Source organism: Dryobates pubescens, chromosome 13, assembly GCF_014839835.1.
Source record: "Dryobates pubescens isolate bDryPub1 chromosome 13, bDryPub1.pri, whole genome shotgun sequence".
Classification (NCBI taxonomy): Eukaryota; Metazoa; Chordata; class Aves; order Piciformes; family Picidae; genus Dryobates; species Dryobates pubescens.
This window is the reverse complement of record NC_071624.1, coordinates 18,496,592-18,567,070: the sequence shown is the minus strand read 5'-3', so window position 1 is coordinate 18,567,070 and position 70,479 is coordinate 18,496,592. Positions and strand designations below refer to the sequence as shown.

Sequence of the window (70,479 nt, the reverse complement as noted above, 5' to 3'; positions counted from 1 at the left end):
TATTGTAGGATTTTATTACCCCAGGATTTGAGGAGTGATGCAAGAACCAGGAGCTTATGCATTCCCTGCACGTGTGTCATTGCTGCCTCACCCACCCAGAGAGCTGGGTGTCCAGGGAGCACAGAGCCACCCTGGGGAGTTGGATCACACTGTGGAGACCTGGAGCAGCCCCACTGCTTCAGCCAGTGCTGTTCCCACATTTACAGAATCATGGAATGGCCTGGGCCAGAAGGGACCTCCAAAGGTCATGCAGTCAGCAGGGACATCCCCAACTAGATCAGGTTGCCCAGGGCCTCATCAAGCCTTACCTTGAGTATCTCCAGGGAAGGAGCCTCTACCACCTCCCTGGGCAACCTGTTCCAGTGTTCCACAGCCCTCATGGTGCAGAACTTGTTCCTAACATCCAGTCTAAATCTGCTCTTCTCCAGCTTAAAGCCATTGCCCCTGGGTCTGTTCCTGCAGGCCTTTGCAAACAGTCTCTCTCCAGCCTGCTTGTAGCCCCTTTCAGGTACTGGAAGGCTGCCATTAGGTCTCCCTGGAGCCTCCTCTTCTCCAGGCTGAACACCCCCAGCTCCCTCAGCCTGTCCTGGTAGCAGAGGTGCTCCAACCCCTTGACCATTCTCATGGCCTCCTCTGGACCCACTCCATCAGGTCCATGTCCTTCCTTCATGGAGCCCTGTCACAAACACCATCACTCCAACCAGGAAATAAGAAACATGAAAGGCACAAAAGCTGCTTCTAAACAGATCCTCTCCCTAAAACTGCTATTACTTGTTTCATAATGTAACATCAAGCAGGAAATTCAGAGCCAGTTTCCAGTGCTACAGATACAGATGTCACTGAAAAACCAAGGCAGATTTCCAGGCAGAAGAAGGAGCCACCAAAAAACCCCATGAGCCATGCAGAAACCCTCCCTGTGTGCCAGGGCCCTCTTGCTCTGTCAGTAGCAGCACAAACACACACAGCAGTCTGCTACAACAGGATGCAGACCTCCTTCTCCTTGTTCTGCCTTCTAGAGGATGGTTTGAGAGCAACCAGGCTGCCCCAGTACCAGCTCCACGCTGAGGTTTCAACAGCTCTGCTAATGACCCTGCTCTGAAATGCCACAGCCTGAGTCCTGGAGGAGGGCAAGGCTGAGCTGGCTGCCAGCAGTGTCACAGGCACTGCTGTTGACCAGGGTCTTCTCTCATAACAACTCCAGCAATCATTTTTATCATATCTTTTGCTGTGTTCTCAGGGTGGCTCACACAACTTATGCTTCATTTCCCTTCCTGATGATCAGTCTCCTCGGCTACCCAGCCCCTACAAACCAGCTCCCAGCAGTGGGGCTGTGGAGTGGCTCCTGGGCAGGATTTCTGTGTGTCTGACCTGCACTCTGAGGAGTGTCCCTGTGCCAGAGCTTAGCACTCACACCTCTGCAGCCCCTTTCCCTTGGCTTTTCCTTGCCCAGTCAAGGGAATGCCAGCCTGGCATTGCTGCCAGCTGCAGGGCCTGGAGCTTTGCAAGCAGGCAGCTCCTGCCACCACTGCTGTGTCACACAGGGTGGCACATGTCAGACGAGGGAGAGACATGGGAAGGCGAAGCCTGATGGTTCCCTCTGTGTTTCACTGCCATCTGGACACCCCCAGTTTTTTCTTTATGTTACCTACATCTGGTTTCAGTGGAGAAGCTCTTCAGCTTCTGTCCTTTCTCTCACCCTAAATAATTCATTTCTGGGATCCCAACAAGGCCTCCATGCAATGTGGCTTACAAAACTTAGTTGCTCTCTAGGCTGGGCAGGAACAGCATGGGCCCTGCAGGGGCTTGTGCTGGTCTGAGCAGCACTACCCTGGGGCCCATGCAAGCACCGGGGAGCAGAGCCTGGCCCAGGCTCGGCCCAGCCAGTGCTGAGCTCTTGCCTCATCTGGAGCTAGAGTCTCACTTCCAGAGCACTGCAATTTTCTCCACAGTGATGTTATCTTTGTTCCTTGGTTGCTGGCAGCAGAGCTGCTCACACATGTTATTAGCAGATGGCAGAAGACGTACGTGGAATGTGCTCTCAGAACACTTCTGCCATTCTTCCTCCCAGACTGAAGAAGTACAAATTCAAGCTAAAAGCATGCCCTGACTGCAGCCCTCTCCCAGACAGGGCTGCAGAGAGTGAAAAGCATGTGGAAGCCTCTCAAATAATTCAGTTCCTCTGCCATGGTTTAGCTGCTCAGCACAAACCCTTCAGCCAGAGATGTGGGCACATGTCTGTGTATGGCCACGCTCCTCAGTGCCCCTAGGGCAGTTCCCTTTCTGGATCAGCTGTGAACAAGCAGCAGGCATTGCAGGAAGGCAGAAAACTTCCATGCAGCCTCTCCAGTAAGCTGAGGCATCCACCTGTGGCCTACAGCCAACTGCCAGAGGCTTGGCAGAGCTTGGAGCACTTGGTGTGGACCAAGATGAACACATCAATTCAAGGATCAGGCAAACAAATTGCCAGCATGGGCATAAGTTCAGGAGCAAGGACTTGAGCGTGATGCTCAGCCCCCAGACAAAGGAGGCAGGAGCCTGATGAGCTCCATATCACCCCATGCTGATGCTGCTAGGAGCTGACAGTGACCTGGCCTTCCAGAGGAGCTGCTGTCAGAGGGAGTCACAACCATTAGACAATGCAGAGGAGGGGCACTGACTGCTTGCTTTGCTGCCTGCAAGTCTTTAACTTCCAGGATAATTTACAATAAATTGCTCCTGCAAAGCTGCACTTCCTAGCCCCTGCCAAAGATGGAGATCCAGCTCCCTCATCTCGAGGTGTTTGGGTTCCCAGTGTCGCTGTCCTCATGCTGTACCAGGGCCTTGTCTCTGGGCACCACATAAATGCTGCCTCATGTCTCTGCCAACACTCAGCTACTGAAGTTATTATACCTTCACCTGCACCTTCCACTGGAAAGGATGCATGGCTGAGGCACTTTTGTGCCAACCATGGAATTAGTTCCTTTCAAAAGTATTTTCCCTAAAGCCCAATGGAGATTGCAGCCCTAGATAACACCCAGGCTTGCTCTCCCTGTCAGGAGCACAGTGGAAAGAGCTGAACCTCTGCAGAGGGCATGGATGACCCTGGTGTGAACGCTGGAGGCTGGGATTCCAGGGGATCTCCTGTGTGCAGGGCAGCCAAGGGAAGAAGGAAGGAAACCTTTTCAATCTCAAAGCTAAACAGCTCCTGTGGGTTGGCAACATTTATTTGCCCTTTCCTTCCCTTGAAGAAAACACAACCAGTAAAATTCCCTGGCATGTTCTTCTCCATCCTGAGGTTTCTTTGCTCCTTTGCCCTCCTCCATATAATCAGACCCTTTTTCACACATGGCTGAACCTAGAGAATCATTTAGAGTGGGAACCACATGAACCAGTTCACTGCACATCAGGTAATTGTGCCTCAGAGGCCTTTTTGAAGGTCAAATATTTCTGGGCAATTTTTCCAGCTACTTTCTTTGTTAAATGAAAGCCCACTAAAACCAGTAAGAGAACAAAGAGGCCTCTACAAAGCCACTAACTCCATAGCCCCATGAATCCCCCCCACCCTATACCCCTGCATGCTTTCCTTCTGTGTTTCCTCTCCAAGGCACCCAACTTCACAAGCCACCTGCCTGTGCCAAACCTGCACCGCTCACTGCTGCCCTGTGAGCAGCTGAGGGTTCCAGCCTCACTGCTCAGCAGATTCTTACATTCCCAGGTCACTTCCAAGCTTTTTGCAACAAAAGGCTTGGTTTAAGTTTGCATCATGATAGAGAAAACAACCTAAAAACCCTCTCTAGGATGATAGGAGTGCTCATGACCCTGCCCATGGCTGCTCTCTGGGACTTCTCCTATGCTGAGCATTACAGGGGAGCTCCCCTGCAGCTCCTCCTCCCAGCGCTCTCAATCTGGGTGTTACTGTACAAGCTTTGTGATAATAAAGAAGAAACTACAACCCTGCTTTAAATGAGCTGAGAAGTGGTACAGCCACAAGGTGCTCACATAAAACTAGACAAAGAACATTCAAGAACATAAAGTTTTTGTTCCATATGTACAATTTCTACTAGAGAAAAGGGAAAGAAATTTGCTGCATGCCAGGAATGGAAGCAGAGGAGGACTCTGCTATAAGAAATGCGTATGTTAGGAGCTATTTTCATTTAACAAAGTGGACTTACTCTCCAAAAAACAACTTGTAGTTGAGAACAGAATGATGCCACTCAGGCTGCAAATCCATTAAAGCAAAGCTCTCATTAAAGCTTTTTAATCTTTCCAAGCCTGGCACAGCAAGGCCTGGCTCTATCCTCCCAGCAATACCAATAAAGAACAGGGAAGCGGCTACCAATCCCCTCCCAATCCCATCCCTGCTGTTCCAGACACCACAATGGTTCTGCACAGGCTGGTTGCTTTCCTGCACACAGCTGTGGATGTGCACAAGGGTCTCCAGCCTCTGGCCAACAACCATCACACAGCCCCAAACACGGCAGTGGCTGTGGGTGACTGAATCAGAGAGGTGCAGGTGAATGGTCAGAGGAATGCTGAAATGGGCTCAGTTTGGTTAGAGAAAACAGGAAAGCTGACAAGGAAAGGGACCAGGTGCTCCTGGGCTGGGGAGTGCTGAAGATGCCTTGGCTGCTGGCAGAAGGAGGGAAGCTGAAGGAATGCCACTAAACCAGACCCTCCTCATTTGTCACTGACATCAGGGTCAGCACCCATTCCTGCAGCCAGGGTCCCCTCTCCCCTTGATTTTTCTGCCTGGCTCAAGGGATGTTTGCAGGCTGCACAGCACCTTCTGCACCTGCAGGAAGAGCCAACAGCCCTCTCCTGCAGGGAGTGGGATGGGAAAACTCTGGCCAGGCTTGGCTGGATCAAGGCAAAACGACCCCCAGATAACAGCAACACACTCCCAGGTCACCTCCAAGCTTTTGCAACAGAAGGCTTGGTTTAGGTTTGCATCATGATATAGAAAACAACCTAAACCCCACCTCTGAGATGACAGGAGTGCTCACGCCCCTGGCCATGGCAGTGACAGCACCCTGATGGCTATAACCACGAGCAGAAATCACCCAGGCACGCACAACTCAACCCAACCCACGACAAGGGTGCACAGCTGGGTGGTTCCTTCTGCTTACAGCTCAGTGTCACTCACAGCACCAACCTGCTCCTGGATCACTCCATAGCCATGCATCTTCTTAAAAAAACCCCCAAAGCATAAGAAGTGTCTTAATTCTGATTATTTCTGCTATGATAACTGCCCATCAGGTGCACACAGCCACAGCTCTCTCTGCTGAAGGGCAAGCACAGCCTCCTTCAACCAGCCCTTCCTGCACCCCGTCTGACCTACCACACTCTGCTCCTCATGCCTGCTTTGGTTTCTTGATGCAAGCCAAGCTTCACTTCAGCTGCACTCATCTTCTGATTGTGCCTGGGGTGAAGCATTTCACAAGGGCCACAGGGAGATCTATTTTTTGAGTAAATAAGGAATTCTATAATCAGGAAAAAAACAAACCAACCAAAAAACATAAGAGACCAAAACTATTTCAGTATTCCCAGAGTTACAAACATGCTGTTTGTCCCCACTAATAGCAGCCTAAAACTCTGAGCTATATGGTGCAACCTGTGGGATGTTCCTCTAACATATATATAGCATTTGTTAAAGACACCCTGGCCTTTCAAATCAGCTGCATTCAGTCACTGCTGGATCCAGTGTCTATTTGCAGACTGCTGGAGAAAACAGGATTGCAGAAATGCTGGGAATTGAGTCAAGGCTGTGAGAGGCAGCACTGCCTAAAGAGCACAGCACCCAGACCTCAGCCTGCCCCCACAGCCTTTCTTTATTCTGTACATTAAACAGTGGTTTGGGGGTGAGACCCAGCCCAAGCTGGAATAGCTCTGGTGGCATCTCCCCCAGGGAGAGGAGCGAGCAGGCAGGGCAGGAGCCTGTGTTTAGCAAGGTCTCTCCCTCTCCATCTCCTCTCCCTCTCTCTGATGACAGCCCTGAGCTGGCACTGTCTGGCAAGCACGTGTTGCCTGTTGTAAGTGTGGGTACCTTCAACACCGATTTCTTCTGCTGGGGTGGGTGCCAGGAGCTCTCTTTAATATCAGTAACATTTCATTCATGATTTCAGCTGCTCATGGAAGGAGCACAAAGGAACTGGCTGCCTGCAGGGAAAGGGCTCCTGGGGGAAGAGCAGCAGCAGACCCCAGAATTACTGCTGGCCAGAGAGCCTGGCGCAGAGTGGAAAGAGAGAGTATTAATTAGGATTAAAGGGAGGTAACTGGCTTAGTATAATATGACAGCTGTGCCAACGAGACAATGCCACATTTTTGAGCTGCAATCCCTACTGTCAGATCTCTCTGTTATATTTTGGGTATTGGCCAAACCAAGCTGGCTGCTGAATGTTCTCTGTTACTATATGTCACTGGAGAGGGGCAGGACTGTCTATATTTAGGCCACCAAGTCCCCCGAGTTAATCTTTCCTCCTCTTTGTTTTAGTACTCTGCTTTCTACTTTTACTTCACACACTCTGCAGCAGGTCTGGCAGGCTCTCCTCTCCCCAGAAGAGCTGATGGCCATGCTGGTCGTTTTGCTTTCCATTTCCTTCTTGCTTCCTTTCTTTGTGTGTGAATTTTCTTACAAGGAAGGCTAGCAAAAACACTCCAGCCAGGAAACAGCGCACCTGAAATGGAAAGAAGTGATACATCAGGTGGCAGTAGTAGGAAAGAAGGGAAGGGGGGACATTGCAGTGCAAATGTGCCTAGAATTTCAGTCACACCTGCTTAAGATTATGAAGCAAGCAAAGGATCTGCGAGGACAAAGCAAGCAAAGGATCCTTGAGGACAGACACAAATCAGAACAGGGCAATTGCCAGGCCGAGGCAGAGCAACACTTGCTGTGTCCCTTCACCCTCCACCAGCTGGGCTCTGCCAAACTCACGGTCCACAGCACCAGGTTTGGCCCCAGAAAAGGCTTCCTCAGTACCAAGGGTGGCAAAGCCTGGCTCCAGGCCAGTCAGGCACGCACCCCTCCCTGCCAGGCTGTGCTAGTGCTGAAGCCTGATCTCTACAGGACCTGAAACATGGGCCAATGGGAAAACTGGTACCTGCTGTTAGCATGGCTTCAGGAGAGGTGGTTTGCATTACTCATCAGTCTGAACAGAAACCCAAAGGACCACCTCAAAGTGCTCTCCTCCTGGTGGGACTGAGCCTGGGTGGCTACCTCCTCCCCAGAACAATAGGGCAGCTCAGGCACAGTGGGGAAGGGACGGAGGCTGCCACAGGGCATGTTGCTGTGGGACCACTCCTGCTCTGGGTCTGACCCTACCAGCCTCCTTGGAAGGAACCTGATCTGGCCAGAACATTCTTCATTTCTTCCACCTCTCCCAGCTGTGAGCTCAAACACTGTGGTGATGCACAGGCCACTCTCCCCTGCCACCCTCAAGAGCATGGGCAGTGCCAGGAAGAGGTAGGGAGGGCAAGAAAAGCAGAAAGAACAGCTGTGGGTCTAGGCATGGGGCCACATTCCCTCCTGGACAGCATGGGATCTGCATTGTTCCCCACCTTCCCCAGTGCTGCCCTGGGATGCTCCTCCTGCAGTTCCAGGTGGGCAGGTTTGCTCTGAAGACCTGGAGCTGCTGCCCTGGAGAGCTGTCAACAGTGCAGGCACCTCCAGTATGCACTAGTATTTTGCCCACTATCTGCCCTCACCATCTCTTCTCCTCCCAGCTGTGGCTGCTGGACACATGTTGCAGGACAGGAGGGAAAACGGCCAGGACACTTGGGTCCTGCCAGCTGTGATCAGCAATCCCAGAGCCCTTTCCATGCAAGATGTGCTTTTGGTTTCAAGTAAAAAGGGTCACAGTGAAATTCCCCACTAGAAAGGAATCCACCAACCAGCACCAACACTTTTCTCAAAGCAGGAAAGGTGCGGAGACGAGCACAGGCAAGGAGGAAGGAACAAGTGTCTCTGAGAAAAGCTCCAGGGCTGCTGGTGCCATGAAATGCACAACCCCAGCCTGGGGGAGTGCACAGACAAACAGCATTCTAGAAAGACACACATACAAAAAGGGAGAAGAGGTTAAGCAGCATCTCTGTGCAGTGGAGGAGCCACCCCTGCCAGGAGCTGCCTGCAACAGCAGGAAGGTAACTCCTGTTCCCATCCAGCTCAATAGACAAGAGAGTAGGAAAAGTGAGGGAATGGGGCATTATCCTGGGAGCAAGGAGCAGCAGCACAGCAGGCTTAGGACTCCAGCACTGAGAGGGCCCTTGCAAAGGTATCTGCAGGTCCTGAGTGTCTTTAACTTTTCCTGGGCCTGCTGGTGGCTGTGCTCACAGTGTGACAGCAGGAGCAGGCTGAAGCGTGCTCCTTGTTGGTGGCACTGGACACCTGCTACAGCTCCCTGGGTGCAACCCGGCAGGGGGCTGTGGGTGTAAGCTCTCCCTGGCACTGGAGTGACACAGGCCCTCCCTGCCTGGCCGTGCCTCCAGACAGATTTAGATCACCCTCTGTCATCCTGCTCAAGTCACACATTCCTGTGAGGATTTATTTTAGACACCTGGTCCTCCCTCCAGAGAGAGAGGCGATCGCTGGGCAGGGGCAGGGGTGCCACACGGTGTCCCTTACAGCCACCTCGCTCCTGGGCTCACACCAAGAGCATGGGTGCCACAACCAGGCTCTGGTCTGAGGAATCACCACAGGGGACCTGCAGAACAGCTCCAGCACCCACCAGTACCAGCCAGAACGGGGCAGTGGGAGAGGTGGAGACACGCAGGACGGAAAAGGGACAGTCCGAGTCCGGGAAGGGTGGGTGGCAGGGGAGAAATTATTTCAGAGCTGGAGCTAATTTTGTAGAATCTGGCTGTCAAACAAAGAGCTGCAGTGTTTTTTAAACTCTGCTTATTGAATTAAGTCACTCTGCTGCCAACTGGATTACTTCAGCTGGCTGAACAACCTGACACCTCCTTTTAGCAAAGAATTTGCTACCATGACCCCCCGGGTGACGGCATTACCTACCCATCCCCGCCGCCGCGCACGGGGAGAGCCAGGCCTGCAGCTGAGAACAAAGCCCTTTTATGGGGAACCTCCTCAGCATTCAGAAAAGATGTGGAATGGAAAGGAAAACTCCATGAAAACTCCAAGCATTTCTGGTTTGAGGCCCAATAGGACATGGAGTGGGCCTCAGGAGCCTGGCACTTCCTGCACGCTGGCCTTACAGCACAGAATGTGCCCTTTTTTTGCAGGGAATTTTAAGAAGGAGGCACAATTGGATTCTTGGCTATTAAAAGGTGCTTTTGGAGCATGAGGCTGCTCCTTGGTTCCAAGGAAGCTGTTTATAGAAACACTCAAAATCAGCCTCTGAGGTCAGGTAAGGAGGCCTCCCTTCAGCCCCGGTGTCAGCGGGGCAGGAGGTGTGTGGGTCTGTGCTGCAGCAGCACCTACAGAGCAGAACCCAGCCCTAGGTGTGAGGGTGCTGGGTGCGATTCCTACACCCTCAGAGGCAGCCCTTGACCCAGACACCTGCCTGGGAGCAGTTTGTGTTTTATATAAGGGAGCAGAGGCAGAAAGATTATCCATGCTACCTGACAGGGACTGCTGGGAAGCTTTTTATAGATGCCAAAGCAGTGGCTTAACCTGAAGATCTGTGTCTGCTGAAAGGAAGCAGCTCCTGCACTTCACCTTCCCTGTCCTGCTTTAGTCACTGTGCAGCCTGAGCAGAGCCATTCTCTCCCCCAACTCCCCTGCAGACAGGCTGCAGCTTTCCTTGTGGCCTGCAGTCGTGACAGCAGGGCAAGCACAGACACTGAGTTCTGGAAGGGTCTGGCTTCTCCTGTGGTACCTCCAAAGCACTGTGACTTCTTTTACCTCCAGGACAGCTCTACCAGTCTCTGAGGGCTTTTTCAGTCCTCTGAAGTCCAGCTGCCCTCTTGCTCAGAGATAAAAGCAGGTGTTTCAGTGCTAAACACCCGGATGTCACAGGACAGCACCAAACACAAACCAGCACCGCTGGGGGAACAGGGCTGGAAGGTGCCTTAGCATTGTCCCCCCGCCCCGTGGAACCTGTGGAGGCCAGCTCGTGCCCTGCTGTCAGGTGCTGGTCACAGGGCCACTCCAGAGGGCTGGGCACCCTCTTTAATTCTGTAATTTGAACATATCTGCTTTTGCACCTAACACAGACAGCTGTTGTTCCAGCAGCCCCTCAGGACATTACGTTCTCCAGAGAAAGGCTTGGGGACAAAGAGCATCTTTTGAAGGCTCTCATTACTTCTGTGCCATATTTCCCCATCTGATAAGGCTATCTGTGAAGCTCCCAGAGGAGATGGGTATCTCCTCACACACAAATAACTCTGGCTACCATTACCTCGATAGGAACCTTCTGTGATGCACGTCTGGAAGCACAGAACTGCTTCAGTGCTACCTTGGGGGAAACACTGCCTCATTGTTTCTCACCTGTCTCATTTTGACTCTAATGAAGACTATTTTGTGTACCAGCTCTGCCCTTATCTCCCTGCAATGCTTTTTCTTTCTTCCAGTAAGCAGTTATAATTCTGTTTTGCTGGTTTACTGCATCTCCCTTTGGAATCGGTGTGAGGCCAGAGGTACTGCACATGAAAGAATCATTTATGTGACTTTGTCAGGCAGTACAAAAGGCAGTTTGTGGATTTGTTGGATTTGCCTAAGCCCTGTGGTGGGGTTTTTTTTATATATTTCTTTATAATGTTTCAGAGTGGACCAGAAATTAACAACTGTGCCTTGGAAACTTAGCCAGCCCTTGCAGGTCGGACCCCGGGGCAGGCTCTGTAGACAGAGCAAACAAAGCTGGGAAGGGGTCTGGAGCACAGCCCTGGGAGGAGAGGTTGAGGGAGCTGGGGTTGCTTAGCCCAGAAAAGAGGAGGCTCAGGGGAGACCTTCTTGCTGTCTACAACTCCCTGAAGGGAGGTTGTAGCCAGGTGGGGCTTGGTCTCTTCTCCCAGGCACCCAGCACCAGAAGAAGAGGACACAGTCCCAAGCTGTGCCAGGGGAGGTTTAGGCTGGAGGCAAGAAGGTTCTTCCCAGAGTGAGTTGTTAGCCACTGCCCAGGGAGGTGGTGGCCCACCATCACTGGAGGTGTTTAAGAAGAGACTGGATGAGGCACTTGGTGCCATGATTTAGCTGATTAGATGGTGTTGGGTGGTAGGTTGGACTGGATGATCTCCAAGGTCTTTTCCAACCTGGTTAGTTCTATTCTATTCCTACACAGGTCTGAGCCTGTGCTGAACCATGTTCCCACCACCACCCACCATCAGTTCTGACTTTTCCAGGAGAATGAACAGTTTTCCAAGGACAGAACTGGTGATCCTGGATGGGCAGGCTCCAGCTGGGTGAGAGCTGAGTCTCTTGCAAGCTCATGTGGAAGAGGCAGCCATGCTTCCCCCATACAAATGGTCCATGAAGGAGGCTGTGAGCAAGAGGCCAGCTTGGTCAGTGATGAAAAGGCTTCCATGGGAGCAAAGCCTCTCTGCCACACCACAGCCCTACCAGCAGGGCTGAGATGTGCCCCCAGCCTCTCAGGCTCTTTGCACAGCCAGAGTCAACCTGGCTCATCAGTCCAGAGTGCAAGGGGCCCAAGCAGGCTCATGCCCCCAGGCAGCTCTGCCTCTGGGGCTCACAGCACTTAGATGCCCAAGCATCACCCCTGTGCCCATGGGCACTGCCCATACACAGCCTGCAGCAGGACACTGTTCTGGGGAGAGCCCAGGCAGAGCCATGCCATGTAGAGCAGAACCAGCAGCAGGTTCTTGGTCTCCTGCACTCTCCAGACTCACCTCACTGGCTGCTGTGGTCTTGACCATTTTTTTACCATGCAGTTGGAACTTCACATTAAAGGGCAGAAGAGAAAACACTCTACAGTGCTGACAGAAAATATCTACACTTCTCCACAGAAGGTGTCTGAGACCAGGCTAGGCTAAGCTTATCATGAGTCTTAGATCTCTGCATGTGGCTCATTCCAATGAAGAATCTAGGGCTAACCACAGCAGAGAGAGAAATATCTGAGGACACACAATGCAAGAAGAATTTTAAGCATTCACCACTAAAATGCAGTATATATTAAAAATTCTGTCAGTGTTTACTACTCAAGTCAAGAACATCCCTGGGTTTGGGCTTTGTTCTATATTTCATGCAGAGTTCAACAATAAATACTCAATCAAAAGAACTTAGTTTGAAAGTTCAGATGTTTTTAAGGCCCCCTCAAAAGGAGTCTAAACTGACTTCTGAAAGCAAAGAGCCTCTCATAACACTCAGAGTGCACTAAGGTTGTTACTACAGATCACAGACCTGCAGTGTACCTGCAGAGCCAGCTACACAGAGTGGCTTAGGAAAGTCTGAACCCATGAAGAACACTTTCAGGGGAGCTACCTCACAGAATCACAGAATTATTGAGGCTGGAATAGACCTCTGAGATCATCAGATCCAGCCTGTGACCTAACAGCACCACACTGACCAGCCCATGGCACTGAGTGCCACAACCAATCTCCCCTTAAACACCTCCAGGGGTGGTGACTCCTCCACCTCCCTGGGCAGTCCATTCCAGGCTCTAATTCCCCTTTCCATGGGGAAGTGCTTCCTAACATTTAACCTAAACCTCCCCTGGCACAGCTTCAGGCTATGCCTTCTCCTCTTGTCACAAGTTGCCTGGGAGCAGAGCCTAACCCCCACCTTACTACAACTGCCCTTCAGGTACTTGTAGAGTGTGATAAGGTCCCCCCTGAGTCTCCTCTTCTCCAGGCTAAACACCCCTAGCTCCCTCAGCTTCTCCTCATCAGACTTTCCCTCCAATCTCTTCCCCAGTCTGGTTGCTCTCTGGACCCACTCCAGCATCTCAAGATCTCTCTTGCAGTGAGGGGCCCAGAGGTACACACAGTGCTCGAGGTGAGGCCTCACCAGTGCTGAGCACAGGGGCAGAATTCCATCCCTAGTCCTGCTGGCCACACTGTTCCTAATACAGGCCAAGATGCCATTGGCCTTCCATGCCAGCTGGGCACACTGCTGGCTTATGCTCAGCCAGTTGGCAAACAGCACTGCCAGGTCCCTCTCTGCCAGGCTGCCCTCCAGCCACTCATTCCCCAGTCTGTAGTACTGCATGAGGTTATTCAGGCTGCTCTCATCCAGCAGGGATGAAGCCCAGCATGGACCAAGCCTGAGCACACAGGAGCCACAGCTTCTCTGGCTCCTGGCAAGACTTCACTGTCAAAAAGAAGCAGGGCTTGGACTCACCCAGAGAGGCTTTATGTGGCCACATCCAGCAGGACCAGAAGCTGCTGCAGAGATGGCTGATCCACTTCCATGGCACTTCTTGAACCTTGGTCACAGCCCAGCTGCAATCACCCCCATAAGCCCTGGGTGGGGAAATGTTTGAGTTCAGCAATTCATGCAGAACTGTCACCATCAGCTCTGCTCATTAATTAGTGCCACCAAAACCAAGAGTGTGGTTGTGCTTCACTTCTGGGTGGGCATCACTGCAACTGGGACTGGGCACCGTGACCAGCTCTGCCCTCTGGAACCCTGCAGGGACTTCCAGGACAGGTTTCTTTGTGCAAGGTGAGAAGCCTCTCACAAAGGGACCCTTCACCCATTCCCCTTGTCTCCTTTTATTGCTAAAACAGGAGTCTAACATACTGGGGAGCAGAAGAAGACATCATTTGGGGTTTTCTCCCCCCTCCTTGTTTAAGAAGTATTTAAGGAATGTGAAGTCTGCCTTGATTTGCCAGAGGGTCTCTGGGGGCCCTCAAGGATGTTGCTGTTCTCATTGCTTCCTCAAATAATTGTACTGACATTTAGAACTGGAATTTCTCATCTAGAAATGAGCTATTATCATCCAGAACACAAAGCCCCCAAACCACACACTTCCCTGCAGTGGTTAAATCTGTCCTTTATTTCTCAGAAGCCCAGCTCCTTCCTCCCCTTCCTGCACAGTTCACACAGGGAATGCTCACTGGTGACTCACACAGAGCTGCACTCCAAGCCAGGGGCACTGCTGATGCCAGCCAGAAGGTCCATCAGAAGTGGTGTCAAGAGGATGGGTACAGCCCTGCCTCAGGCTTGCAACCCCCCTGGATGGAAAGAGAGAAGATATGAAAGGTGTTAAACTGTTCACAGTGAGAAATGAAAGAAACCTATTCCAGTGGGGAATAGATGCCTTTGAAAACCAGGTGCACCAGGTAGTGATAGGACTAGGGGGAATGGAATGAAGCTGGAGGTGGGGAGGAAGTTCTTCACCATGAAAGTGGTGAAGCCCTGGAATGGGTTGTCCAGGGAGGTGGTTGAGGCCCCATCCCTGAAAGTGTTTAAGCCCAGGCTGGATGAGGCTCTGGTCAGCCTGATCTAGTGTGGGGTGTCCCTGCCCATGGCAGGGGGGTTGGAACTAGATGATCCTTGTGGTCCCTTCCAACCCTGACTGATACTATGATACATATCTAATTGGTCTGAAATGCCCCTACCCCTTCCAGAGTGTGTGGCTGTTGCAGGACTAGGGCTCTGACTGGTGTCACCACCAACACCTGAGACAGCAAACAACAGCTAATCCTGACACTAGTTTTGTGCTAATGACTGAACCAAGATAACCAGAGGCCCTGGCACGCTTCCCATTTAATTCAATTAACTCCAGCCAGGCCTGTGATGAGAGCACCAGGCAGAACAACAGCAAGCCAGAGGCCAGATCTCTGGATTCAGATCCCACACACCACAGAAGTCCACTGGCACTTTCCAGTATGGTTACCAGCAGCCTACCCTGCTCTTACCTGCAGGTCGAGGCAGATGATTCTGCCCCTTATTCCACTCTGGTGAGAACCCACCTGGATACTGCATCCAGTCCAGGAGACCCTATTACAGGAAGGATCTGGAGGTGCTGGAAGGTGTCCAGAGAAGGGCCATGAGGATGAGCAGAGGGCTGGAGTCCCTCTCCTATGAGGATAGACTGAGGGAGTTGGGGTTGTGCAGGCTGTAGAGGAGAGGGCTCCCAGGAGACCTAATTGTGGCCTTCCAGGATCTGAAGGAGGCTCCAAGAAAGCTGGGGAGGGACTTTTGAGGGTGTCAGGGAGGGATAGGACTGAGGGGGATGGAGCAAAACTAGAAATGGGGAGATTGAGATTGGATGTGAGGAAGAAGTTGTTCCCCATGAGGGTGGTGAGAGCCTGGCACAGGTTGCCCAGGGAGGTGGTGGAAGCCTCATCCCTGGAGGATTTGAAGGCCAGGCTGGATGTGGCTGTGAGCAACCTGCTGTGGTGTGAGGTGTCTCTGCCCTTGGTAGGGGGGTTGGAACTGGCTGATCCTTGAGGTCCCTACCAACCCTGACAACTCTGATCCTGAATAGGTTCTACAAGATGCTGCAGAAATAGAGTTGTGGGGTTTTTTGTCAGAAAATGATCATCTTTTGGCTGAGCAACCAGCACCAGAACAAGAGGACACAGTCTCAGGCTGTGCCAGAGGAGGTTTAGGCTGGATGTTAGGAAGAAGTTCTTCCCAGAAAGAGAGATTGTCCATTGGGATGTGCTGCCCAGGGAGGTGGTGGAGTCCCCATCCCTGGAGGTGTTCAGGAAGAGCCTGGATGAGGCACTTAGTACAATGGTTTGGTTGATCAGATGGTGCTGGGTCATGGGTTGGACTTGATGATCTCAAAGGTCTTTTCCAACCTGGTTAATTCTATTCTGTTCTATTTCAGGATGTGGTTTTGGTGTTTATTCTGAAACACTCCCTTATGTGTCAGGTTAAGCAGTGGCCCTGCAGCACCTCCTCGCCCACAGGAGCTGCAGAGCCTCCAGATCAGGTTTGCCCTAACACAGTGTAGATGTCTCGGTGTTCAATGCACCCCAGGAGCTGCTGACCTCTCCTTGGGGACCCTGACACTTAGAGAGATTGAGGTTCCTGAGGTATTAGCTGAAAAATGCAGCTCAAGAGGGAAAAGACTTCAAGTGGAAATTGACTTTGAAGCCAGTTCAAGAAGCTGAACGCTGCTGAGCCTGGGGATGTCCAAATGTTTCTCTCAAACAGAAAGAACATTCCTGGCTCTTGACTGGAGTTTTATTCCCACCAAAATGCTGTTGTGGTGGGTTTTTTTAAGTTACATTTCCTTTGGTTTTGAGATGAAAACAAATGGAACCTACCTACATTCCTCATCAAACAGACACCTGATTCCATTCATTTCAATTCAGTTTCACCATTTTATATTCCAGGTCATTTCTCTGGATCACAAAGAGCACATCAGGGCAGCAGCAGGACCAGGGGGTACAACACCAGCTCTCTGACTCCCCACACTCACAAATCATCTGATTCTGCTCACACCAGCAGCTGCTTTGTGCAAACAGCAGTGAAGAGGAGGAGGAAGCCAGAGGCTGGTGCTGGTGTTCGTGTAGATGGGGCTCTGCAGCAGGTCTGGGCAGCAGTGCCAGAGCCAGGGCGACCTGAGGCCAAACCTGAGGAATGTGCAAATACAGCACCCTTGGTCAGGCCTTTGTGAAGCTCTGCAGGCCCTGTCACAAAGCACCTACAGCTAACTTGGCAGGTGGGCCACTCCTGGCTGCAGTGTGCAAGGGGAGGATGCCCTGTGCTGCACGAGGAACTTCCATTACATTACTTCCATTTCTACCCAAGGAAGAAAATCAGCAGCCTTATGGACCTTAACCAGGCAAGAGAATTCACATCTCCAGTGCACTGAGCAACTCACCACCTTCACACCCTGTTGGCACACATCTGCTCTTGGTGCAGCTGTGCCACAGCAAACCTCCTGTCAGTGCAGGCAGGGCCAAGGCTGTACATTGATCCACCCAGGCCACCACCACCCTGCAGAGTATTTAGCAAGCCAAGCTGCAGGACACAACCTGCCTTTGTCCAGTGGATGGAAAACCCTGCCCTGGGCTCAGCTCATCAGGTTACACTGCAGAGGGGCTGCTTTTGGCAGCCCCCAGCCCCAGGCAACAGCTCCAGGAGCAGAGGCAGCACAGGAGCACAGCCCTGGGCTGCAGCTCCTCCACACAAACCCTGTCAAACAGCCTCCCTGCAATGCCTCACTGAGGGGCTGGCTTCTGTCAAAGCACTGACCACTCACTAACTAACAACCAAACTGTCAGGTCCAGCTCAGAGGAATGGCAGGAAGGGTTTTGGTTTGGAACCTCTGAATGTTGATAAACATGACAAAATTAATTACACTGGGAAAGCTGAGCTGCAAGGACAATTGGCACATCCCCTCAGCTGATACAATTTCCAGGTCTGTGTGACAGCAAGACCAAAACCACTTCCCAAATATTTGCCTTTTGGTTTTGAACCTCCTCCTTCTACTGTAAGCCCTGACGTGCTGCAACACATTTGCCCACTCACATTATTCAGGGGAGAAGTTTTGAAACTGAGGTTTGAATAGAGGCTTCCTCGGTGGCACTTTTGAAGTGTTGTGTCTGGGATCACTGTAAAAAAATCCCCAGAAGGCTGCAGGCTGCCAACACAAATAGTATATTTAAGGCTGGGGGATTATCCTTTCCTTGACAGGGCTGTGCTACACAGCACTAGCTGTCATACACAGTCTGCTAGCAGCACTTTTGTTTGAAGTTCAGTCCAGCACAAATAATGCTCAGACAGGCCTTTTTTCCCCCCCTTCTCCCTGGAAAACAAAGCCTTCAGACCTTTAAAAGGAGCAGTGAGGACTCCTACGTGACCACCATCTTGGATCTATCTCTGTCCAGACACAGGATGAGCCAGTGGAGATTCCTGAAGCTTCAGAGAGTTTTGTTTCCTTTGTGGCAAACCTGTAATGGCATTGCTGTGAGTTTGTGGCCTGTGTGGGCATCCCCCAGCATGGCTGAGAGCAGGAGGAAGAAATCCAAAGCCACAACTAACAGTTAACAGGACAGTGTCCTGCCTGCAGATTCTCTGCAAATAAAGCTCAGCTGCTCCATGTCAGCACCAGGCTCTGAAGTTAGAAAAACTGTGCTGTGAGTCCCACTCATTACGGACTGTGTGTAAGTAAACCTCTCTGTGCAATGGAAGCTTCTCCCATCCCATGGCTCCAAGGGATGGAGGTGCTGAGTGCTCCTGGCAGTACTTTAGGCACTTGTCTCCCAAATAATCCCACCCACATCTTCTTCCAGAAGAGAGAAAACCTCCCTTTGTGTCCTAAGCCTGACCATGCCCAGGTGTTCTCCTTAGGACCCTGGCCAGGCGCCACTTGGACAGGAGTGTAAGAGCCACAAGGGATGGGGCAGGGAGACAAGAGCCCTGCAGAAATACCTGAGGTGCCAGGAAACAGCTGCAGATGAAATCCTGCCCCCTGGACAGGCTGGGCTGGTACTGGGGTCCAGAGCAGGGCTGTAGGGAACAAAGAATGTGAAATCCAGATGAGCTCTGGGCTGCACCAGCAGCAGGACAGAGCTGAACCTGCTGCCTCACTCTGCTCTAACCCCTCCATCCCAACATATCCCCACACAGCAGAGACCTACAGGTGGCTGCTGCCCAAGGGACACTTCTGTCCCTCCTCACAGGCATGGGCCCAGAGCAGTGCTCTCTCTTATCATCCTGAAACCAGCAGCCTCCTTGCTTCAGGCCTGTGAGTCAGTGACACCCAACAGACCTGTGGTAGACAAACTTATAGCTTTTATCAAACTAGGGGGTGGCCAAGGTGAAATCATCCCTGACCAGGGCTGCTGCCTTTAAAAGCCTTTCCAAATGGTGTCTGGGTGCCCCTGCTGGGTGTCAGGTTCTAGGAGCTGGCTAATCCACCCGGAGCAGCTGCGGAGCTGCATCTAACACCACATCACCTGCTTCACAGAGAGAGCTGACAATAGTCTTAGCAGGAAACTAAAATTAGAGGTTTAATTGAGCTTTGGAGTCACTGAAATCAGTGACACTTCAGTAATTCACATCCCTGATTTTTCTTGACTGAAATAATCATCAAACCAGCTCCCATTTATGCCTCCCCCTGCTCTCCTGCACTCCCTGCCTTGGTAGCGTGGCACGCCTCACACACCCAAAGCCTGTCTGGCACCTCTGCCAGGCCTCTGGGTGTTCCCAGCAGCAGGGACAGACCTGGAAGGGGATGGGGTGTCCACAAACCAGCAATCATTTTACAACCACGAGGTAATATAATCACCAGCAGGTCATGGGAGCTGTCACTGAGCGTCACCAGAGCAGGCACAGACACAGAACATCAGAAAAGGACAAACAAATCCACACGCAGGATGAGGACAGAAGGTGAGGCGAGATAAGAGAAAGAGGAGAGGTCAGGTTGTCCTTTACATGCTGAATCTCCACTGCACTGGAGCTGAGGGATATTTTTAGTGCTGAGTTTGAGATGGAAATGAGCTGTTTGCTCATTTGCTAGGGCCATTCAAAAACAAGAATTCAAGAATCAGAGGGAAGGAGCAGGCTGCAGGCTGCTCACCTGTGAGCACACATCAGATGTGTGCAGGAGGAGCCTCATCTGCTGTCCTGCTGCCAAGGCTGAGATGGGATTCCCACTCCAAGTGCTCTGCTCCACAGAAGGAAAATTTCAGGTTTCTGTAGTTCTTGGACAATTTCATGCAATTAACTCCTCACATAACAAAGAATTACTAAAAGTAGCCTGAAAGAGACTAGATTGACATTAATGTTATTTTCTTCCTCCCCGAGAACTGGGCCACATCTAGATCCAGGTAAGTTTCCTATTGCATTGCCAGCACCTTCTGATGGGGTGTCCACAGCTGCAGGGAAAGACAGCAGCAGGGCCCCCATCGTGAAAGGCAACAGTGTGATGTCACTTGGTTCTGTGTGGAGGTGAGTCTGGGTGAGATATCAGGCTCGTGGTGCTGCTCCCCACGAAACAGGGAGATGCCCAAACTAACAAGAAAGGAAGCAAGAGCATCTCCTCTGAACACCAGCTCAGGGTGTCAGTAGAAGACAGGGCCAGCCTTCATGAGCACATCTTGTACAGCAATCAGATCTGTTCAGGTACACAACAAGACCTCTTGAAGGCAACACGAGCCTCTCCCCTGACCTCACCGGGGCGCACCACACATCTCAGGCAGAGGCAAACATCCTGTGGAGGTGTACCTGCTTAATTGTGTCGATTGAGGGTGCTTGATGTTCTCCAGGATGCAGAATAAGCAGACCTATGACGTTGATGTGACAGCCTCAAAGGCACAGTGCTGAAGCAGCCAGCAGCAGCTCTGCTTCCTTTGCAGAGCAGCAGCCTCAGCCCCGCTGTGCGGCGCATGGCAACGCACAAGCTCTCGATGCAAGCACCCTGCCTGTGCCCTGCTGCCTCCAGCATGCCTGCAATTTGTGGGAGATTGCTGAGGGTTATTTTTAGCTCATTGTTCTGTGCATTTGGAGTTTCTGAGCCATAAATACAGCTCCTCGTGGTGGCACATTTGGAGAAGCCACAGGGTGCCCCTGCCCCCACTGGCACCTGAAGCCTCCGGTAGCTGGTGGCACTGAGCTGCCCAGCACTCCCTGCACCCTCGGGCCCTTCACAAGAGTCTCCCAGTTCTGTTGTGACCCATGTGGCAGGAAGGGCCAGCTATGAGACCTGTTCTTTTTGTCAAGTGGGATCAAGCCCTGGGCATGCTGGGCCCCTCTGGCAGTGCTCTGTCAGCTGTGTGCAGCTTGCTGCCGCCGGCGCTTGCCTCTCTTCCTCCCTCCTTCCTACACTTGCTGCAGGCACGAAATGTTCCCAGGCTCCCACGGCCATCCCCTGGGCTATGCCAAGTCCATATGCTGCTGTCCCCTCTCACATGGATTTCCAAAGAGCCAAAAAAATCCCTCCTCAGAGACACCCTTCTTTGTGCACAGCCCTTCCAGCAGAGTGAAGGAACCTGGCCAAGATGGCCACAGGGACACATCATTGCTTAGCAAGGCTTCACCTGACATTCAGAGGTACCAAGTATGTTATTCTGGGGTAACATAGCCAGTTCTATTTCTAACCTAGAAGAGCTGGGTTTTTTCTGAAGTGAAACCTTTTTATACACTTTTGCTTTGAAATTCTCAGTTTGCCAGGAGCAGAAAAGCCCTTTGATAGAATCATAGAATTGTCAGGGTTGGAAGGGACCTCAAGGACCATCCAGTTCCAACCCCCCTGCCATGGCCATGGACACCTCACACTACATCAGCTTGCTCACAGCCACATCTAGCCTGGCCTTCAAAACCTCCAGGGATGAGGCTTCCACCACCTCCCTGGGCAACCCATTCCAGTCTCTCACCACCCTCATGGGGAAGAACTTCTTCCTAACATCCAATCTCAATCTCCCCACTTCTAGTTTTGCTCCATTCCCCCCAGTCCTATCACTCCCTGACACCCTAAAGAGTCCGTTTGCCCCACCATTTTTATCAGCTTTCAGGGCTATGATCAGAGGATTCTGACTTTAACAATCATCACTGACCCATCAGGTACCTGCAGCTCTCCCAGTGCCCCACTGTGGTCTTCATGGATCTGGCAGCCTCCAAGCCCAGCGCTTCAGGTGATGCCTGTGCCCCCAAGAAGACCATCGTCATGTGGACCAAAGCTTTACTTAAAGCTGGCTGCAAAACACAGACCACTCTCAGTGGGTATTTTGAACACCAGACTTTGAGTGATGCTCCCAAGTGATGGGCAAGTTCATGTTTTAAGGCGGCATCACATTCAGCACCACAAACAACTGCTGCTTTAAACATCACCAAAATATGTCCCTTCACGGGGTGTCCCCTGAGGGGTCTCCACGTGCAGGAAGATGCCTGACAGCCCTCCAGGATGCTGAGGCACAGCCAGCGTACAGAACTGTGCTCTGAATGAAAGCTTCAGCTTTGGGCTGGAAACGTCTTCTCCTGAGCAGCAGCAATTGCAGCTCTCATCACAACATCCTCACCCACAGCTGAAGATCCCATTTCAAGAGTGACTGAATGCTACAACGCAGAACTAAACACTCCCATTCACGGCTCTTCTCCCTTCCTGTCTCTTAATGCACGTGAATTCTCCTCCCTAACAGCTACTTCGCCATCAACAACAAGCACAACATCTTTCCCAAGGCAAAGGGGAAATCCCTGCAAGTATTTCTGGTGCTGCTTCCAGCCAGAAATAACAGTAATCCGATCCACGAGTGAATTCCACTTCTGCTGCTGAGTTCTTTTGTACAAATATCTTTGCTTTGAAAAGGTTTGGCAACAGCCAGGCACAGCCTAATTTTACTTATAAAGTGTGAAGCAAAGATGATTTCCAAGTTCCTGAATCACAGAAAGGAAGTGTCTGTGGCCTCCCTTATCAATTCTGTCATGAGAAAACACCACAGTTCAGCTGTTTTAGATGCAATTTCAGACCTCCTTTGCTGCAGCCCTGCAGATCCCCACCTCCTGCCTCCCCTAAGACCTTCCCCCAGCAATGTGGCCAAATCCAGAGTCTCATCTTGGTGCCATGGTTTAGTAGTCATGAGTTCTTGGGTGACAGGTTGGACTTGACGATCTTTGAGGTCTTTTTCAACCTTATTGATTCTATGATCTTGGGACCAGGGAAGCTTTCAGCCTTACTCAAGTCATCTGTTGTTAACAGGCTGCATTACCATGAGCAAAATCTAGTCTGCAGTGTTAAGAGAGTTGAGCAAATTCTTCATTTGGCAGAAACCAACAGCTGCTCTGAGAGAGAAATGGGTGGCCAAGGAAAGGGCAGAGCCTCAGGGAACATGTGCAGCAGTTTGGTTCTTCTTCCTCCAGGCCCAAAGCTTCCACAGCTTCTGAGATGCTGCTCATGGCCACCTTGGGTCAGCAGCCCGGCTGCAGGGCTCACTGACAGAAGCTGAGGTGATGGGAGCTGCTCTCTGCCCCAGCTCTGTGCAGGCCAGCCCCCAGGACACAGGGCCTGCCACCCACATGGCTCACCAGGGTGCTGGGGCCAGAGCTGCTGCCAGGAAGCACTCCCCTAATGTTTTATCTCTTCATTCACTGCTTGACAGACCTGATCTCCTCCAGCCAGGCAGGGACAGTGCCAAGGGCTGGGAGTCTTTGATGTGCCTTTACAGCACCACCACTCATCACTCTCCAGCCTGTAACAGACCATTTCACTGCCCTGCCCCACCACAGGTGACCACCACCAGATCTTCTTTCACCACATCCTGAGGGTCTGCAGATGACAGACATGGTGTAAAAAAATTAAACAAGGCTGAGTGGAGGATCCTCCATCTCCCAGTCATCTGTGGGATGTGGCCAGTGACTGTATGCTGAATTCTCCCATAAAAATCAGTATCAGGCATGCCTGATCTTGTCTAATTATTTTTGAACACTGCCACTCCACAGCCTGACATTTAATCTTCTGCACAGCTCCATGGTAGATCACAGCCATTTGTCAAACCAAATTGTTCCCTGACAGGCTGCAGAGACATCTATTTGCCATCTGCAACCTATTCCTTAGTTTCTGGCACATATTTTCAGTGCTTTCTTTTGAAAGCTGTTTCAGATTGCTATGGGCTTCTTCCTAACCTCTACTAGGAAGGCCTCACATGGTCTAATTGTTGACAGCTGCACCAGGAGAAGTGTTTTATGTTCCTTTTGTTGTTCCTCTTGCTGCACACATACAAGTTCCTACATTAAGGGCTGCCTGGCTGTGGAACATGCTCCAGGAGATGTGGAAAGCAGATGATGTCTTCCAAGAGTGGCTTACTGGGAGGGTCTAACTTTTCATTAAGTTTTACAGAGGTAGCTGCAGCTCCACACATTAAATCCAGCAAAAGGCATCTGAACAAACAAGTGTGAAGCTCTGAAATCAGAGATTATTGCTAAGCAAGTACAGAGTTCATCAGTAGAAGGACTCTTTGTAGTGTGTTCAGATAAAATCCAGTCCTAGTGACATTTTGGGTCAGAGTTAGGAAAACTTGCAGAGTTGTATTTTCCTGCTGAAGCTCCAGGGCCAGCAGGAGCTCCCTATGAACAGGCACAGGCAGGAGGGTTAGCGGGGGGAGGCTGAGAGAGGCTGTGGGACCTCTCCTCACACCTAACTAGCGAATGGGGCCACAGATGCATTCCCAGCCCAGAAGCAGATAAGCCTGGCACAGAGCCTGTGCCTCTGACCCACAGCCCAGCTGTGCCATGATTCCTTCTGCCCTTGATGCCCCCCATGTCCACAGCAAGTCTCACTCCAGAGCAGCCAGACACATACCTAGATGCGAAAACCTGCCTTGGCATAGCAAAAGCCAGCATTATTGAAATATGCAGGTCCTGGCCTCTGTGAGTCTTGACTCTCAAGACCCTGTGAGTGAGGTTTCACTCACTACAGTACCACACGAGAAGTACTAAGCTGGACAAAAGTGAATCTCTCCTTTCTCTTTCGAGGAGTTTGTACTTTCCTTTCATGCTAAACTAAAATCCAGTCAAACAAAAACCTCACTGCTGATTATTTCTTGTTTCCAGGTAGAAAAAGGACTGGAAATACCTACAGAAGATGTGGTACCTGACTGTGCATCTAGGAGATGTGAGAGTGTGGTAATACTCTGAAAGGAGGAGAAGGCTGGGGCTAGACTGCTCTCTCTTTTCTGCCAGGCTGAACTCAAATCTGAAACATCTGCTCACAGAGCTTGAGATGAGTTCTCACAGTCAAACAACATGAGCACCAACTCTTCCTGACATTAGTGCAGAACAGCTATCAGTTCAGCTTTTTGTGGAAATCTCAGAATCCAGCCACTGCTGATCTTCCCTGCAAGCACAGAGTGGCAACGTGTTTTCTCTACCATCAAGTCACTTGCAGAGAATAATTAGCACTTCTTACAAGTATTCTAAAGCCTAAAATCTTTGGGGTTTTTTCTTCCTAGAGCTAAATTGTACACGTTATCCTTTAGGAGCTATTCAAAGTGGCTGGTACTGGCTGTATAGAACATATCTCAGGCCAGCACGACTGGCACTCAGTCAGTCTGTCTTAATTCAGCCTACTATGAATAAAAAAGAAAATACTCACTTTTGAACATGCACCACCACTATTAAAAGCATAATCTACAGGGCAGAGAGTGGAATTTCATCTGAAAGGACAGAATTTACATCCACAGCTGGGTTCAGGGCTCACATCCCTCGTGGCAGCCCAGGCATGGTAGCAGAGGGCCCCACACGCTGTGCAGGGCTCAGCTCTCATGTACCTGCAAGCCGGTGCTCACACAGAAACCTCCCCTTCAGCTCTGCAGGATGCAGTGAGCTCAGCAGCAGCGCAAATCCAGCAGGAAGCCCCAAGCACTGCCCAGACCTTCTGCCTGCTTCTGCATCTCTGCCACAAGCTCTGCCAGCAACCCTGCATCTGGCACGTTCTGGAGAATGGACCCCTCCTGCCTGAGGAACGGGTTAGAGTTCCGCTTCTGGTGCTGCTCCCCGTTCTGTGCTTGCGTGGAAAGGTCTCTTGCTGTCCCTGCTGCTGCTCTCAGACCCTTTGTCTGCTGCGTCTGTTCAGCCAAAGGCGAGCGGGGACTGTCCCAGCTGGGGGCCTGCACGGTGCCCATGACAGCGAACTGGGTTTGAAGTAGGGGGGCACAAAGGCTCAGAAAGAACGGGGTGGGGGGAAGGGAGGAAGGAGAGGGAGGGGGGAAATCCTAAAAAGAGCAGCAGACGCTATCGGCAGACGGCTCAGCCTGCGCGGGGAGGGCTGCCCTGGCCGCTGGTGCCTTCTGCTGGTCCACCAGCAGGTGGCGCCCGGCCCGCGGCAGCGCCAGCGGCTCTCTCCCGTCCGCAGCGGCGCAAACCTGGCACCGAGATGATGCCCTCAGCGCCGCCGGGGCTGCCGCCCGCGTCACCGCGGCGGGGCCTGCACAGGCACCTGGCATTCTCCGAGACTTGCAACGGACAAAGACGTTCAACCACAGCAGCACCTTTCCTTCTGGGCAGCTCCGGGCAAGGCCCCTCCTGTCCCTTGCAGACCGTGCCCTCGGCGGCTGGGGCACAGGAGGAGGCAGCTGCGATCTCCCTGACAAGCCACGGCTGGCAGACTTTGCTCGCCACCTTCAGAGGGACACATGGATAACAACTGGATTGTGCGTGAGCGCTGAAGGCTACAGCAGCCAGAGGATTTGCTAGGAGCTGAAGGCCAAGGGACCTGCGGCCAGTTTCTCAGCCACCACTCACAGGTCTGACCCTGCAGCCCACACGTAACAGCAGGAGAGAGGAGAGGGACGCTGGCACTCACCTGCATCTCTGCGAGCTAGGAAACATCACCAGCGCCTGTGTCGATCTTCTCCCTTCCCCCATCTTTATGTGCTGCTGCAGCTGACCCCAGCAAGGCCCTGCAGAGACACAGAAGACCTTCCTGGTGTGATGCACCACAGGACCACAACTCCAGGGTGCAGCTTCCTCAAGACAGGGCAGCCAGATCTCCTGCAACAACAGATGACAAATTAAACGCTCCAGAGAACTCCAGAAAAATCAGGCTGCTCTCTCTTCTTTGCTGTTTCTTTTGGTTGGTTGGTTTGGGTTGGTTTTTTTTTGGGGGGGGGCTGGGGTGGGGTGTTTGGGTTATTTTTCAGTTGGTTGGTTTGATAACACACCATGCACATCCTGCTTCCTTCTGCTGCGTGCCCAAGAGTAGGCTTGGCTTTAGACAAGAGTAACCACGCACTGTGACTGCCAGGGAAGGACATCTTCAAAGCCAGGGTCCAAGCTCTTATTCTCTGCAGGCATGGGCTGCTATATAAGCAATACAGAAAACCATATTCTGACTTTTTTTAGATTCTTTGAAGAAGATTTCACATTAAGCAAGTAGGAAAACTGAGAATATTGTAGAGTTACATGAGATGCTGGAGATGATATTTGCCAGCAAGGTAACTCAATATACATCCATTCTGGCATTCAATAATTCAAGAGAGGCCCCCAGCAGTGAATTATCAGGTGATTATCTCTCAGCAGCAGCTACCCTCAGCCACAAGAGAAGTACCAGCAGCTGCAGAGAGGCACTGGCCACCACACGTCACATCTTCACTATCAGGCACCAAAATACAAGCAGGCAGCACTGTCAGCAGGACTGCTCTGTAATTTCTCTGACCAGAAGTTAACAGGAGAAGGGAGGCTAGACACCCATCTCTGAAGCTGGGGGCTCTCTGCTATTGTCCTAGTAGTGACTGACTTTCTGAATTAAAAACCTTACCCTGCCCCTGATTCTGCTCATAAAATGGTTTGATCAGACAGGAGCCATGCTTCAGCAACTAGAAATGGGCAGATTCAGATTGGATGTAAGGAAGAAGTTGCTCCCCATGAAGGGTGATGAGACACTGGAATGGGTTGCCCAGGGAGGTGGTGGAAGCCTCATCCCTGGAGGTTTTGAAGGCCAGGCTGGATGTAGCTGTGAGCAACCTGCTGTAGTGTGAGGTGTCCCTGCCCATGGCAGGGGGGTTGGAACTGGCTGATCCTTGAGGTCCCTTCCAGCCCTGACAATTCTATGATTCTGTGTTTCAGCCCTAACATAGCAAAAATCTAGGTAAGGATGTATGGTCTTTAATGAATAGAGGCCAACAGCTGACAAATTAAATACTTCAGAGAAGTGAAAATTAAACAGTCCTGCAGTCACGAGCGCTGGCATATGGAGAGCTGCCACGGAGCTAAGAATAGAAGTGTCTACTGCAGCAGAGAGGGAGGTCCCAGTGTCCTAGAGCCAGCCATACATCTGGGCCCTGGGAAGGCAGCCACAAGGCAATGTATGCTCAGCAGCACACATTTGCTGCCTTCCTGCCAGCTACTCCTTCTCTGCAACCACAGGCTGAGGGCAGCAGCCCACAGGAGTCGGGCTGTGCTTTGCCCACCAGCCTCCCATCTCCCTGTAGCCACATGGCCCAGCTGTGCCCCACTGCTTCACTCGGGCCTCCAAAAGTGGACAAGTGGCTTATTGGTCACACATCTGCATATTCTAGACACCAGCCACTTCTACTGGTTTCTTCAGGTATCTATGAAGAGCATAAAACCACCAAGGGACAGAGTCTTCCTTGTTCACTCCTGACTCCTGCATGGTCTCCTTGTGCACAGTGGAGCCATGGTGCAGAGAACCAGGAGGAGAACCAGAGTCACTATGTGGAAGATGAACAAAGCAAGCAGGTACTACTCACAACCAGAGATGAGAAATGATTTACAGACAGGTGGTTCTGCAGCAAGTCAATAGTGTTTGTATGAGGTATTCACCTGTTAATGACTGATAGAGGAAAGCAAATTGGGATGATGGAACTGCAGACAGACAGCATCCAGGCCACTTACCTCCTTGTTGTCCACAGAAAGCCACCCAAGCAAAGGCAGGAAGACCAAAGTATGGCATGTGCAGCCAGCAGCCAGACCAAGTATGCATTAGACTGCCCAGGAGAAGCACCCTCACGTGAAACATGCATCACCCCACACCTGTGGCTGTCTTGGAGATGACAGACAAGGTTGATTCACAGCACTCCTCCTGAATAGTGCCCTACACTCTGTAATGCAGATAGCTGGCAAGAGATAATGGGCACTAAAGAGCAGAAGTGAGATAAAGCACTAAAGAGAAGAGGGAGATAAAGTGCTGAAGAGGAGATATGCATGAGTGCATGCACACAGAGATTGGAGCACAGGCTCCAACAGAGAGCAGAGGCAAGCTGTGCCAGCTTCAGCACTGAATCGCTGCTTCTCTTCCCCCAAAATCTGGCCGAGGTACTTCTGGAGCCTGTCAAAAGGTACCAGGCTGTAGAAAACTTTTGGCTGCATGTCTACTGAGCAAGCTGGATAATAATAGTCAAACTGAGTGGAGATAGAGCAACTTTGCTGCCATTGAGGGCCCATCAGCCTAGAGAGGCGGGGAGAAGCTTCTGCTCCCAAGGAAGCAAGAGGAAGGGAAACCTGAAGCAGTTTCTTGGCTGTCTGCTTCTGATATCCACTCCCAGGGGTATTTGCTGGCTCCAGCTGATGCAGCCCTGTTTTGGGTGATGACTACAGAAGGGATGATTAAGGCACCCTTACCTCACTGACCAGAAAAAGACCCAAGTGCCTCAGACTGACTGAAGGGGATTTCTGTCCAGCTGTTCCTTTCACAACACTGGTGCACACAACAGCCTCAGGAGCTATCAGCACCTTCCTCTGAGCTTGTGCAGAACACAAACTGCTTTTCAGTCGAGCTTGACACTCGTTGCCTGTGACGATGGCAAAGGCACCCAGCGCTTCTCACTCCACAGAAACCTGCTGGTCTTTACCTGCAACTGTAGCCAGAACAAAGCTCAGAAAGAACAGGAGAGTTCTGTTTAGTGTTTCAGGGCCTCCTGGTCAGACCTGTTAATATCAGAAGCCAAGAGACCCTCTGGCACTTGTGTGTTTTCTGGCAGCTTCCAGCAGATACAGCTGCCGTGCGCCACCTGAGTAAGGCCTCCACAAGCAGCACTGAGCTGACAATTCCAGCCTTACAGAGACTTCACCTATCAGTGCTGCATCATCTCTTGGTAGAAGAAGGCTTTTCTATCATGTCTGATGGGGGAAAAGGGCTTCAAAAAGCTCAGAGCTGCATCAGAGGAGTTTAGCACTACCCTACTGCTTATGTCCATTTGAGCAGCACTGAGTACAGGGAACCTAATGGGAGAGATTCTTCCTGGCTGGTCAGGTTTCTCCACCCATGAGGAGGAAGGGGATGGCTCTTTGTCCCTACCTGATATACAGGCTGCTGTGGCCAGCCTTGTCATCAGCCACAATGACAGGAAATTCTCCTGAAGGCCTGCTCTTTTCTCACCACAGGACACTGACCACAGCCACAGGAAGATTTTTGGCATGAAGAATGGTGTCCTGGCCTTCTCTATCCACTGCTCCCACATTTCCACCCACTTTGGTCCCTTTATGCCCTTCTCTTCTGCCTCCACCTTTGCTCTCTATGGTCTCCAGCCTCTGCTTTGGTTTGAGCAATGTGTGATAACAAACAAGATGTGAAGAAGAGATAAGCAGAGGGAGTACTGAGAGGGCTCATGTTGTCTTACTTGTTTCATGCTTCTCCTGGGAAGGTGACACTTGACCACACGTGGCAATGGTGCTGATCTCACACATGGCAGCAGCTTATAAATGAAAACAGCTGCAGCACTGACAGCATGCAGGCCTTAGAAAAGCAAGGTGAGGTGGAACTGGCTTGTTCATCCATGACAGGAAACATTTTGCCCCCCATTACCAGCACGAACCTTGTCTGCTTCAATCCTTCTTTGCAACTCACAATACTCTACACTGGGGGCACACGAGGAGGCAAACCCACAGTTTTCCTTTTGCTTTCTATGGGAGCAGCTCAGAATGCCATCAACCCCAACCTCTCTGTGCACTCCAAAGCCTTCAGCTGCTCACCATTGATCCTGTTACAGCTTGGGGATGTACCAACCTTCTAAGTAAAGCAAGCTGGTCACCCAAAAGTCAGCTGCAGCAGAGACTGCAGGACAGGCCATGTGCCCAGGGCCAGGAGAGGTGCCCGTGCCAAGAGGGGCTGTCAGCCAGCCTGCTGCAGCCAGACAAAACCTTCCCTCATCTACCCACAGCCAAGAGCAGCAGAGTGAAGAGGTGAGGAGGAAAGGAAGCCAGCCCTCACAAGTACATTTACAGCACTGTCTTAAGCTACCATTTTAAAATTACTTTTCTGCTTTTTGGCCCTCAGCACAAGAGACAAAATGGATGTGAGATGCAGCAGGTAAGCAGTGTCTCTTTCAGCTCCTCATGCATTTACACCAAAGCAGAGCTTGGACCAAGGACACCCCACAGGAAGTGATAGAAAATAGGTTCAAAGCTTCATGTGCACTTGCAGCCCAGAAAGCAAATCACATCCTGGGCTGCATCAAGAGAAGTGTGGCCAGCAGGTCGAGGGAGGTGATTCTCCCCCTCTGCTCCACTCTGTTGAGACCCCACCTGGAGCACTGTGTCCAGTTCTGGAGCCTCTAGTGCAGGAAGGATCTGGAGGTGCTGGAAGGTGTCCAGAGAAGGGCAACAAGGATGAGCAGAGGGCTGGAGCTGCTCTGCTATGAGGACAGACTGAGGGAGTTGGGGCTCAGTCTGGAGAAGAGAAGGCTCTGAGGAGACCTAACTGTGGCCTTCCAGTATCTGAAGGGGGCTACAAGAGAGCTGGGGAGGGGCTTTTGAGGGTGTCAGGGAGTGATAGGACTGGGGGGGAATGGAACAAAACTAGAAATAGGGAGATTGAGATTGGATGTTAGGAAGAAGTTGTTCCCCATGAGGGTGGTGAGACACTGGCACAGGTTGCCCAGGGAGGTGGTGGAAGCCTCATTCCTGGAGGTTTTGAAGGCCAGGCTGGATGTGGTTCTGAGCAACATGACCCAGTGTGAGGTGTCCCTGGCCATGGCAGGGGGGTTGGAACTGGCTGATCCTTGAGGTCCCCTCCAACCCTGACAATTCTATGCAAAGCTGTTCTGACAGAACACAGGTGGGTTTGGAAATCACAAGTAAAGAGCACTAAAAGCTAGCAACTTTTTTGACAGGTACCCTAATTTGAAAATTCCTGTGGCACTCTACCCAAAATAAGTTGGGCTTCATAATGCTTATCAGGAGAGGCTTAAAGCAGCCAGGGGTTGCCAGGGGGAAAGCAGCATTTGCAGTAATGAGCTGTCCCTTGGGCCCCAACAGCAAAAACTGGAATTTACTGTAGCATACCAGCTGTTCCAGATCTCTTTCTATCCTACATTATACACAGCATGGAGGTTTCAGCAGCTGTAATTTCACTTCATGCAGAATGTGATTTTCTTCCACACATCAAGCACCAGCTTGCACAATAACCCAGCAGTCCCATAACTAGGCTCCCACTTTGAGAGGTTAGAGCAAAGTCTCCAGCCCTGCTCCTGGGGTGTCACAAGTAGCAGGTATTTGTACAAAAGAACATGGTGCAGAGTTACCCCAAAGCTGGAAAGTGCATGTGCAGCTTGGAAATAGAAAAAACCCAGGGGCAGAGATTTGGTAAAATCTTGGCCATCAAAACACAAGAGCAGGAAAAACAGATGGGCAAAAATCTAATTTCAAATCAAGAGAAAATGCACATTACTTTTAAGGATATTAGTTATGCACTTGGGCCTTGAAAACCACTTGTAGAGAATAAAGCAGCTAAGAGGTGCCATGGCTTTCCTCACCACTCAAACCCAGTGTAGAGCAGCAGCTTTGGTGATTTACTTTCTGGAGCTCCTTAGATTCTTACATAAGGAGACAACCACATCAGACACCTCTCTCATGACCTGCCTCTCCTCCTCTCTGTACTCTGGCCCTCTCTCAGCTGAGCACTTCCTTTCTCTTCTGACTTCATGTTACTGCCAGTCCTGGTTTTCCTCCCAGATGGCAAATAGTCATCTCCTGGCTACCTTCACTTGCAAGCAGCAGCAAGCCTTCTGCCTTGCTCTGCACAGTATTCAAGCAAATGACAAGGCTGAAACTCGCTGCTAACCATAAATGCACCTGATCCACTGAAAAGCTGAGGGACCAAGCTGGCAGGACAAGCTGTTCCCAGAGGTCTCAGCCCCATGGGTAAAACAGAACACCAGTTTTGGGAGCAGTTCACATGGCAGACAGAGGTTGCACATTCAGTGTATTGAAGGCAGATGAACACACAACCAACACTGGCTGCTAATAATTTCCATGGTGGCAGAGAGTTATCCTGTAGTGCTTGATATTTGAGGGACATGGTTTAGCACCAGCCATGCTATACTTAGAGGATGGTTGGACTCCATGATCTTAAAGGTCTTTTCCAACCAAAACAATTCCATGATTCTAGTGCTTCTATGCTTCTAGTGCTCAACAAACCACGGTCAAAACCAAGATCAGAACACTGGCATACATGTAGAGAGGACAGAGACCTAACAGCAGGTTTCCAGTACCTGAAGGGGGCCTACAGGAAAGATGGAGAGAGAATGTTTACAGCAGTGACAGGATGAGGGGCAATGGCTTCAAACTGGAGAAGAGCAGATTTAGATTGGATATCAGGAAGAAGTTCTGCACCATGAGGTTGGTGGAACACTGGAAAAGGTTGCCCAGGGAGGTGGCTGGGGCCCCTTTCCTGGAGATACTCAAGGTGAGGCTCAATGAGGCCCTGGGCAACCTGATCTAGTTGGGGATGTCTCTACTGACTGCAGAGGGGGTTTGGACTGGATGCCCTTTGGAGGTCCCTTCCCACCTGGACCATTCTGTGATTCTGAAACCCCATCAAAAGACAGAGACACAAAGTCACCTCTAACTGCCACCCTGAGGAGGAGATGAAGGATGGAGGAGAGAGGCCTCCCTCTAGCCATCACCCTGCTCCTTCCTTTTAGGGATTCTCACCTCGGTAAGCACCCCCTGTCTGGGCAAAAGTCAGAAGCTCTCTCCTCAGAGGCAAGAGCAAAGGCCAGCAGGAGAGCATGCAGTGCAGAGCCACAAGTCTCAAGTTACTTGAAGACAGAAGCATATATGGGAAAAGCCTCCGTGTTAAACCACGGGTTATAAAAACCAAACAGTTGTGCCCAGCACTGTGATCAAATGCCATCCTTATTCCATCAGAGCTGAAAATAGTGTGAGTAACAAGGCAAACAACTGTAAAAATGCCAGGCTGCTGCCAAGGAGCAGGCATGGCACTGTTTCGCTGCACTCGGGGTGATGGTGGTGCCGGTAGAAGGGAAGCCTCCATTGTGATTCAGAACACACTGAGCTGAGAGTTGATGCAGCCAAACAAGAGCTCCAACAGCAAGCTGCATACTGCAGAAGGATCCACAGACCACAGCATTAAACCAGGCTGGCCCCAGGTTACTGGCAGTGCCCTCACTCACAGCCTCTCAAGAGCACCCTGAGCTGCCAGCACACAGGCAGCAGCCCCCTTATTTACCCAAACTGCAGGAGAAACCCTGGGGTACAAGTTCACAATCCCCCATCTTCCCAGATCCTCTGGAGTTCCTCTGTCAAGCCCAGGTGGTTCTCCTATTTTAGCTGTTGGCTGCACTGGCTTTGTTAGTGCTGGAGGCTGAGGCTTTGTAGCAAGCCCTGGGAGCTGGGTACATTCTGTTCAGAGAGCCAAAGGCACTGAATAACCACTCACATTTGCATTTGCCTAAACATAGCCTAAAACATACTGCAAGCAAATAGCAGGGGTAGGTTTAGCACTGGAGAACACAATTGAAAAGCAAAACACCCATCAATAACTTGGTACTTTTCCAGGGAGACCAGAAAAAGGCCAATATGAATCAGAATCACCCAAATGGTATTTTTGCATTGCAGCAAAAAAAACCACCCCAAGACCCCTCCAAAACCACCAAAGAATATAGTTTGAGATGTTTGCCAAGAGCTCAAACTCCTATTTTTAACCAGTCGATACATGTCATGAGCTTATCTGCAGATAAGATAAGCTACTAAATGCTGTTTCTGGGCTTTAGACTTTTTGCTACAGACGTGTGCAATCGCTGCTGCCGCCCGAGCCCGGCTGCTTTTCTCTGCAGCAGCAGCAGCAGGGCTGGCAGAGGTAGCCAGGCTGCCAGCAGAACTGCTGCATTATGAATCAGATCATGCTCACCAGGCAAAGGAGGCTGTAGCGTTCGGGGTGGGCTAGAGAGAGCCCAGAGACTTGGGGGTGCTATTCTCGGCGTCGCCAGCGATTCGCCGCGTGACCTTGTGAAAGTGACTTCATCATCACATACATCAGCTTGTCAGCCTCTTGGTGTGAGACATCAGTGCTGCTGCAGAGCACCCCAGAGGCTGCTTGCCTCCAGAAGAGAGGGAGGCAAGGAATTGGACTGTCTGAAAAAGCAAAGGAGATAACGTGGTGCTTCTGGGTGCTGCCTGCTAAGGCAGTTTGGAGTGTTCGGAACAAAGGCTCTAACCCAAGCAATAAAGGAGGAATTAAGACATTAAAAAAGGAACAGAACAGCAGCCCCTTGCAGTTATTTTGTCCCTGTGGATGTTCGATGACAGCAGCCCCTTGCAGCTATTTTGTCCCTGTGGACGTTCGAGGAGGCAGACACTACTGCAATGAAACGCCTGGGTGGTGTCTGGATGCTGCGGAGGTCGATGCCTCTGATCTACCTGACTAGATTGATCCTCACAGCATCCCTGCGCAGGGCAGCAGGAGCCAAGCGCTGTTTGGTGTGGAGATGGCTGTGGAAGACTCCCCCGGTTAAAGACAGCCGATCTGGGGACGGCTGCCAGCAGCTCCGCCTGGTAACAGCTCAGACACAACCTACTGGCGGAGGAGAGATTCCCACTCCCTGCCCACGCCGCAGCCCGCCCCAGGCAGCGGCTGGGGAGCGCGGGCGCTGACACAGCCCTTGCCAGCCGGCCCCTCAGCCAGCAGTGGCACAGGATGATGTCAGCTGGAGCATCTCATCAGCAGGAGTTTCACTGAAACTGCGTCTGAGCCGTGCCAGACATGACGGCACACGGCCCGAGCCGGCACGCCCTGCCTCAGCCTGCGAGGCGGCAGCGCAGCCACGCAGCAGCCTCCAGAAGGGAGCACCAGATGTGTGCCGAGGCCCAAAAGCTCCTTAGCTCACGCCAGTCTTCAGTGGGTAACTGCAGCAGGTTTCCTGAGCACAGCTGCAGGAGCAAAGGGCAGTCACAACGGGCAAGCCTCTTCCATCCCAGTCAAACACCAGAACAGGTGCCCCAGCTCCACACACAGCCAGTTTCTGCCCAGTTGTAGAGGATAGCTTCAGCTGGTGCCCAAAGCCAAGCCCCAGCCCGATGTGCCCTCCAGGAGCTGTTGGTTCTGCTGCTGTGCTCTGGCAGCAATTCACTCCTCCCTACCAGAGCACTCTGTTGTGCGCAGCTCGCTCAGGTTATTTGCTGTGGCCACCCCCAGGGCTGACTCAGATGAGAAACATCCACTTTTCTTGGCTAGAAGCACCACGTGCTCCACTGGCCACCTACATGCCAGAACCCAGGACTCAGAAAGGTGGAAGAAGGCAGGCAGGAGGAGAGGAGATGATTAGAGGACAAGCTGGCAAGTGAAAAACTGACTTGGAGTATGGAAGAACATGGAAAATGGCAGGGAGCACAAGTGTAAAAACTGCACAGAGCTGCTCAAGGACTACTGGATAGCCTGTGGATAGAGGAGGAAGCTAAAAGGAAAAGTGTGCATGCACCATGAGCATCAGAAACCTTCATGATTACTCTCCTGAGACTTCCAAAGCAGCAAACACAAGCAGCAAATGCTCACAAACCACCTGAAGAAAGTTCTGCTGCAGCTGGGGACGGTGAGGTAGAGAGGCAGCGCTGAGCCCAGGAGAAGGCTCCCAGCAGCAGGCTCCCAGCAGCAGCCCTGGAAGCACACTAGGCCCTTTGGGACTACCTTGGTCTGAACTGCAAACCTCAGCCTCCCCTGAAATAAACAGGAGGAATGATGAGAGGCTGAGTCTGCCCTGTTCAGAGGTGGGGTGGGGGTATGGTTGGGTTTTAATTACATTCATGAACCCACTGCCACCAGACACCTATGCCAATGCCCAAGCCCTTTCCCACAGCCCTGGCAGCAGCCAACATGACTGATATCAGACCATCACACTCACACTTACTCCAGCCTTATGTCCCAGATCCTGCACTGGCAGCTCCACCTCAACATGCCACCTCATGGTTTACTGGGGCAAGCTGTCACCTCTTCCTGGGCTCCTTTACTTCTAGGCTGGCTGCACCTTTGCCCAACAAACACTGCAGCTCCCAGGGAAGAAGCTGTGACAAATGACTTCAGACAGCAGCAGCACCTCTGTGACTGCTGACACACGGCCCAACAAGGCAGCTGGACAGGGATCACCATTCCTATCTCACAGACAAGAAAATAAGCCTCTCCTGAAGGCAAGGACGCAATATGGACTTCAAGTGACCAGATGGGCTGCTTTTGAATGATAACAGCCTCTTGTGTTTGCTCTGCATTTGCCATGGGTTGGACACGATGATCTTGAAGGTCTCTTCCAACCTGGTTTATTCTATGTATTCTATGTCTTATGCAGAACACAATGTACATGGAATGCAGTGGTCAAAGTCTTCTATGTTAATCCCATAGGAGTATGAGGGCACAAGCTATTGACTCTATTCCCCTCTCTGCTCCATGACAGCCATAGAGCTTCTCATCTCAGCCCTTGTTCAGTCACCAAGCACCCTTTTAGTGCACACCCTCCCTGGCAAACCAATAACATGGTTAACTCAATTCAGATAAACTCTGGGCAGTTCCTGTACCTACATCAAGCCTGAAGTCCTCTGCTGCTTCTGCAGAAGGCTTTGTGTGCCCTGGTAATCAAGAGTTACAGCAGTCCCTGGACCACCACAGTATTTCTTCAGTGCCAAAATCCACATTCATAAACCCCCAGAGTGACACAGATTACACCAAACTTAATGTAAAGAAAATGCTTGTGCCACTAGACTGGCAGGCTTGATGGCATTCCCACTCCTGGCAGAGGTCAAGGACACAGCCAGCTACAGCACGAACCGACAGCAGAGAAACTCTTAGCACAGACGTCCTCAGCATGTGCTGAGAGCAAGGCAGCTCACACCTTTGTCAGGCACTGTCCATGTGAAGACTCAGGATAACTTGTGAGCTATGTGTTTGAGTTCTTTCATCCTGCACATGAGGTTCTCCATGGGGAGGTACTCTGAGGATGTTGGCTGCGCTTGAAACGTTGGCAGAAAGACTAGAAAAAGAAAACACCACAACAAGATGACACAAAACCCACACCAGAGGTATACCCAAATCCCCCAGCCTTGCTAAACCTTTCTGCTGCCCCTCAAAACCATGCCTTGCACATCTGAGCTAGCCAGTTATGGCCACCACACACAAACCCTGCTCTGGTTTTGTTACTTCCCCCCTTTAGAGAAGCCTCCTTGACAAGCATACACTGCAGTTCCTCCAAAGCCATGGTAACCTTGGCTGTTTACAGATGGATCAAATGTATTTCAACCTCTCCACTGTAGCCAGAAGCAGGAAATATTTTTTCCCCCCTGGGATTTCCTAAATCTTTTAATCTTCTGCCTCTGAAATCTGTAATTCTACTTTTTGAAGTCCATATTCATGAAGAGAGATTGAAGTGACCGAACCAGGGAGAGAAGAAATTCCCTTTTTCATTCTTCATCTGTAGTTCACAATGTCTTATCTCAGAGACGCCAGCCAGAAAGAGGCTTAGAGGTAAGAGTTAATGGAGGCAGAGGTGACTTGCAGAGCATGTCACCAAAGAAACCCCCTGCAGAACGCCGAGGAGGGACCAGACGCTGGTATGTGGCTGGGGAACAGAACAGCAGCTGGGGCTGCTGTGGTCTCAGGATGTGGCAACATTAAACATCACTCCATGCCAGAGAGACCTGGGCATTCCTGAGAGAATGCAGAGCCACCAGGGTGATAAAGGGGTAGAAACACATGAGATGCAGGGAGAGGGTGAGAGGGCTGGCAGCATGCAGGCTTGAGAAGGCAGCATGGGGGGATGTTACCACTGTGCAAGCACTGATGGAGGGAGCAAACAGGACAAAGCCAGGCTCTTAGATACTCAGCTTCACCTCAGTCTTCAGAAGGCACTGCCAAGTGAGATCAGCCAGTGCTGCGCTCTGTCACCTCTTGCTCTGTAAGAAAGCCAGAGTGCTCCACATGCCATGTGGGGTGCCATGGGGCAGCAGTCACCAGGGAAAGAGGCCACATTAAGGTGGAAGCTGGTGTCTGCCTAGCTGGTTGGGGATGCCTTTGTGCAAGGCTTTTGGATAGCAGCAGATAAAGCTGCAAATAGAAAGCTAGCTCTTGCAGGTGGCAGCTTTCAGGGACCTGGCAACACGATGCAGCCTGTTCTGGTGGCTGACACCTGCTCAGAAATGACAGAAAAGCATGGTCAGGTGGCACAGTTACTGCCGGAGGAGAGCCATCAGCCTGTCCTAGTCCAGAGGGACAATGCACAGACAATCTCCCACAGCTGCTGCATTTGCCTCCTGCTTTGCAATTCTCCAGTGTCAGGTCCAGCAGGCCGGGTCTCTGGGGTGGATCCTGTGGTCTGTGGAAACACAAGTAACCACTGGGGATCACCACCATCAGCTGGAGGCTGAACATCAGGACAACCAGCAGGTGGAAACTCAGTGAGAAGCTTATTTACTTCCTTGGACTGGGCTTGAAATGTGCAGAAAGCACATGGGGGTACGTGGAGCTCACAGGTCCTGCCCATGGGACCAGAGCTCCTGCTAGGTGGGTGCAGAGTGATGAGAGCACCTTTGCAGGCAGGGGGTTTGGAAAGCAACAAAGGCTGCTCTGCCCAGCAAGCTCCTGCCTAACCAGGGAATGTTCTCCTCCATGAGCATGTGGAACCATAGAATCAATAAGGTTGGAAAAGACCTCAAAGATCATCAAGTCCAACCTGTCACCCAACACCTCATGACTACTGAGCCATGGCTCCAAGTGCCACGTCCAAACCTCTCTGAACACCTCCAGGGACGGTGACTCCACCACCTCCCTGGGCAGCACATCCCAATGGCCAATTACTCTTTCTGGGAAGAACTTTCTCTTTACCTCGAGCCTAAACTTGCCCTGGCACAGCTTGAGACTGTGTCCTCTTGTTGTGTTGCTGGTTGCCTGGAAGAAGAGACCAACCCCCACCTGGCTGCAACCTTTCTTCAGGTAGTTGTAGAGAGCAATAAGATCTCCCCTGAGTCTCCTCCTCTCCAAGCAAAGCAACCCCAATACCCACAAGTCATCAGCACCAGCCAGACTACAACTCCTTCTACCTGGAAGGGGGTTATAGCCAGGAGGGGGTTGGTCTCTTCTTCCAGGCAACCAGCAACACAACAAGAGGACAGAGTCTCAAGCTGTGCCAGGGCAAGTTTAGGCTCGAGGTAAAGAGAAAGTTCTTCCCAGGAAGAGTAATTGACCACTGGAATGTGCTGCCCAGGGAGATGGTGGAGTCACTGTCCCTGGAGGGGTTCAAAAAGGCTTGGATGTGGCACTTGGAGCCATGGTTTAGTTGTCAGGAGGTGTTAGGGATTAGGTAATAGGTTGGCCTTGATGATCTCTGAGGTCTTTTCCAACCTGGTTGATTCTGTGTTTCTCCACCTGTATTTTCCACACCAAGAGCCTGCCTCAGATGCAAGTCTTTGTAGAACCCAAATCAGGTACCTAGAAGAACAGGCCCAGGGAACAATATAGTACTTTATGCCTAAAAAAACCCCAACCAGTAACAACTGCACCCTCAGAGGAATTTGTTTTGGCAGGTGGGCAGGAGAGGAACCAGTAAGCCGCAGATAAACACAGAGGAGAATGCTAGCACTGCCTGGCTGCAATGCCTAGCCTTCCCCAAGGAATTCTGTCAAAACAAGGTTAAATATTTCACTGGGACTAATGCTTTCTTTTAATTTATTTTTATAAATCAATCTGCATAATGTAAGCTGGCATCCTTCACGTTTCAATTTTGCTTACAGTAATAAAACCCAACTCTGCAAATCATCCCCAGCTATATGTTATTTTTACATCTAAGAGCACTGAGTGATGGAAACTTGGCAGGAAGGATCCGACTGAGAGAGAAGGAAAAATTGTTCTACTTCCCAAACATACCAGAACAAGACCATGCTCCACAGCCTGATTTTAAAGCAGTAGGTTGAAAATGACTCAGCCTACGTTAAAATTAGAGGGATGATGAGATTGAGACTGCAAGATATGTACTAAATAAAGTGCATTTTTCACTTGACTTCAAGAAGCTTTTATGTTAACGTCTGGTAAAGGAAATAATGGAAACCCAGCAACTAGATAGGTCTGTGAACCAGCCAAACCTACAAGGTGTTTCATGGAGCTGTGAATGCCACCTGTGATGATTACCACTGTAGGAAAGGCAGATTTGACAGAACACAGGGAGTGTTTGGGGCAGGCACCCCCATCACTGAGCTGCCAGCACAGGAGGGCAAGGCAAGGACAGGACAGCAGCAGCACCGTGCCACACATGCACACGTTGGCAGCGGCACTCTGGCGGCAAGGCCTCCTGCTGAAGGCCTCTGCAGCCACTCTGGGCTCCTCTAGCCCCCTCTTTGCCACAATCCTCATGGTGGTTTCTCCAAGACCACCCCTTGTCCTCCCAGAAGAAGCCACAACCCCAACACCTCCACCCTTGGAGCGATGAAGAGATGCCACCAGTAGGTGGGTGCTCATCTCCCAGCGCTCTGCAGCCCTCTGGCAACAGCACTTGGCACCACCACTCACCACTGAAGCTTTTCTCAAATCACATCCTGACACAGCTTACACAGCACCAAGTCATTAGCTCAGAGCAAACCTGACAAGTTTTTCTCTATCCTCTACTGTTTCTCTTTGTGCTCAAAGACAGAAGCACAATGTGCCTGGAGCCTTTTAGAAGGAATCCTTGCTCAACTTTGCCCCTCCCCACACCATAGAGACATTAAAAACATGTATAAAAATATACATCTCCCTAACATTTTGAATGCTAGCTGAAAAAAGTCTTAACTGGAAGACTTCACTAAGGCCAAATGACCAAACCAAGACATTCCCCTCTTCCCACATACACTGCTCACAGCCAGGAGAGGAACGTGTCACAGCTCAGTGTTTCTGCCTGCTGCTTCCTCAGGCTCTTCCTTTCTCTCACAGGAAATCCTCCAGCTGGCCCTGGTTTGTTCTGTGGTGCATTTTAAATTCAGCTGCTTTGCATCAAATGAACTCAGGTGCATGCAGACATTTGGAACTTGCACCTGGTGAGATTTCCTTACTTCCTTGATTGCTTTGGTTTCCTTCTAACAGATCCCTAACGAGCAAATTAGAAGCAAAAAAAGCAAGGAGCAAGGAGTCATTCTTCCAATCATTTCCTGCCTTTCTGCAACACACACACACACATGTTCTTTGAAGAAATGTGAGAAACCAACTGGCACCACAGGATTCTGCATTTCCCAACATAGATTAACAAAGTCCTGCCTAAGGTTGGTGTTGAATGGTTTGCACAAATAGCTGCTGCAGATTTCTCCCTCGTAGGAGGCCACAGAGGGCAGGATTCTTGTCAGGAAGGACTGTTCCTCCCCACGTCTCTAGCACAAGTCCAGAGGGTCACTGGGCTGCTAGTGAGCAGCACTGGTGCTGCACTCTGGAAGTCAAGGCTGACAGGCAGAGCTGGGTGACCATCTTTGTAGGCATGGGTCGTTTTTACTAACCTAGCACTGAATGGTTGTCATGTGCCAGGAGGAGCCCCTGACTCTCAGGCCTCTTGTGTCCAGCCCCTCCACCCGGCAGCACTTTCCCAGCCAGGTGCCCATGGTCCTTACCACTCTGGAAGTCCCAGCAAGGCAATGGCAGCTCCTCTACAGAAGTCTCAAGGAGAAAAAAAAATGCAGCTGGATGACTTGATGTGACCTGCTCACATAGGCTGAGTTCTGAGGGGCAAAGCCTCACAGGTTCTGTTGGTCCAGCCAGCCCTTGCTTGCACAGGGCTGTGTGGGGACTGCAGGAATGCCTGGGCAGGGCATGCTACACAGCAAGCCAGGGCAAGAGGATGAAGAGCAGAACCAAAGCCAGGAGGCCAGCTGCTGGGATAGCTGCAGGGGCTGAATCACTTGTTTGAGAAGCAGTATCCTTAGCCTGGAGCTAAAAGAAGCGCAACAGAGAATAAGGCAGGGCACTTGAGAGGGAGAATATCCTTGGCTGGCTTTCATTTGTTTTGTTGTGGGTTTTTTGATGCTTTACAGCTATTACCACTAAAGAGCAGAACCTGTGACAATGCAGAGAAAATAACTGTTTTGCTCTGAGAGCATCAGGCAGCATTTCACCAAACAAGAATGGACCTGTTGGGTTGTTTTGATTCCTGGCATAACTGGACATGCCTCATCTCCAGCCTGAAAAAATGGAAATGCATAATGAAGACAACCTCTTGTCAGGTAGCTACACACAACTTCCACCACAGGATGGGAACTCTTGGCAGGATGTGGTCTCAGTACAGAGAAACTGGGTACTGCCAGCTGAATAGATCTGTCACATTTCTTTCTGCAGATGTTATGTCTACTACTGCTACAAATAGCAGAGCTGAGTGATAAAACTCAAAAATTGTGAACAAATATTTTCTCTATTCTCCAGTCTGTTTGCCTTGTGAATCTGACAGCACCTTGCTTTGTCAGGCATGGCTCAGGTCCACAGGGCCAGCACTCCTCATTGCTGACAGCAGCAGAGCCTGGACAGCTGGCAGCAGCTCCCATGGGACAGAGAAGCAGCCCTGTTAGGTACCTCTTAGCTAGAAGGACACAGGAATAAGATGGCCTTGTACAGGAATATGGCCCTTCAAACACTGGAATCAGCTCTTCAAGGTCTGCTGGCTAAAAGCTTGGCCCTGCAGAGGCTGAAAGATGTTCACATTGCCAGAACCTTCCTTCCACACACACACTGACTTCCTGCACCTCTTCAGGGTCAGGACTTAGATGAAGACACTTTGAACTACATGAACCCTCCAGCTCTGTCTCTCTATATTAAAGCTATTGTAATATGCACATAATTAATGTGTATATTACTCAGCAAAGAGTAAACAGCAAGCACTGCAGTGAGGCTCATTTCACTGACTTCATTACTGTACAGAAATCTGCTACTGTAAATTAACTGATACATTATGGTATGTTATAAATAATTAAAACTCCAATGGCAGTTGAAAAAAATGAATGAAGCAAGAACATTCTGTAACCCAGTGTTCTTCTTACCCTGCTTAATAATTTCCTAATCAGAGTAAAACACTAAATCTGAAGTCTCTTTAAGCACAGGAAGGAATTTGTTAGTATAATTTATTCATTTGGAAAGCACCTCAGCCACAAAAAAAAATCTAAAGCATCAATCCACCTGCCACACAAAATCAACCAGGTCCTTTGTCACCTTCCACAGGTCTCCAAGGTGCAGCCAAAGGGAGCAAAAGTGGTGACCCACCCAGGGCGAAGTTCTGCTGCTGACTGTGGCACATGGAGAGCTAAGAAAGAACCCACCCTACCTGGTCTTAGAGGATGAGGGGAAGAGATGGGCTTCTCTAGTGGTCCCAGTTGTCACCACCTGATGCTTGAGGAGGTGAACAGGAAGGATGTCTCTCAGCCAGGCTCTTCCACAGCAGCTTTACAGAGCTGCAGGCAGGGCTGAGGGCTGAGCAGGAGGAATGGGTTCTGCTTTGGCATGTGAATGTAGAGCAGCTCAGCTTCTGAGACCTAGAAGTGGGAAGAGACAGACAGGGGAACAGCACATGAGTAATATCACTGTATCTTCGAGAGGTATTTTTAAAGCAGACCAAAGATGCTTTTAGGCAACTTGTTAGAACTCTGCATGCCCCATCACTTCCATCAACAGCATCAGGTTGGGTCTGCAGAGGTTTCCTGGTTCTTAAAAGAATAAATTATTCTTTAGTTTCACTGAAATAGCAGGTCTCTTTTTTTAGACAGACATAAAAGGGGCTGACAAAACCTGCTGCTTCATTATCTCCTGCTGAATTCCATATTCTGCTCCTTCACTCCTCTCAGCTTCCTGCTCTGTCTTCTCTGAAGTACCACAGAGCTTGCCACCAGCCCTTTTTTGCTTCCCCCTTTCAAATTTGTTGGTATTTATTTCCAGGACTAAAAGCTTTATCAATGAATGTGCTGTTAATGCTGTCCGAGCTAACCTTCATCAGAGTGGAGAATAATCCCTACTGTCAAGTTAGGGCCACCTTGCACTGCCACCTTGCAGGTGAGTGTCATTTCCCTCCCCTTCCAAAGCAGTGGGTGGACCAGAATGGACCTTCAGGGGGAATTCCCTGTGTGGAAAAGGGCTCTGACCCTTTCTGCAGTCTCCAAGGGGGTTCCTTCATCTCTGTAGTCTGCCACAGCGTGGAAGGGTCTTTATTGGTGCCGATTCAGGTGTCTCTGCAGGCATCCTGGAGCTGCTGGCTGGCAGGTGGACTGCACCCATCTCCCCATCACTGTGAAAGGGGAGAGGCAAAGAGAAAAGCTTTCAGTATCTGCATAGCCTTGATGGAGATCACAAAGGTCAGGAAATCTCTCGCTTCACAGTGTAAGGCAACTGTGTAAGTGTAAGAGTGGGGATGTAGACAGCAAGTGAGAACAGCTCAGGGGGAAATCTCATTTGTAACTGCCCTCTGATGATGGGAAGAAGGATTCTCCACCCATCTGCTACTGCCTACACTCACTATGGCGCCCTAATTGGAGGCTGAGCAGAGGACCAGACGGCCTGTTCTGGTACAAGACACCCCACAGGCTACCCAAGGGAGTCTCTGGACTGTATCAAGAGACACTGGGTGATGCTAGGACAGAACAAGATGCTCCTGCAGGAAAGTGCTTCCCAAGGAGATCCAGACTTCTGGACAAAGCCTTGCAGCTGAGAGCAGAAGCCTGTAATAGCACAGATGGGTTTGCAGTAGGTATCAGCAAGGACAGTTTACAAGCCAGCTGTTTCCTGGGTTTGCTGCTCCCCAAGGACAGCACAGCTGACACAACACTGCCCAAGCTGCAGTGGGTGCTCACAGCTGTGTAAGCTAGAGGTGCTCCAGCACACAGTTAACTCCCACAGACTGACTATTTCCTGCTTTGTGGTGGTGCCTTTTTTTTTCTCTAATAACCTCTTCTTCAGGCAAGTCTCTCCTGGTAGTTTCAAAATTCATTTTAATCAATTTAAAATTAATAACGAAACAGTGAAGTCCTCAGGGCCTGAGAGCTCCAATCTCTGCCAGGCTGGAAGTGATGACTCAGCTCCAGCCTCGGATGGAGCCTGCCGAGGGACGCCCCAAAGAGCTGTGCTCGCTGAACTGGGTCACTCGGTTTGCTGCTCACAGCCAGGAGCTGGCCCTGCCTCTGATGGGGAAGAGCTGCTCTGCTCCCAGGGCATCACCGCCTGGCACCTCGCTGCCACCAGATGCTCTGTCCTGCGTGGGTGCCTGGCAGGAGCAAGACCAAGGGAAAAGACACGACTGAGCCTCCTCCAGAGGAGAGAAAGGACAGGACTGAGCCTCCTTGAGAGGAGGGAATGGACACGACCAAGCCTCCTTGAGAGCAGGGCAAGGACACGACTGAGCCCCCGCAAAAGGAAGGAGAGGACACGACTGAGCCTCCCCAAGAGAGGAGAGACGATGGTGGCAGCTGGCAGCAGGACGTGGTGACACGCAGGGCCCCGGCCCACTCCTGCAGTGCTGCACAGTGTCTCCTCAGGGGGATGCTACACTCCTGCCCCAGTTGCAGTGCTGCACAGTGTCTCCTCAGGGGGATGCTACACTCCTGCCCCAGTTGCAGTGCTGCACAGTGTCTCCTCAGGGGGATGCTACACTCCTGCCCCAGTTGCAGTGCTGCACAGTGTCTCCTCAGGGGGATGCTACACTCCTGCCCCAGTTGCAGTGCTGCACAGTGTCTCCTCAGGGGATGCTACACTCCTGCCCCAGTTGCAGTGCTGCACAGTGTCTCCTCAGGGGGATGCTACACTCCCGCCCCAGTTGCAGTGCTGCACAGTGTCTCCTCAGGGGGATGCTACACTCCCGCCCCAGTTGCCAACCCATGCTCTGCTCAAGCCAGGAATGGAAACCAGCACCACTGAGAGCAAGTTCTCTGCCTTGGGCCCCTGCCCCAAGTTAAGGCTCCTGCCCAGGCCCAGCTCTGGTGGCTGTGCTCCTGAGGCAGCTCCTGCAGCAGCTCTCTAGGGGATTTGCCCTAAGCCTCTGCTTTCTGCACTAACACAGCAGGTGAGGCACAGCACTGCCCACCTCATGTGCCCAGAGCACACTGGCTGCTCACCTCTGTGCCCATGGACCATGGCACCTCATGGATGGCAGCAGCCCAGCAGGGCCAGCAGAGCAGATGGCAGCAGGAGGCTGTAGGCAAGAAGAAACTCTCTGCCTCGCTCCCCACAGCCAGCACCAGGGCATGAGGGAGGCTGAGGAGCTCCTACAGTGCTCCTGCAGCATCAAAGGTCCTGGTCTGCAGGAGGGGAGCAGGAATAGGACTAAGGGAAGGGCAGAAGCCTCTGTAGCCTGCCCATGACATCCCTCCATTTGGTCTCTATCTGCTGACCTTAGGCTTCCCCAGCCCCTTCTTGGGCACCCTCAGGAAGGGCAGGGGGCTCCCTGATGCCAAGGGCCATTCCCTCAAGGCACGTGATGCGAATGCCCTGGGCTAGGAGAAGGAGGACAGGGAAGCCAGGCTCTGCTGGGAGCACAAAAGCTGCCCATCAGCTGGCATCCACACCAAAAACCAGATCTGAATCCCCACCAGCTTACACCTGCACCTATCTGAGAACACTGGTGGCCCACTTTGGGAAAAGCAGCATAGAGTCCTGCAACAGCTGCCACCATCTCTGCAACCCTGCCCAGCTCTGCTCTGCTGTGGAAAGGACCAGACAGATGGGAGAGCAGAGAAGTCAGCTCAGCTGCCCTTGACCCAGCAGCCACCCAAACCCTTCTCATACTGCTCAGTTCTGTTCCTAGGTGTGATTTGCCTCATATCAGCTATTCCTCCCCTGTGCTGGAGCTCCAAGAGATTCAGACACAGCCAGGGTCTCCCTGGGTGAGCGAGGAACAGGCAGCGCTCGGCTGGGCCCTGTGGCGGGGAACCAAACAGCCACAAAGAGCTGCCAGCACCTTCTCAAAACAGCTTCACCTCCCTACAAGCAGTGGCTCCAAATAACAAGATGCCTTGGGTAATTAACTGAATGTGCTTTGGATAGAGCTTGTAAAAGGAGCTTATACATATTAAACAAGAAAGAAAGATCTACTGTCTATAACTTGTTCTTTACCAACAAACAAAAGGGTTGGACTGAATCCACTTGAGAGCAAACTTTGCAAAGGCCTTACGCTGAAGTCCTTCCATAGAAAGAACTGAACAGGGTCCAGGGCATTTGTGAGGGGCTGCCCAGAAAAAGCAAGGTTTGTGGTCAGCCTGCTTGTTGTTTTAAGCACATCAAATACTCTCTCTTTTGGCATTACCATGGCAGAGCTGCAAAAATTTAGCAGTAGCACAGCATTGGCCCCCAAGAAATGCACAAAACAGCTGCTCTCTTAGCTGGATCAGCTGCTACAGCAATTCTTACAGCTGCCATTATCAGGGCTGAAAGTGGAAAGGAATTCCTCATTAATGCACTGCAGGACAAAGGATCTTCTCTGCAACAAGGGCCTGACAGTGCTAGGTGCTGGGCCTGCAATATCTCTGCATCTTGACACATGCTTGCCCAGTGCTGCAGGATATTTCATCCAAAAAAAGAGTACCCTTTAGTAGCAAAGTGAAATAATTCTGCTCTATGAATTGCTATGTTTGACTTGCAACAGGAACCAAAAGCCAACATTCTGCAGTCAAGATAAGGCAACATGGAGCTCTTCTAGGTAGAAACACAACAGCTGCTCAGCATCAGCACAGCTCGGCAAGACTCAGATGCTCACTGCGTTTGCAGCACGTGGCAATAGCAGGCAGTCAGCACTCCTGTGTGTCTGTGAGGAATGGCATCAAACATGGGGAAAATGGAGTCATTATTTTAATGGTTTGATATCACCAGAAAAAAAAAACCTGCCTGAGTAAAGCAGTATTTAGCCCTTTAACTTTACAAATGGCCTGTAAAGAACACACAAGCTGCTGCTCTCCTGCGCCTCTGCTCTAGCCTGGGAGCAGGCAAAAGCAGCCACCTCAGGTAGCGTCACAAGGCACCAGGAAAGCCCTGGAAGGCCCACAGAGGCAGAGCTCACCCAAATTATCCATGCATCAAACAACCTAGCCCAAGAAAACCCAAAAAGGACCCCTCTGACACCTGTGGGAAGCCTGAGAAGATGACCGCCGCCATCCTGCAGCTGAGGATCCTAGGCAAACACACCTAGTTTGGCCAGCAGACTGTGAAAAGCAGCCACATTCCTCTGCTAAGACAGAAAGCTTTGATGATGAGACCTTTCCCAGCTGTTGGCAACTGGCTCAGTACAAAAGGTCAGGCTGGGAGTTATCCACAACACAGGGCTTTCCATATTCCTGGCAGTCTGTCTCATGCCAGCTATTCTGGAAACCAAGTCAAGCACAAGTGGTATGTGACCTGGGGAGACAGAGACAGCTCAGCTGCTACAGAGGGAAGAGCAGTGGGAGGCTGGAGGACAGGCTCGCTTCTGAGTCCAGTTCCTGCTCTGGCAAACTCCAGTTTCTCACACAGCCTTCAGAAGGGTCCAGCCACTTCAGGGACCCAGAGCTCTAACTAACATTCCTGCTTACCAGCTGCCTGAGCTCACAGATATCTGTGTTTCTGAACTCAAAAGTCTCCAGAAACCCAGACAAAAGATCTTCTGACTGTACTGGGAAGCACATCAGCCTCCAGGCTGCAGAGCAGCCTGGTGTCTGTCCCATGCCCAAGCCATTATATTCAATAAGTGGTTTTGTCCCTTCCAGAGAGGAACAACGTGACAAAATTATTTCCTGCTCACCTATTAATACTCGGCTGTGACAGAGACAAAAGATTTTGGCTCATGCCCTCATCTGCTCACCAAAGAGAAATAAAGATGAGGCAAAATGATTGAATGATTTCTTCTTGAAATTATTAAGAGGGCCTTTATTATTTTTTTTAAAGCCAGAAACTGAATCCCTGCTTCAGCAGAAGGTTGAAGGGCAACCGAGACCCGGCGCAACGGTAAATGGTAGAATAAACCTGTAAGGTTTGCATGTGAGATTTCAAAAAGCCTTCCTCAAATGTCACAGACTGAGCATCACAGGCATTCCTGGGATAAACAGCACAAGTATTTAAAGAAACAGACAAGGCTTTCTTTCCCTGCCAAAAAGAAGGTGAGAAGAGGACAGAGGGACAATTTCTTGTGCGCTCTTTGCGGGTCACATCTAACTGCCCACTGCAAACCACTGCATGCCGGCCTGAGGACTCCCCTGCACCCCACCTGTCCTCTCCCTCCACACCCACTGGCCCAGGAAAAGTCTCTGAGCAGACAGGCCTGTAAGAAGACTGAAATTCAAGGATAGATTTTGCAGTGAAGCAACAACAACAAATAACATTCAGTGCTTTGATGACAAAATTTGTGTCATCATTTCAGTTCCCTGCTTCTGGTTTGGCTTTTTTTTCCCCCCCATTACTGAGATTAGGTCAGGGTAGAACACAAACATCAAAGCACTGTTGTAATCAAAGAACAGCTGCTTTGCTTTTGTCTCCTGGCCAATTAACACAGCTTGCTAGGAGGAAAAAAACCCACCCCATTAGTACTCAAAGAGGTCATAAGCTGCTTTCTGTGGTTTGGGTTGCCACATTAACGTTTGGAGCTCAGGAGTGGTACCATCATAAGGACCAGAACAGGACCAGACTCAGGCCCTGGGTGGCTGTAGAACACGTCTCTGTTTGCTCTTTCCACTTCTCATTCCCAGTGCTGCTGTCCTGCCAGCCTGCCAACACTCTAAAAGGAAAGAACTCCACACAACCTTTTTTGCAGTGGCATTGGTAGAGTGCTCTGTCCCCAGGTGTCTGATGCATCCAACCCAAAGCCCATCTGCTACAGAAAGTAAATAAAACATTACAGGATTTTATTAATAATTGATAATTGTCAGGAAGGCAAAGCTTCCCTCCCAGAATATGCTAACACAGGCTGCTCCAGACTCATCCACTCAGGGTTGTACTATTACTTTGGGTTTACATCAAGAGGTGAGAGCAGGTTTGCTGCTTCCTTGCTTGCTCCCACCAGCCAGATCCCTGAGCTGTTCAGTGATTATTTTTTCCCCACCTTGTCCCTTTGTGGCCAGTTTGAATTCATAATACTGCACATTCAGCACTGCAACAGTTCAAAGTGGTCTTCAGAGGTGGAAGCCCCTAATGCAAACCTCATTAATTACACAGGAATGTTTCCCCTGCTTGCTGCAGAGGAGAAGCTGGATTTCTGCCCCAGTCAGCTTTTGCATTTCAGATATCTGAGCACAAAAGGATAAAGAAGAGCCAGTGTAGCCCAGCTCTTCAGGCACAATGGACCCACCAATGACAGCTCTCAGTGTGACCTGTCCCTCTCCTGCAACTGGTGGTGCTTGAACAAGAACAATGCAGTAAGAAGGAACAAGGAGGTGATTCCAGCTTTGCTTGTGGCATTGGCACGACCAATACTGGAGTTGTGTCCACGGTTTTCTATATCCACATTAAAAGGGGAGACTGAAATTCAGCTGCACAGACAAGCTGATGCTTTCAAAAACTTCTTCAGGCAAGGGCATAACTGCAGCTTGAGCTGCAGTTAAATGTAGATCAGCAAAGCAGTGGATAATGTACATCTACAGAAACATGCTCTGCTGTCATGGTCTGTATAAACTCCTCAGTCCTCAGACACCACAGATTCCTCTGGGCTGCATTCCCTGGACCTGCTTTGTTTACTTGCAAGATGTTAACCAGGCTTCAGGGCTCACAGTTGTTTGTCTGAACATTTACATCTAATCTACAGGCTAACTCCACATTTACAAAAGGGAAACTCTTCCAGACCTTTACCTACACCCATCTGTGAAAATGCAGCACTTGCACCTTCTTGTCCCTTTACAGGGAAAGAGGGAGAGCTCTCCAGTCACAGTAAGTGGTGTATGGGACAATGAGATAAAGAGCATCTTAAAAAGAAACAAAAGTCAGTTTGTGCACTCTGCATATTTCATGACACTTGTTGCTGTAAATGGGCTCTCCACAGAAACCTGGTGGTGCCAAAGGACAGCTTACCAGCTACATTTAATGAACACACACACACACAGAGCAGAGGAGCTGCCACATGTAACACAGGATGCTCCAGCACACTTTCACCCTTACTGACCTTATGAGCTACTTGTGCAAAAGGAAATGAAAATCTAAAGGAATAATGACATTGAACCTTCTTATGCCCCCTATCCAATGATGCCACCAGGAATCAGAGCTTCTCCTTGCTCTCCAGAGGCAGGTGAGAAACTGGGTACCAGTGTGTTCATTCCTCCTTCTGTCTTCCCTTGAAACCAGCACCAGTGGAATGTTGCAGTCTGAATGCAATGGGTGACAACCTCAAATGAATAAATTCTTTGCAGATATTTAAGCACCACTGTGGAATCATGGCTCTGGAAACCCTGAATGCAACCACAGGTAGCAATTACAATTTTTCCAGCCAACTACACCCCCCCTTCTGAAGGGACTGTCTTCAGCCTTTCCCTGCCCATACCACGTGCAGTCCCTGACACCAACAATCCTGCAGGCACTCCTCCTTACACCACACAGCCCTTATACACCTCTGTGGGGCAGTGGGAACCTTCCAGAGACAGGAACACTGCCCACACTGACAGCAGTGCATTCCTGTAAAGCTTTCCACGAGGGATTTTCATTCCCTGGTATGTGCACAGTCCCTCAGTCCTGCTGAGAAAAGGTGAAGGACACTGCAGGATTAGACCCTGAGATGCAATATGCAATCTTCTTCTCTGTCACCTGCAGTGCTCTGAGCACAGCATGCCTTGTGATTTTTGCCAAGTAAACATCTCCTGGTTTATGATATTAAACCATTTAATAAAACAGCAGAGAGGCTGTGAATAGGAACCAACTGCAGATTTGCTACTTCAGTGTCTGGCTTGGCCTGAACCAGTCTCTTGCTGATAAGAGCACAGGCACCCAAGAACAAAACTGGAATCTAATTCCAGCTGTTTGTGTGGAAGGCAAAAAATGGTCTTAAATCCATGTGCTGTGCAGCCTGTGAGAGATGTGGTGCCTGCTAAATGGAAAGTATTAAATATTTGAGTTTCAAATCTGTTTGTTACTTGTTTGTATTTGCTCAATATTTTCTAGGGTAACACATGGAGGGGGAAAAATTAAGTGACTGCTAACAGATGATTCTGAATTATTTGCTTTGATAGCATGAAGTGAAAATGCAACTTTGCTCTTGAAAGAGTGAATCATAGAATCACAGAATCAATAAGGTTGGAAAAGACCTCACAGATCATCAAGTCCAACCTGTCACCCAACGCCTCATGACTAACTAAACCTTGGCTTCAAGTGCCACGTCCAATCCCTTTTTGAACACCTCCAGGGACAGTGACTCCACCACCTCCCTGGGCAGCACATTCCAATGGCCAATTACCCTGAACTTCCCCTGGCACAGCTTGAGACTATGTTCTCTTGTTCTGGTGCTGGTTGCCTGGGAGAAAAGACCAACCCCCTCCTGGCTACAACCTCCCTTCAGGGAGTTTTAGAGAGCAAGAAGGTCTCCCCTGAGCCTCCTCTTCTCCAGGCTAAACAACCCCAGCTCCCTTAGCCTCTTCTCATAGGGCTTGTGAAGCAAACAGAAGGCTTGGTCACCACCACCTCATCCTGAAACATAAACAGGAACTCTGATCAGAGGCTGGCATTACCTTGACTCAGCACAGCACAGTTATTAGCTTCAACATGTAGCACGTTTTTAGCATATCTAACTCGCAGCAACTTCTCCTTTGTGCCTGAGAGCACATTAAAGGCTGCTAAGTAAGAGTGATTACAAAGCAGCTACTAGATCAAGCAGATTCTGCTGCAATATTTTAATTTCCATTTAAATGCTAATTTACCCCACTCTGCTAACAAAAGAGAAGGAGGACACTGTATGTGTGGCAGCAGGCATAAACATCTTCAGTTACTCCTTCCCATTTGTAACTTGTGGTTAAACTGAACAGACTTCAAAGTGCAAGTAGATTAAAGCTCCATCTAGTGCCAGGGTCTTGGAAGTTACTGAAAGATTTGCAGTCCAAAAATAGCAAACCTGCTCCCCAAACTGTCAAGAATCAGCAAGCCTGGCAGGCAGGAGGGAGAGGGGGGAGGCAGCAAGCACACTCCTCCCAGAGCCAGCCGCCAGCACCGGAGGCACTCTCAAGAGAAGGGGAAAGTCTGTAACTGCTCAGGAAAAGAAGGGATTTGAATGCTGGGCTTCCCACTCCTTGCCATGTGCTCTCAAAGGGTTGTGTGGGAAGGGTGGCAGTACCCAGGCTCCTCATGGAACCAGACACCCCTTGGTTCCGCAGGGGTACCCTGGTGCTGGTGCCATTTCCAAGAGCAGCCTCAGGCCATGCTCTCTAACAAATCAAGCTGGAGGAGAGCTGCCTCGGGCTGTCTGTGCTGCAGGGCAGGAATCCTACCCAAAATTCACAAAAAAACATGCTACATACTAAATATAACTACACTGACTCTTCTTTGGTGAGCTGACAGCAGGCAGGCTAGCTGCTGCTCACAGCTAGAACCAGGTACTTTGTAGCTAGAGAGAAATTTGGCACCAAATTAACAAAACAAAAAGGAAGGGGAAGGGGAAGGGGAAGGGGAAGGGGAAGGGGAAGGGGAAGGGGAAGGGGAAGGGGAAGGGGAAGGGGAAGGGGAAGGGGAAGGGGAAGGGGAAGGGGAAGGGGAAGGGGAAGGGGAAGGGGAAGGGGAAGGGGAAGGGGAAGGGGAAGGGGAAGGGGAAGGGGAAGGGGAAGGGGAAGGGGAAGGGAACTTGTGGCCATTTCTGCTTTATTAAAGAATGAGAAATATTTGTAATTCTACAGAGCACTCTAAGGTTAGAACTGTATCATGTCTGTGGGAAAACACAGCCTTTTACACTTCAGAATTATTATTAAATGCTTTTGCAGACTGTGACTGTTTGGAGTAGAAATTATATGTGACAGATAAATTTATGCCTCTGTGATCCAAACATCCTTTGGACTTAAACACCAAGCATCCAGAGCAAAATTATTTGTGATCAGAGGGAGAAATATCACCCAGATAAATGTATTTACAGATGCTGTCACTGAAAGGAAGCTTCATGAAGGAAATAACATAGTGAACAAAGCTTCGGAGTTCCCTGCCTGGAGCAGGGGCAGGCTGAGTAAGCAGCAGAAGGCAATGCAAAAGCACTCATCTGAAGGAAAGCAGAAAGGCCCCCTCAGCCCAGCAACCAGAAGATTATCCTGCACAGGCAGCCCAGAACCAGACACAACCTGTGACACACCCTTGGGTGGCCAGGAAGGTGCTGCTGACCTTGTGGAGTTACTGCAGGGCACCCACAACACAATGCCACGCCAGGAAAAGGTTGGGTTTTGCTCTTGGTGTAGCCTAACACAGTGCAAAAATGCAGATCAGCAACCAAAAAGGTAAAATTACACACCAGTCAACTCTGATAGAAAAAAAACAGCCACCAGACAGCCAACAGATGAAGCCTGGGAGAAGTCAGATGTCCTTTTCCATCTAACATCACTTCTCGTGTGGCCGATGAAGTTTATGCAGGTACAGAAATAACAACTGTTAAGAGCCCAGGCTTGCTCTGCTCCATTTCCCACCTTTCTGTCTCCTTTCCCCTTAACTTTGTGCTTCTCCAGCTCCCTTACTGCACTTCTCAGCCTTGGTTTTTGCTTTCCAGATTAACTCCTATACAACCTTTCACCCACTTCGATGATCAGTTAACAAAGGCATGTAGTGAGTCACCGCTCAGGCCTGGATACAATGAACCAAGCAAGAGCTGGGACCGAAGGTGCGACCACCTTCCCTCCACTGTGTCAAGCTGCTCAGCAACTGCCTGAGCTGCACGGCACAGGCCCTCCTTTCAGAACTGAGGAGGTAGCAGAGGGCTGCCTGCTTGGGTTCTGTTTGCTGTATTTACAGCAAAACAAAATATGACAGGATCCAAATACAGTGAGGAGCCTGACTTTGATAAGTCTGAATACACAGAACGCTGGGTCACACAGCTCAGTGCTGCACATCTCACTCACACTGGGACTCTCACCAAAGACCCCACCTGGAGCACTGTGTCCAGTTCTGGAGCCTCTATTACAGGAAGGATCTGGAGGTGCTGGAAGGTGTCCAGAGAAGGGCAACAAGGATGAGCAGAGGTCTGAGGGAGACTGAGGGAGTTGGGGCTGTTCATTCCAGGGAGAAGGCTCCCAGGAGACCTCATTGTGGCCTTCCAGTGTCTGAAGGGGGCTAAAAGAAAGCTGAGGAGGGACTTTTGAGGGTGTCAGGGAGTGATAGGACTGGGGGGGAATGGGAAAAAACTAGAAAGTGTAGTTTCAGACTGGATGTTAGGAAGAAATTGTTCCCCTTGAGGGTGGTGAGACACTGGCACAGGTTGCCCAGGGAGGTGGTGGAAGCCTCATCCCTGGAGGTTTTTGCAGCCAGGCTGGATTTGGGAAACCTGCTGTAGTGTGAGGTGTCCCTGGCCATGGCAGGGGGGTTGGAACTGGCTGAGCCTTGAGGTCCCTTCCAACCCTGGCAATTCTATGATTCTGTGTACCACAGACTACCTGCCCAAGTCAGAATAAACACATAATATAATTTAATTTCCAGAACTAAAGTTCATTGTTTGTTGGCCACCAGTGAGGTTCACTGAATAGAATGGTTTGAGTTAGAAGGGACCTTGAAGATCATCCAGTTTCAACCCCCTGCCATGGGCAGGGACACCTCCCACCAGCCCAGTTTGCTCAAGGCTTCATCCAACCTGGCCTTGAACACCTGCAGGGAAAGGACATCCACAACCTCCCTGAACAACCTGTTCCAGTGTCCCACCACCCTCACTGTCAGGAATTTCTTCACAGTTTCCCAGCTGGGAGCTCCAGAACTGAGAGATCAAGAACTTACCTTAAAAATCCCAAAGCTGAGCAAAGTTCCATGATTTCAGACAGCTTTTTTTAGTGCTTGGGCCAATCCATGAATCAGATTCGCAAAGAATGGCAATTTGGTGGCTTTTCTGGAGCCACCAAAAGGGAAGCAACCCGATACCTTTACCCATCTGATGCAGCAACACCCCTAAGCTTGTAGCTGATAAAAGTTACATTTTGGGTTGGTTATGTTTGCATTGGATGGCTAAACAAAGGCTAAAGAAGAGCAATACTTCCTAACTGCTTACTTAGTTAATCCTCAGGAAGACAAAGGTTTGGCTGAGTTATCTCTCCACTGGTAAAACCATACCAGGCAAACCTCCTTGTGGAGACGAAACTCTCATCTACATGTGGAGTTAAACCACCTTTACAAACAGTGTAAGGCACACCAGCAAAGCATCTTTTGTTGAGCTTTCTGGAGGACTTCAGGAGCTGTTCTACAAGGCTGTGTACATGCACGACCAGAGGTCTGCTAGCACTGGACGGGACCTCTTGCAGGCACGGCAGTATGACGACTGTTGCATTTCATGTCACTGTATTTTCTGAAGCCAGCCTCAAGGTTTCAGCTCATTAATATGTCATTTTTACAATTAATTTCTAGCTAACACTCATCCCAGCCTTTGGTGACTCACTCCTCTCCCAGCCAAGTCACTTGGGTAACCATGGGAGGACCCTGCAAAGCTGTTCTCTAGCCTTCAGCAGCAGGCTCCCTGCTTCTGGGCTTTCCATCAGCAGGAGCTAACCTCCTCACTCGTGACACTTCTAAATCAGTCCTGCCCTCTGCACTTCCGAAAGCTCTTGTGGTAAAGAGAGAGACTGTCACAGGAAACCCAGCATGGTCTGGAGAGGAAGTCACCAGGGAGCACCGCAACCTAACGTCAGCAGCAGGCACTGGAGGCCAACCACGAAGCCTCCGGCGAGCTCTGGCTCTGTGAACTTCAGCTTTCACACAGAAGCCAAGCTGCCCTCTGTGGATGGTTGCTAGCCTTTCCTCTCCACACAAAAAAGCTGGCTAAAGTGACCTCCAAATGGGCCAGTGTGGTGAAAACCAGGAAGAACCTGGACCATCACAAGAAATCTCACCTTTATCTGTCCAGCTGCTTTGAACACAGCAGCAGCAGCTCTGGTGGTCCCAAAGCCTGACAGAAAACTGCCAGTTAATTTTACTAACAAGTAAGTAAACTTCAAGTTCCTGGCCAATTTCAACTTTGATGTTCCTAATATAAAAGCAGAAGCAGTGGAGATTCTCACAGAGCTATAAAAAGAACACTGGGGTTAAGCACAGTGGGTACTTGAAGATTCTTTCCAGTGATTATTTGTCTTAGATGTGATCCAATGTAAATTGTAGACAAAGTTCTGAACTGAAGAGACCAATAATTCATAGAATAGAATCATGGAATCAATAAGGTTGGAAAAGACCTCAGAGAAAGCTCAACAAAAGATGCTTTGCCTTACACTGTTTGTAAAGGTGGTTTAACTCCACATGTAGATGAGAGTTTTGTCTCCACAAGGAGGTTTGCCTGGTATGGTTTTACCAGTGGAGAGATAACTCAGCCAAACCTTTGTCTTCCTGAGGATTAACTAAGTAAGCAGTTAGGAAGTATTGCTCTTCTTTAGCCTTTGTTTAGCCATCATCAGAGATCATCAAGTCCAACCTGTCACCCAACACCTCAAGTGCCACATCCAATCCCCTCTTGAACACCTCCAGGGATGGTGACTCCACCACCTCCCTGGGCAGCACATCCCAATGGCAAATAACTCTCTCTGCGAAGAACTTTCTCCTCACCTCCAGCCTAAACTTCCCCTGGCACAGCTTGAGACTGTGTCCCCTTGTTCTGTTGCTGGTTGCCTGGGAGAAGAGACCAACCCCCACCTGGCGACAACCTCCCTTCAGGGAGTTGTTACAAGCTGCACTAAAAAAAACCCCAAACACACCCAAACTGTGGCAAGTGCCTTCCACACAGAACAGGCAGAATGCAGTAAAATACAAAACTCCCCAAAGATTTAGCAACTGTTTATTGTACATGTCTAGCTACAGACAGCACCACTGCACACAGGTGCTGATGTTAAAACAACCTGCTGCATCTAGCAATTTTAACAACAAAATCTCTGTTTATACAGAAATCCTTCACTTAAACATCTCAGGTACTAATTAAGGCTCTTAACAAATCCAAACCTGCAACTCCTCTCTCTCCCAGCCTTTTAACATACAGAGCACATCCTCATTTCCTTAACTCCAACAGCCTGGAAGGTGCTGCTGCAGTAGTGTCTATACAAATAGCATTATAATGATTGTATAACACAGAACACGACCAAACGAGGCAACTAATAGTGAAAATGGAATTAAAGGGTTATGATTTCCAGAAGCAGCATTGGTGACTGCTGACTCTGCAATTTATACAAGCTACCTGGTAGTTTCATCACATTAAGTAACAGTAACCTAATTTAGACTTCACCTTCAAAAGCTATTACTGGAGTTACTCCACAAACAACACGACTAAAGCCAAGCTACCAAGCAGGTGGCAAATCCTTGACTCTGGTCCATTCTTTCTGTTCAGAAGGCCCCAGACTTGCATGCAGCTATTTCCAATTTAAACCATTAAAGCAGACAGCTGTATCTGCTGTCTGGCTAACACAAGCCAAGCGGCTCTCACACTCCTGATCACCTGGCCTGTGCAGCTGTTAAAGCAGGTGACTTTCCCTGCAAAGCAGTGGCCGTGTCACCAGGCTCACTCTGCCCTCTCTTTGACACCCCAGTGAAGTGTGAGGTCCATCACAGAGGTGAAGCACCAAGCCCACCACTCACTAAACTGGCCAGGCTCTGGGGACACTGTGCAGTGCCTCATGCAGTGGTTCAGCAGTGGCTAATGCATCCCCCATCCCCTCCAGACCTGGCCCAGCTCCTCACTGGCAGTGACCATCAAGTCTCAACCTCCCTTGAAACAGTACAGGACATCAGGTTGTGAGGACTTGGTCCTTGGGCAGAAGGGATGAATGAACATGTGGAAGGTTGCTCACAAGAAGGCAAGATACCTCCAGGCATGAGGAGGTGTAGCCTTTGGCTGAAGGCCTGGAAACCCAAATGTTCTCATGTGAGATACATCCACATCTCCACCAAGCAGCCTGCTGCCCATGACAAGGCCATCTCTTGTTAAATCAGAAGATGATTGGAATGTGCTGCCCAGGGAGGTGGTGGAGTCACCATCCCTGGAGGTGTTCAAGAGGAGATTGGATGTGGCACTTGGTGCCATGGTCTAGTCATGAGGTCTGTGGAGACAGGTTGGACTCGATGATCCTCGAGGTCTCTTCCGACCATAGTTATACTGTGATACTGTGATACTGAGATGATGCTAGTGGCAAACAGGCAGCTCTGAAGTTCCCAAGGCCTGTCCTGGGATCAGGGTGACAAGATGTCTGCTTCTGTATTTATTAAATTGGGGGATTAAACTGAAACACTTTGCAATCCTTATTGCAGGCTGCAAAAACACCCAAAAGCCCCAAACCCATATGGGTGAGCATTAAGAAAGAGCAGCACTGCTTGACTGCAACTTCAGACAGAAGAGAACTTGTCTCCTTCCCATGGAAGGAATCTGCAGAGGGAGGATGATGAAGGTGATCCAAACTTCACAAAAAGCTTTAGCTACTTAAGAAAAACAAACCCAAAAGCAAGTTTAAAGCCTGTAACTAATTTGCAGATAAAATGACATGAGGATGTTTTTGGCATACATGGATGGCAAGAAAAGGAAAAAGCAATGTTCTGGTGCTGGCCAAATTCAGGGGGAGAAAGGGACTGTGAAAATAAAATGAAGGGAAAAAATATGGAATTATGCTAAAAGATGCCAATAAGTTCTTTTCTTTAAAGTATCCAGTAATCTAAGCCATCTCTATTGAGTGTCTGAACAATACTCAATACTGTGACAACTGAACTAGGTTTTAAAAGGACTAAGCTCAGCCTGAAGCATGCCATAGGGATATCCATTATAAACAGTCAGGGAATATTCCCCCTGGGGAATATAATCTCAGGAAAAGGGAAATTCAACTGTTGCATCATGTACTTTGGTATGTTCAGGTGTAAAATCTAACTTCTTGAATTAAAGGGTCAAAGTTAAATACATGGACAGCCACTTCACAGCCCACCTGTCTCCTTCCCCTAGAGGATCACACCAGGCACCAAGCAAGGCAAAGCCACCTGAATCAAATGGAAGATGACAACATCCCAGTCTCAGCATTGAGGAAGACCAAGCCAAGGCCCTGAAACATGACATTGCTGTAGGACAGTGATCCTGCCCAGAGCCCAATATCAATGCTGCAAAACACTGGCATCAGATCTGTATGTCTTAGAAAGGAACATGTAGACTAAATTATTTCATTAGCAACTGGGTAGATCCTGGAAGAATACAACCTGAAATCACCACTTGCTAACCCATCAGAACTAAAGCATAACAGAGGCTAGTCTGACAGGGAACCCACCACCTCAGTAGAAGGCCAGCACTTTGATACAGCAATGCTCTTCCTGTACAGACAGGGGTTCAGGCCGGGAGGGCAGTAGGGTATGGCCAACAATCAGCAGTGTCACCAACGGCACTTTCCCAAGGGCTGCCGAGTTAGACAAAAGAAGACATGAAACGTATAGAAATAAACCATCAGTGCAACCAAATGAGCTAACACTGCCTGCCAGGAGACAGCCCTGGGGGAGAGGGCAGCCTCTGCCCGGGGACCCCCAGCCGCACATTTGGAGCAGGCCCTCAGGGCAGCTCGGGAGAAGGCTCTGCCCTGCTCCACCGAACTGACACTGGGTCTGCCACAGCAGTCCTGAGCGATAATTTGGGTTACCCCAGCAACGACTGCGCTTCCAGCAGGGCTGCACAGTGCAACTTCTTGTTCCCATGTGCCCAGACTCGGGGCCGGCGCGAAAAGGTGAAACACGGCACGGGAGGTGACACCGCACGGGAGGTGACACCGCACGGGAGGTGACACCGCACGGGAGGTGTCGCGGCCGGTACTCACCCCCGGCACGGCCGCGCAGGAAGGAGCATCAGATGCCGGCCTAGGGCAGCGGGCCGAAGCTCAGGGCAGCCGGCGGTGCCGCAGCGAGGGCTCACAGACCGCCTGGCCCCGCCGCGCCTCCTGCCCGAGCTGGGCGGAGCCGGCGCAGGGAGCGATCCCATCTCCCGCCGGGCTGAGGCCGCCCAGCAGCAGCCCGAGCCCCGCCGCACCTACTGGCCGAGGACCGGGCGAGACCGGGAGCGGGACTCCGCCACCAGCCGGCTCCCCTCTCCTCCGGCCGGCGGCCGGCGCCGCGGCCCCGCCGTTCCCACCTCGGCCGCGAGGGGCCGGCGGTGCGGGGGGCGGCGCCGGACCGCGCCCCTCCTCCCTCCGCCCCTCGGCGCCGGCAGCGCGGAGGGCTGGGCCGCGCCGCTCGCTGCAGCGCTCGGCACCGCTCCGCCGTCGAGCAGGGAGAGGAGAGAGAGAGGAGAGGGACGGGACCGCCTCGCCCAGCCCCGCCGCTCGCCGCCCGGCCCGCGCCTTGCCGCCCGCCCCGCTCGCCCCCACCGCCGCCCGCGCGAAGATGGCCGGCTGGCAGAGCTACGTGGACAATCTGATGTGCGATGGCTGCTGCCAGGAGGCCGCCATTGTGGGCTACTGCGACGCCAAGTACGTCTGGGCAGCCACGGCCGGCGGCATCTTCCAGAGCATCACGGTGAGGGCGGCGGCGGCGGGGCAGGCGGGGAGGGAGCGGGGAAGGAAGGGCGAGCCCGCCCGCGACGCCGGCCCGGCCCCGCGGGAGCGGCCCTTAGCGGCGGGGCGAGGCGGTGGGGCCCGGGGGCACCTTGTGGGGCGGCGGGGGAGGGCGGCGGCGGGCCCGGCGGTGGGACTGTGTGCGTGTGGGGGGGCGGCGGCAGGCCGGCCGTGCCGCCTTTTTTGTCTGCGGCTGCCGGCCGCGCCGCGGGAGAGGGGGCCCTGCCCGGCGGCGGGGGCGGGAGCCGCGGCTGCGGCCCGATGCGGCGGAGCTCGCCTCTGGGGCCGCCGAGGCCACCGCGCGGGGGCCGCGGGAGCCGACGGGGTGGCGGGAGAGGCCGCGCGGGGCGTGCGCGGCGGGGCTTGCGTAGGGCCGCCCGCGCCCGGGCCCGGCGCTGCGGCGAGGCTTACGTGCGCGGCGTAGGAGGCGTTCGTGAATGCCCACCTCGCCTCGCCGCTGGCTCCATGTTTTTCACCGCCAAGATGGCGCACTGCCATTGATTCCTCCCTCCCCTCCCCCGCCCTGCCCGTCCTTCGCCGCCGCCCCGCGCCCGCCGGCCCCGCGCCCGCCGCCCGGCCCTGCGGAGCCCGCGCCGCCGTTACATAAGGGCCGTGCGGGGTGGGCAGCGTGCTGCAGCAGTGCGGCCTGCCTCGGCCGAGCGGCCGGCCAGCGCCGCGCCCCGCCCCGGCTGCGGCGGGACCCGGGCCCGGGCTTAGTCAGGGGGCTGGGGCAGAGCGGGGCCGGGCAAGGCCCTCTGTGGCCGGGCGGGCCCGCGGCGGCGGCAGCCGCGCAGTGCAGGGCCGTGATTGGGGCGGCCGGGCCCGCCGTGACGCTGCACTTTGAGGCCGCCGCGGCCGGGCCCGCCCGCCCCTCCCTGCGCCTTCCCGGGCCGCCCCGCCGGCCGGCCCTTGTGCTCGGTCTCAGCAGGGGCGGATGGCGGCGCGAAGCAGCCGCCCGTTCTCCGCCACAGGCCCTAGGGCCGCCGCCACTGCGGCGCGATGTCGTGCCGAGCCCTGCGGCGGGCGGCTCAGCCACCGCGCCTTGGTCCAGCCCCGGTCGCGGCGACACCGCCGCAGCTGTGCTGCCGGGGCAGGGCTCGTGGGCCGCCGCAGCGGGCACATGCGGCCGGTGGCATCTGCGCTGATCTCTCGGGGACAGGTGCGGGCGGGCTGCTCGGCGCTGTGGAGAGAGTGGGTCCCCAAGGCACGGAGCTGGGGTGTTTAACGGGTCTGTGTTGTGCGGAGGCCCGTTAACGAGATCTCGGCTCCGAGGGGAACCCTAGACTCGGCTGCGGAGTGTCCTGAGGCAGCGGTTCTGCTGCCGGCAGGGGCAGTAAACCAGAGCAGCAATATAACTGTGACTAACAAAGCCCTGTGTTCTGGAGCACTTCCTGGAGGGGATAAGGGGAAATTCCCTGTCTCATCTTCTCTACATGAGACAGGACGTTTGCTGAAGAATAATTGCACAATAAAACACTGCTCTGGTAACTCTGGACTTTTTTCTTTGACAGCCAGTAGAAATAGATATGATTGTAGGAAAAGACCGAGAGGGTTTTTTCACCAATGGCCTGACCCTTGGTGCAAAGAAGTGCTCTGTGATCAGAGATAGCCTGTACGTGGATGGTGACTGCACAATGGACATCAGGACAAAGAGTCAAGGTGGTGAGCCGACGTACAATGTTGCTGTAGGCAGAGCTGGCCGAGGTAAGCATCCTGTTCTTCACTCTCAGATCGCTGAGCTAGGGCTGTGACCCCAGGCATAGGCTCAGCTGTGCAGGGAGCCAGACTCCTGTGTGCGATGGTTGAGCTTAGGAGGCAGTGTGAGGGGCAGGCTGGCAGTGCTCTGGCTCAGCACCAGATCTCTGCTTGGGGATCACCCTTGTCCCTGCTCCTACCTGAGAGCACAGCTGGGCTGCAGGACAGTGAAACATGTCTTGGACAGGCAGGCCTGAGGGTACCCTGGTACCTAAAGATGGCAGAAGGGGTCTGCTAGTGACTGGCAGTGAAACCAGCTCTTCCACTGTAAACCTCTCATCAGAAGGTTTGTTCTGCAGGGATGGCAATTCCTGCTGCTCCTACCTGCCCTTTAACAAGTCCTACACTAACTCTCCTCACACTCCTGTTGAGCTCTCTGAAGTCTCTTTGGGCAGAAAAGCCTGTCCCATTTGTTGTCACTGGGAGACTTGCTGTGTGCTGGGACACCTGCCTCCCTGTGCTCCTCCTTTAACTCTAGTCAGAGCTGTTACAGGGAAGACCCAAGGTTTGGGTACAAAAATCATGCCTCAAAACACTGTCTGCAAGTAGCCTTTTGTCAGAATATCTGGTCCAGCATCTTGTGTCTGGCTGTGGAACAGATTGGTGCCCAAGGGCCTTTGCTTATAGATACAAACTCCAAACCAGAGCAAAACGTGTCTGTGGGCCAAAGCTGTGTGGCAGTGACACAGGAAGAGCATTTGCAGCACTGAGGGGGAAAGAAGCACAGTTCAGACCATGCTGCAGGTTGTGAATTGCCAGCCAGAGGTGCCTGAAGCACTGGTGAGCAAATGCTCTGGCGATGCAGTCACCTGTAGGCAGGCTGGCTGCAGCACCATGCTACAGCATTGCTGCTGTGCCTGTGGGAGCAGAGCCTCATTGTGTCCATATGATGTACCTGCTGGTGACATCTGCTGGCAACTCACAAGTGGGGCCTTGAAATGCTCTGGTTCACCAGACTGTTTGGCCACTTCACCAAAACTGAGAGTCAGCAGTAAAACCTTTCCTGGGGTTTGTCTCTTGCAAGGAGCTTGGTTTGGAGCTGTGCTCTTGCGTGAAGTCCTGGCCCAAGGCTGAGCCTGTGAGGCTTTTGCTAGTACCTAGGCTCTGGGTGCTCTGGTTCTTAATGCCAGTAGTGACCACTGCAGATAAGAGTATTTCCTCTTCTGCTCCTCAGAGTCACAGTCCTGTCACAGACTGCTGCCGTCCCTGAGACACTTCTTCTTTCCCCTTGGCTTTTAAGACGCACCAGGGTGTCCTCATGGAGCGCTGGCGGCACAGAGGCACTGCCAGTGCTCTCCAGAGCCAGCCGGTGCCATTTGTCCTAGCAGGGAGCTCTTGTGCCCCGGGTGGCTGGGTGGCACACTGAGGATGGCACATGCCTGCTGCAGGGCCTGCCCCCAGCTGCAGCATTGCAGCGCTCAGCAGAGCCCTGAGCTGGGAGCGTTCGTTGCACTGCCTGAAGCTTGCATTATTTCCTTGTCTAACAACACTCTTTTAAAAACTTTTGTTTTGTTTTCTTTTCTTTTCTCTTTCAGTCTTGGTCTTTGTAATGGGCAAAGAAGGGGTCCATGGAGGCGGCTTGAATAAGAAGGCATACTCAATGGCAAAATACTTGAGAGACTCTGGGTTCTAGTTGCTAGGCAGACTGTTAAGTATTAGGGGAAGATTGCTATTAAACTTTCCTGGCGGTGAGCTTTAAACCTTACATTCTGGAAACTTTATTAGCAATGCAGGGTGATGGGGTATGAACCTGTGTCTCCTTTGTATCCCTTTGTTGGTGGGGAAAGGTGTTACTTTTTTTTCTTTCCTTTTTTTTTTGGTTTATTTTCTTTTCTTTCTGTTCATTTCTGTTTTGTTTCCTTGTGTACTCCAGCATTGGTTATAGTCATGGGAAAAGGAGGTGTCCATGGAGGGACACTCAACAAGAAAGCATATGAACTGGCTTTATACCTGAGGAGGTCTGACATCTGAGCAGCCTCTCCCCATCCACCTAGCAACTGTCTTCACCACCACCCAGTTGTGTTCAGTGCTACCAGACTGTAGATGGTAGTTTGTGTTTTTTATTTACCCATCTCCTGATGTCATAATTCCAGTTCCCCTGTGTTCATCTCTATGTTAACCACTCTATGTAACCAAGTCCCATATCTGGCACCACACTGCACCACACAGATGATATGCATGATACCTTGAGAAACTCCTGGGAGGGAGGGGAACATGCCAAGTGTAGGCTTTGCTTGGTCTTAGGGCTTAGTGTGACACTGACAACTAAAGCAACTCAAACACTAAACACAAGGTGCCGGCGTACAATCGCGGCTGGCCAGCGCCTCTCCAGCACTTTGAGCAGCGACACGGCTCACCAGTCTTCCTTCATGAGCACGGTTGGGAGGATAAAGTGCATGCATATCTTGACTTCTGTCCCTCTCTTCTTTCATTTTGTAAAAAAAAAAAAAACCAAACAAACCCCAAATCCACCTGTTTGCTTGCACCCATTTTTATAGTGCCTGGTTTGTTTAACCAATTTGCCACTCCAAAAGAGCTGTTAACGTGACATGGGTTTTGTCCTTGCACTTCACTGTGGGCTGAAGTCTTGGGGTTTTTCTTTCTTTCTTTCTGTTGCTTTCCTCATGGTGTCTGAAGCTTGTACTGCTTGACAAGTGCAATCACAAAACTATGGAAGGGTACAGATGCACGTCCTCCCATGACCTCAAAGCCACCACCACCACCCTGACCAGCTCCCCACAGACATTCCATCCTTGCAATAGCTCAGGCACTTTTTTTTTTCCCTCTTCTTTTTGTCTTTTTTTTTTTTGTTTTTCTTGTCTTTTTTTTCTTCTTTTTTTTTGTCTTTTTTTTTCTTCTTTTTTTTTGTCTTTTTTTCCTTTTTTTTTTTTTTTCTCCTTGTTTTGTTTTGCCAGCTCCTGTTCTGTAGTTGCATTGTGAAAGGCTGCATTCTGGACATCAGCTAGCCCAACATAACCATCTGGAGTCTTTTGTCTGGTTTCAGTTTTTCATAGGACCAATTTTGATTTGCAGCTTGAGGGTCGTGGGTGGTTGTTTGTTGTTTGGTTTTGGTTGGTTGGTTGGTTGTGGGTTTTGTTTTTTTTTGTTGTTTTTTCTGGTTTGGTTTTTATTTTAAACCTGAAACTGCAATGTCATTGTGGAAAACTGCCACCTTCAGCTACACTGGGAGCTCTGACTGACTCCAGTCTTACTTGCCAGATCACTTTACTGGTCAAGAGTCTCGCCGCTCTGAAGCCACTGTTTGGATGAAGGTTGGCAGTTTGAAAGCTTAAACCTGTCCAAAACATAAGAAAAAAGGGGGGGGGAGGAGGGGGGGAGGAAAAAAGAGAGATGCCATTTCCAAATTTCAAACCCCTCATTTGGCCTGTCACAACCCTTGCTGCAGAGTGATGGAGGGAACTGCCCTGGTGCTTAGCCCACCAGTCTGTAACACCCAGCGCAGCTCAGGCACGGTACTAACCTGTGTGTCCCACGTGAAAAACAACAACAACAACAACAAAGCAAAAGCACTGCAGAACCTGTGTACAAAAGAATAAAAACCTGGGAGATGGTGTTGGTTGGAATAACTGACTTGGCTGTCTTGTGATGAATTTTTTTAATATGTATTCTGTGCCATACTATTGTTTAAAAAAGGAGAAAAAAAAAACAACAAACACACAAAAAAAATGAAAAAAAAAAGCAAAAGGAGAAAAAAAAGCAAAAAAAAAAAAAGCAACTGTTGCTATTGTGAGCTGGATCTGAACCGAGTCAGAGGTCTCTGGCGAATGGCACCACTTAGGGACACTCTCTAGTATTTGCTTCTATTGTTGGGCCTTGTGGATAATGTACAGATTGAAACATTCTCGTTGCTGATTTGTCTATTTCTTTCCCTGCACTTTGTTACATCTGGGATACAGTCTAACTCATCTGATTTAATATGCATTTCAAAAAATGCCATAACTATTAAAAACACCTTGTTTACAGACAGATGAAATAAATTTATTCCAACCAAACGCAAGCGGGCTGGTTGCGGATTCTTTTCCCTCCCCGGGACCTTCCTTTACCTGGCTGACTCCACTGACACCAGACAGAAGTGCAGCTGTGTGCTGTGTGAGATAGTCACACAGGAACAGGCTGATTGTCCAGCTTTGATGTAGATCATCTCAGATTAGGAGGTGATGTGTTGTCCCTTAACTGTGTCTTCTAGTCCGTGGTGAGCAATTCCCCTCTTAGGTGAACACCTCATGAGCAATCCCTGAGTCAGGAGCTAGAGGAGACCTTTGCCACCACGTCTCTTTGTTGGGGTGTGGTTGGCTGACTGCAGGATAAGGATGTGCCCTCCCCCTGAGGGAAAGGAGGGACTGAAGGCCTCTCTTAGTCCAGAGGAATTCTCACTGATGGTGCTTCTGCTGCCCAAGCACTCTGAACACACGGCTCTGCAAATACACTGGTGAACAAAGGGAGCTGGGGGGTAGGGGAAGGAGAGCAGAGCCCAAACCGGAGGAGGTTAATCTCTTAGCTAAGGCTTTGCTCTTCTTGGCCCTGACAAAACCAGTTCTATTAAAATGCCCTTGTTCTCCCCACTCTTCCCCTACATCTTAATCAGGGCAAGTGTTGTGCCTCCTCTTTTGTTTTATCCTCCCTCAGTGCTCACGGTGTTCAGTGCCTGACCTGTGCCTCCCTGCTCAGTGCTGCAGACAGCAGAGCAGAACTGGCTGGCAGCAGCAGGCATGTTCCCATTTAGCAGTAGCCAGTGCAAAGGCTGCAAGCTTCAGGTAACCCTAGTGCACAGCTGCACTTGCATTCTGCCTGTAGGATTAATTTGTTTCACTGGCTGAGGGGATGTCCAGCCCTGAAGCCTTTCTGCAGCCAGGCCATCACTGGAAGTTGCTGCCATGGAATGTCAAGAGTCAGGAATGGCCATTGCCGGTGACACTAAGTACTTTCATTCCTCTCCTTATTTAACATTGTCCTGTCTGACCAGGTCCCTCCTCATTAGCAGCTCTCTGTGCATCACCACTTTTTCTGGGCAAGAATTAGTTGTTGCTTCAATTACTTTTTCAAATGCATTTGTTGCTGGATTTCCACAGCAGCATCGTATCTGTGGCCCTGATTTGCTGCAGCCTGCCTAAAACCTTTGAGTAACCTGGGCCCTCACCACGTTTTGCATTCAGCTCCCATTTCCAGAGTGCAAACAGTTGAAGCACAAAGGGTTCCTTTCCTGCACTGAAGGTCTGAACACTGCCTTGTGGTAGGGCTCACAAGCTGGGAGCTTTTCCTTGCAAAGTTACTAGAAGAGATACAGTGAAACAGGCTGTGACATCCGAGATCAGTCCCACAGTAACAGATTCTGCCTGGGTAGCTACTGTTCCCTCCTGCCTCAGATCACTTGAGGTCCCACCTGCCAGCCCTGTATGCATGGCTCAGCGCTCTCCCAGCTCCTCCAGCCATCACACTGTAGCCCCTCTCACTATTTCACCACTCTGGCCTCAGTGAAAGGATTTCTAAGCTCAGATCCCCAACCTGTACAGTTCCTGGGGGGTTTCTGCTCACAGGTGGTTCCTTTTTTACCCAAAGATGGTGTTTTTTGGAAAGCTCCCTTGCACACTGCCCCCAGTCCCTGCTGGCTTCTCTGCAGCTCCCAGGGTACTCACTGTGGGTCAGAGCCTGTCCTGCTCTGAAGGAGCTCCCCATGTGCTCACATGCCTTGGAATGTTGCATCTTGGAATGTTGATGGGGTGCTTGGTGCCATGGGTTAGTTGTTTAGGTGGGTTGGATTGGTTGAGGGGTTGGATGCGATGATCTTGAAGGTCTCTTCCAACCTGGTTTATTCTATGTATTCTGTCTTGTCTCCACATCAGCAGTTCCCAAGCAGGAGGAAGCCAAGCACCCCACCTCCCCTTCCCTCCCCCTTTGCTTGCTTTTGTAGCAAGTGTTCTTTTTTCAAGGCCTGGGTGAAGAACAGAACTGACATTAGCACAGAGCTGACATCTGTGTTAAGAGACAGATGAGGTGGAAGGAGCAGGGAAGATGTTCAAACAAAGAGCAACAAAGAGGCAGAACTGTGTGTCAAAGGCTGTTTCTGAGGACAGTTCTTTAGCCTCTCTTCCATCTCTGGACAGTAATTCACCACTGGCTGAATTGCTTCACTTTGAGGCTCCACTTCTGCCTCCAGTCACTCAGCCTCCATCCCCTTACTTAACATCTCCCACTACCTGGCCCCCTCTGGAGGAAGATGAGCACTGTGTTTATGTGCAGGGTACTACTGGGCTTTAAAAGTTCTTCCTGCTGACTGCCAGGCCATGCCAACCAGTCCCCCCTGTCCCTGAAATACACTCCTGCAGTCAATTGTCAGTACAGCTCTCTTCTGCACCATAATAACTCACCAACAGAGCTTAATTATGGCAGCCATTAGTACTTAGCCCTTCAGAAGGGCTTCCTTCTGTAATGAAGCTGTTATTTGGGACTGTTAACACTCAGCAGAAACCTCCAACTCTTCTGAGCTGCTGCCAGCACTGCAGCTCAAGGCCTTATCCCCTAAGTTATTTTGCATGTAGGTTCCCATCAGCACTGCTGTCCAAACACTGGCCCTGGAACTCTCCCAGCAGTGGGGCAAGGATTGTTTGGTTTGCTCTTTG

The 70,479-nt window shown here is 50.9% G+C and overlaps 1 protein-coding gene and 1 long non-coding RNA gene across 3 annotated transcripts; one reads left to right on the top strand and one right to left on the bottom strand.

Annotated features, from left to right (window-relative positions):
• Positions 1-21,455: 21,455 nt before the first annotated feature.
• Positions 21,456-61,449, bottom strand: LOC128897687 (uncharacterized). The gene is made up of 4 exons (XR_008462523.1): positions 61,355-61,449; positions 43,783-43,990; positions 26,088-26,275; positions 21,456-21,487 (listed from the first exon to the last, which is right to left on the bottom strand). It is a non-coding gene; the product is annotated as an uncharacterized LOC128897687 (long non-coding RNA).
• Positions 61,450-61,709: 260 nt separating this feature from the next.
• Positions 61,710-66,616, top strand: PFN2 (profilin 2). Of its 2 annotated transcripts, none has more exons than XM_054166755.1 (3): positions 61,710-62,048; positions 63,598-63,790; positions 65,715-66,616. In XM_054166755.1, exons 1-3 carry the CDS (start codon positions 61,917-61,919, stop codon positions 65,810-65,812), a joined length of 423 nt encoding a protein of 140 aa, XP_054022730.1. In that variant the 5' UTR covers positions 61,710-61,916; the 3' UTR covers positions 65,813-66,616. The 2 variants fall into 2 exon arrangements, with proteins under 2 accessions (XP_054022730.1, XP_054022729.1); XM_054166754.1 differs by lacking the exon at positions 65,715-66,616 and adding an exon at positions 65,377-65,595 and having other exon boundaries at positions 61,720-62,048.
• Positions 66,617-70,479: the final 3,863 nt, after the last annotated feature.

Coding starts and splice junctions, on each gene's coding strand:
- PFN2 (XM_054166755.1), top strand. CDS start 61,917: ATGGCCGGCTGGCAGAGCTACGTGGACAATCTGATGTGCGATGGCTGC. Junction 62,049..63,597: donor GCATCTTCCAGAGCATCACG/GTGAGGGCGGCG, acceptor TTTCTTTGACAG/CCAGTAGAAATAGATATGAT. Junction 63,791..65,714: donor TGTAGGCAGAGCTGGCCGAG/GTAAGCATCCTG, acceptor TGTGTACTCCAG/CATTGGTTATAGTCATGGGA.